We start from the raw sequence: 65,236 nt of genomic DNA on the forward strand, positions 1-65,236 counted from the left end.
GCAGCAATCTTGTGTGTTGGAGTGATGGTCAATCTGCATATTACTATTTTATTAGATAGGATAGAGGCCTGGTGCATGGGTGGGGGCCAGCTGGTTTGCCCTGAAGGATGTCCAGGATCAGGGTGGGGGTTCCCTTGGGGCGTGAAGTGGCCTGGGTAAGGGGCCTGTGGTGGTTTGTAGGCCGGCCACGCCCCCTAGTGACCCAAGCGGAGGCCCTGGTATCTGGGGGTTATTTATCTTCTACAATTGAAACTTTGTAGCCTGGAGTGGAGCCAAGCCTCCTGCTTGCTCCATGGCAGCAGTCATTTCAGTTGGAGGTTCTGTATCTTCTATAATTGAAACTTTGCAGCCTTTAGTGGAGGCCTGGGCAGGCCAGAGTGTGTGGAAAGCTTGACTTCCGCCATTGCCTTGGGCAACCCTAGCCTTCCACTCTTTCCAGCTCCATGGCTGCCGCCATTTCTGTTTGGATTTGTTTACCTTCTATAATTGTAACTTTGTAGCATTGAATGGAGGCCTAGGCCTACAAGGGGAGGTAGAAAGCTTGGCTTCCTTCATTGCCTGGGAAATCCAAGCCTCCCTCCTGCTCCCTGTGGCTGTGGCCATTTTAGTTGGGTTTATTTGCATATTCACTCTGATTGGCTGGTGGGCGTGGCTTGAGGGTATAATGGAGTGATGGTTAATTTGCATATTACTCTTTTATTAGGTAAGATATATATATATGTATGTACATAAATATATATATACACATATACACACACACATACACGCACACTCATACTGAGTTCAGAGATCATAATAATCTGGCCACTCAATGTATTTTGGATATTGATGCTACCTGAGTCTTTAATACTTACATAAAATTTTCATTCTAAATAAGCTGTTGATACTTATAACAATATACTGAAGGACTTTAGTAAAGGAAAGGGGGAATATACTAATCAATCCTGGAATCAGCTAGGTAAAAACCCAATTGTATGCAAGATCTTTCAGATAAATGGCTCCAACTATTTAAGTAGAAATAACTTAAAAGTGATGATCACGCCGGCACCGGTTTGGCTCAGTGGATAGAGCGTCGGCCTGCGGACTGAAGGGTCCGGTTCGATTCCGGTCAAGGGCATGTACCTTGGTTGCGGGCACATCCCCACTGGGGGGTGTGCAGGAGGCAGCTGGTCGATGATTCTCTTTCATCGACGTTTCTGACTCTCTATCCCTCTCTCTTCGTCTCTGTGAAAAATCAATAAAATATATTAAAAAAAAAAAAAAGTGATGATCACGTACACAAATCTTTCTCTTAGAACTGGACAGAGAACAATTCTTTAAAATGCTTCTCAGGGGAAAAATAAGTTTTGAGAAGTAGTTTCAGATCAGAAGCCTTTCATCTTATGAGTCAGGTCTATAAGAATTTTCACAGGTATCTAAAATTCTACCTTCTCCAAGCCAGGCAGTAGCTTTGTAGTAAACTCATAATTAGGCTTGCTCAAGTACAAGTAAGTTTTACAAAGCTAGATGATCTAATAAAATTCCATTTTCCCAAAGCCAAACAGATATTTTTGGTGCCTATTTAGAAAATAGGGGATAAATTTAGTAGGTGCATACCACCTACTGGGCTCTATCACCCATTCCATCATTCTATTGCAATAAAGGACTATCACTAAGAACCTCCTCTTAATTATTTGCATTGTCAGCACCAAGACAAAAAACGTGAGCAAAAAGCTTTTTTTTTTTTTTTAATGCTTTTATATCTCTATATAAGTAGCTAGATACTTCTAACAGTAGCTATGTGTGTCCCTCCCATATATCTCTGCCAAGAAAAAGTATAAGGCTAATCCTGGTATGTGTGGCTCACTGGTTGAGTGTCAACCTATGAACCAGGAAGTCACGGTTTGATTCCTGCTCAGGGCATATGCTTGGGATGCGGGCTCATCCTCAGTGTGGGGCATGCAGGAGGCAAGCAATCAATGATTCTCTCTCATTGATATTTTTAACTCTCTCTCCCTCTCCTGCCCTCTCTGAAATCAATGCAAATATTTTTTTTAAAAAAGTTTGGGGCTAGTGAAACTCCCAGTATGAAGTAAAAGTAAGATGTTATTTCATTGGCTATTCACTGCAAATTAAACTATGGTAAAAACAAAATTGTCCTCTGGCCCTAGACAGTTTGGCTCAGTGGACAGAGCATTGGCCTGTGGACCAAAGGGTCCTGTGGTTTGATTCTGGTCAAGGGCACCTACCTTGGTTGCAAGCTCCTTCCTGGCCTAGGCCCCAGTCAGGGCTCATGCAGAGACAACTAATCAATATCTCTCACATTGATATTTCTCTCCATCTTTCCCTCTCTGATCCTAAAAATTAATGAAAAAATATCCGCAGACGAGGATTTAAAAAAAAGAAAAAAGAAAAATTGTGCTCTGGATTACATTATGAATTTTTGACACTTTGAAACTGTTCCACTGATACTCTTTTTTTAAAAAATATACCTTTATTGATTTCAGAGAGGAAGGGAGAGTAAGAGAGAAATAGAAACATCAATGATGAGAGAGAATCACTGATTGGCTGCCTCCTGCATGCCCCCCACTGGGGATCAAGCTTGCAACCCTGGCATGTGCCCCCAGACCAGAACCGATCCTGGACCCTTCAGTCCGCAGGCTGATGCTCTATCCACTGAGCCAAACCAGTGAGAGCTTCACTGATACTCTTATATTACTCAGGGTCATATTACAGCTTGAATTACACTGGAGAAGCTGCTAAAGGGGCTATTTGCCAAGAAGTTTCTAGTAAATAATTTTTATAAATAGGACTCTTAACAGAACAATTCTTGACCATAAATAGCATTTCTATAAGTAAGCGTGGCAAATTTTTGTGAGCTCTTTATTAATTTAGGACATATTCCATACCCTTTTCACTCAAATTCTTAGAAAAATAATTTTTAGTTATTTATCTATCAAATACATGGAAAATTTAACAGAATCAAAGGGTCCTATGACCAACTACATGGGTGATTTGCAAAAAGTCAGAACCTATATTTTAAAAATGTTTCTTGTGCTCTCTGACAGTTTATAGTTCATAGCACAGCAACACCTCCTTCACAACGACTGGTGATCATATTACCGATTTCAGTCCATGTATCTGAATGAGGGTTATAAACTTCAACTGAGTCCAAGGTACCTGGTGCCAAGAAATCATGGCTGGAAGATCGACCTCCAGAAACATACAGAAGCCCATTGACTGCCACAACACACATGCCTGCTCTAGGCACTTTCATTGAGGCAACTTCAACCCACTTTTCCTGGTTAAGAGAAAAAAATAAGTTAGCAGTGTCATAAAATAATAATAGAAAAAACTGCAAAGAAATCAGATACTATGATTCTTTTTATGTTTAAGTTTCAAACTTACAATCCAGTCACATCAGTATATAGAACATTTTAAAATAAACTTTCAAGTAGATGTAGACAAAGTAGTAAATTTAGATGAAAATAATTGAAAAGTCTGTGATTAATTATAAATTATTATCACAAAGTAAATCTAGAGATTCTATATAGGCAGGCATTTTTAAAAACTAGTTCTATGGAATACAAGTAGGTAATGTGTGCACGTGCGTGATAAATCTCCATGAAAGTGACATAGCAAAAAACACTTGCCAAATTATTTGACCATGTAATCCTTTTTGCAAGGACCATCTAGTGGAGTTAGTACTGCAGAACATACTTCAGAAAAGTAGTCGCCAAAACCAGTTTGGCTCAGTGGATAGAGCGTTGACCTGTGGACTGAAAGGTCCCAGGTTCAATTTCAGTCTAGGGCATGTACCTTGGTTGCGGGCACATCCCTGGTGGGAGATTTGCAGGAGGCAGCTGATTGATGTCTCTCTCTCATCGATGTTTTTAACTCTCTATCCCTCTACCTTTCTCTCTGCAAAAAATCAATAAAAATATATATTTTTTTAAAAAAAAAGGTAGTATAGATTGGGGGTTGGAAAACTATTTGTGTAAGACTACAAACTAAAAATTTTTTCCACATTAAAAAGTTATTAAAAAACAAACAAAAATAAGCCAGGCTGGTATGGTTCAGTGGATTGAGCATCATCCCATGGACCAAGAGGTCCCAGGTTTAATTTCAGGTTGTGGGCTCAATTTCCAACCAGAGGCATGCAGGAGATAGCTAATCGATGTGTCTCTCTCATCAATGTTTCTATCTCTTTCTCCTTCTTCTTTCTTCTCTATCTAAAAACCAATACAAACATATAAAAAACAAACAAAAATACCCCTAGCCAGTTTGGCTCAGTGGATAGTGTCAGTCTGCGGACCAAAGGGTCCCAGGTTTGATTCTGGTCAAGGGCATATACCTCAGTTACAGATTCCTTTCTGGCCCGGTCCCTGGTCAGGGCTTGTGACCAAATACATGTGTGATTTGACATGTGTTGCTGTGCTATGAACTATAAACTGTCAGAGAGCACAAGAAACATTTTTAAAATATAGATTCTGACTTTTTGCAAATCACACATGTATTTGGTCATAAGACCCCAGGACACAACCAATTGTGTTTCTCTGACATCGATATTTCTGTCTTTCCCTCTCTTCCACTCTTCTCTAAAAATCAATGGAAAAATATCCTCAGGTGAGGATTAAAAAAATAATAATAAAATAAGTTAAGTAAATAAATAAATATAAAATTGCCAAAAGAAGATTGTGGCCCTTGAACAAAAAGTTTGCTAAAGCCTGGTATATGTTATTCCCTGAAGAAATTTCAGTAATCTGCTATAGGCAAAATGAGTTATAAATCCCTACTTCAGAGAAAATTCTATACCCAGAAAATAGAAAAGTTAATAAAGGTCCTGGGAAATAATCAAAAAAGAAATGAGCAAGTAGCCAGGTAAAAAAGGATCCTGGAAATAAAGTAAATGATGAACAAAGTTTATAAAATCATGAAAAGTGAATAATGATTATTCCTCAATGCTAGAAAGTGAAATTAAAAAAAAAAAGTATTGATTGATTTGAGAGAGAAAGAGAGGAAGGGAGGCATAGAGCGGGTGGGGGATATCAATTTGTTATTCCACTTATTTATGCACTCATTGGTTGATTCTTGTATGTGCCCTGATAGGAGATTGATTCCTCAACCTTGGTTTATCAGGACTACATTCTTTTTTTTTCTTTTTAATATATTTTATTGATTTTTTACAGAGAGGAAGGGAGAGGGATAGAGAGCTAGAAACATCGAGAGAGAAATGTCGACCAGCTGCCTCCTGCACAGCCCCCACCGGGGATGTGCCTGCAACCAATGTACATGCCCTTATCCGGAATCGAACCTGGGACCTTCCAGTCCGCAGGCCGATGCTCTATCCACTGAGCCAAACCGGTTCCGGCATCAGGACTACATTCTAACCAACTGAGCTACCAGGCCAGGTTTAGTCCCTGAGGACAGGGACTTAATGAGCCTCATATCCCAGTATCCAGTATAGCTGTACCACATTATAGCAAGTCAATGTGTTTGCTGATTTGAACGTAAATGTATGTATGGTATCAAATGGGTACTAGACTTACTGTGGTAATCACTTCGTAAGGTATATAAATGACTAATCACTATGTTGTACCTACCAGAAAGTAATATAATATTGTGCCAACTATAATTGAAAAATAAAATTGAAAAGCCCAGATATAAATATTTCCAAGGTTCTAAAGGAAAGCATAAAATAGTGATGAGAGAAGTAGAAAACAAAACAAACAAACAAACAAAAGACCTTTTAGAGTTAAAAAATACAGTATCTGAAATGAAAAATTCCCTATAGTGGTTTAGGCAGTACAAATTAGAAGCTTAGATATGCAGAAGTTTAATGAACTTAAAGACACAGCAATAGAAACTATCCGAACTGATAGTTTCAATTATGCAGGGTGAATAAGTTCTAGAGATATAATGTTCAGCATGGTGGCTACAGTTAATAATACTATATTCTATACTTGAAATTTGCTAAGAAAGCAAATCTTATGTGCTCTCATCACACTCAAAAAAAGGAACAGGGAAACTATGTGAGGTGGTGGATATATTAATTAGCCTGATTGTGATAATCATTTTATAATGTAAACTAGAGGCCCAGTGCATGAATTCGTGCATGGGTGGGTTCCCTCGGCCTGGCCTGCAATCAGGACTGTTTCACCCAGTCCCAATCGGCAGGACCCCAGCAGCAAGATAACCTACAGGTCAGAGCATCTGCCCTCTGTGGTCAGTGCATATCATAGGACTGGTCAAGCGGTTGATAGATTGGTCAGATACTTAGGATATTAGGCTTTTATTATGTAGGATGTATATCAAAATGTCACACTGTACACCTTAAATATATGCAACTTTTATATGTCAGTTATATCTCAATAAAGCTGGAAAATAAAAAACAAATTGAGAACAAAGAGAAAAAAAGATGGGGAAAAATTTAAGATCCTCAGTGATCTATGGGACAATATCAAGTGATCTTACATGTCTATTATTGAAGTCCCAGTAAAAGAGCAAGAAAATATTTGAAGAAATATGGCTGACAACATTGATGGAAGCTATATTCCCAAAGATTCAAGAATTTCAATGAATTCCAAGCAGGTTAAACACAAAACTCCAATGAGAAACACATAATCAAGTTACTGGAATCCTATGATAAAGAGAAAACCTTAAAAGCTGCCAAAGAAAAAGAGACACATTACATATAGGGAAAACTACTGACTTCCCATCAGAAACAAAGCAAGAAGATAAATACCTTTAAGGTAATAGGAAAAAATACTCAACAACCTATAATTCTATACTCAGCAAAATATCTTTAGAAGTGAAGGTGGAAAAAAAGAACTTCAGAAAATGGAAGTTAAGCTAAGCTAATAGAATCATTGCTAGCAGAGCAACACTGAAATACTTTTAAAAGTTCTTTAGGCTAAGAGAAAATGATATGAGATACAAAATTAGCTCTGAACAAAAGAATAAATAAAACTAGAAATGGTAAACATATGCATAATTATCAAAGACTTTCTCATTAAAATGTATTTCAAATATAATTTATTAAATAACTATAACAATAAATACAGAAATAAAATAGCACAAACTATTAGAGTTGGGAATGAAAATATGTTTTTGTAAGTTTCTTACATTGAAAATAAAGTAGTATAATATTTTTTGAAGTTAAATTTGATACATTAAAATATACATGTTTATAATGTAAATTTATATAATATATAATGTAAGCCCTAAAGCTCCTAGAAAAAAAGGTGAAGAGATATGGTTAATTGCAAAATAAATAAAACAATCAACATAAAGATAGAAAAAGGGAGGAAATGAAAAAGAAAGATTATACAAATAAAAAACAACAAAATAAAAAGTCTAAAAACCACCCATATCTGTAATAACGTTACATATAAATAGTAAAAATTATAAATATTCCATTTGAAAGTCAGATATTGCCAAGTTGTATAAAAAACAGAGACCACAAATATATGTTATCCTACAAGAGATGCAGTTTGTGAAGACAGATTTAAAGTAGAAGGGAAGCTAAAACCGGTTTAGCTCAGTGGATAGAGCATTGGCCTGCAGACTGAAAGGTCCCAGGTTCCATTCTAATCAAGGGCATGTACCTTGGTTACGGGCACATCCCCAGTAGGGGGTGTGCAAGAGGCAGCTGATCGATGATTCTCTCATCAATGTTTCTAACTCTCTATCACTCTCTTTTCCTCTCTGTAAAAAATCAATAAAATATATTAAAAAAAAAAAAAGACAGGACATGCATGTTACTTATATATGAAAACAGGGAAATAACCAAAATTCTGATGTGATACCATAATCAATATAAATAAATAAGTAAATAAATAAAGTAGAAGGGAAAAAAGATACCATGCAAATACTAATCAAAACACAACTTGGTTACATTAATGGTTGCATTAATGGTTACATTAATATCAGGCAGAGTAGACTTCAGAACAAAGGTTATTACAGAGGTAAAGAAAAATCTTTCATACTATAAAAGGATGAATTAATCAAGCAGACATAATAATCTCAATGTGTATAGACTTAATAACAGAGGTTCAGAAATGTAAAGCAAAAATAGACAAATCCATGATAGGTGGAGATTTCAACACTTCTTTCTTAGTAATTTGCAAAAAAAATGACACAAGTTGGACATACTTAAACAACACTAAATAAGTTGATTTAACTGACATTTATAGAACTCTACACTCAACAACAGCAGAAAACAAATTCTTTTCAGGTGCATATGAAATATTTATCACCACAAAAAAAAAAGAAAAGAAATATTTATCACCACAAGTATGATCTTTGATCACAATGAAATTAAATTAGAAATTACTAACACAAAGATATCTGGAAAATCCCCAAGTATTTGGAAATTAAATAACACCTCTCTAATAACTCAATGGTCAAAGAAGGAATTACCAGGAAAATTAGAAGATATTTTGAGATAAATGCCAATTAAAACAAAACATCAAAATGTGTGGGGTGTAGTTAAAGAAGCACTTGAAAACAATTTATAGCTTTAAAGGTTTATTACATTATAGGAAAAGAAAGGTCTGAAAGTCAATCAGATAAGCCTCCACTTTAAGATTCTAGAAAAAGAAGAGCAAATTAAACCCAAAAATAAATATTGGGGTAAAAAAACAGGAACAGAAATAAATGAAATAGGAAGTGGACAATAAAAAAAAAAAAAAAAAAAAAAAAAGTGGACATAAGTAGAAAAAAAAATCAATGACACCAAAAGTTACTTCTTTTGAAAAGAGAACTCCATGATCAACATCATAAATGAAAGAACGTACATAACTACAGATCTTTTTTGTTGTTAATCCACACCCAAGGATATTTTCCCACTGATTCTGAGAGAGGGTGAAGAGGGGTGGGAGGGAGAAGACAGAGAGAGAGAGAGAGAGAGAAACATTGATGTGAGAGAGACACATCGATTGGTTGCCTCCCACACTGGCCCCAACCAGGGCCAGGGATTAAGCCTGCAACTGAGGTACGTGCCCTTGATCATAATTGAACCTGGGGCCCTGCAGTGCAGGCTGACGCTCTATCCATTGAGCCAAACTCGCTAGAGTACTACAGATCTTAAAGACATTTAAAAAAATAACAGGATACTAAATATTTAAAATCATCCAACCTACCTCTTCAAAGGAATATTTTTCTACAGTATGAAGAGCATCCTGAGTCTCATTCCACCCTCCAATGGAATATATGCAGTCATTGAGTGCAGCCACCCCAAGATATGCTCTCCTGGTTGCCATTGGAGGAAGTGGAGACCAACGCTTGGAAAGTGGATCATAAACTTCAAAAGAACGAAGTTCTATTCCTTCAGTGCTGATGCCCCCAATTACATAAATTAAACCTGGAAATGGAATATTTTTGCTCAGATGCTATAGAAAATAGGACACAATAATTAGCAAAAGTTATGATTTCAGTTTGTTATATTTAATATAGGGCTATAACAATTTTTTTTAAACAGAGAATTGACATCTGTCTAATTTATTACAGCTCACATTTAAGCATGTTAGAGTTAGGGGTATGAATTTACAGTGTAATTAAATTTTCAATGAACCTAATGATGCTATAAGAAAAGAAATGTCAGACAAGAATTTCCCATCGTATTGTTTGCTTGATGATCTCAAGTTCCTTATGCTACCATATATAGGTAACAAAAGAAAGGGAAAGGGACTCCCCTGCCCCCCCCTAAAACATATTATACATTTAAACCTTGCAGGCGTGGCTCAGTGGTTGAACACTGACTTCAAGAACCAGGAGGTCATGATTTGATTCCCAGTCAGGGCACATGCATGGGTTGCTAGCTGGATCCCCAAGTAGGGGGTGTGCAGGAGGCTGATCAATGATTCTCTCTCATCATTGATGTTTCTCTCACTCTCTTCATCTCTGAAATCAATAAAAATATATTAAAAAATATATTATGCACTTAAACTGTGAAAGCCTAACTGTTGTTCATATGGACATAAAATAGATAATTGAATTTAAATTATAATATTTATATGGCTAGATTAAAATATCAGATCAAACACTAGAGTATAATATAATTCATAGAGAGTTCCTTTTTAAATTTAAATTTGATTGAAACTAATGGTTCTGTCAATTTACAATCATTTCTGAGTACCCAGTGTGTTTCCCACATTCTAAAGTGAGGAGCTATAGGTTATAACTCCTCACTTTAATGGCATTTTAAGAAATGTGAACTAAATGTTAATAAACTAGCTCCAGGTATCTAGTAACCAGCTATGAAAAAAGAGAACTCACAACCTTCCTAATCTTCAGCTTCCTCATTTATAAATAAAGGGGTGGAAATATATAATCTCCAAGTTGCCTTGCCGGCTCTATGATTTTTAGTTGGGAAGATAAAAATAATAAGTACAAAACAACTAGATAACATTATAATATAGTTTGTACCGTGTAATTTGTACATTTAAATGCTAGTGGAAATCTGAGAAAGTGCTCACAAAGCAGGAAGAACTTGAGCTGGGAACAAAGTAGGCTGAGTTGTCATGTGACAATGGGCAGACTACTTCCTACTCTGCAGGTACATACAAATTTGCTCTCTAACTCTGGACAGATAATCAGGTTTTATTTGACAGAACTAACTATCTCTCAGGGTATAATAGACAATTAAAATAATGTCTATATACAATTATAATATTCAGTGCAACATTTTTCAAATCTATTGTAGCATTATATTCTACGTGAACTGAATCACAATGTACCCTATAAAAAAACACACTGTAGAAGCCTATAAGAGAATGTGGCCAAAACCGGTTTGACTCAGTGGATAGAGTGTCAGCCTGCAGACTGAAAGGTCCCGGGTTCGATTCCGGTCAAGGGCATGTACCTTGGTTGCGGGCACATCCCCGGTGGGAGATGTGCAAGAGGCAGCTGATCGATGATTCTCTCTCATCGATGTTTCTAACTCTCTGTCCCTCTCTCTTTCTCTCTGTAAAAAATTAATAAAATATATTTTAAAAAAAGAAAAAAAGAAGAGAATGTGAAGATTGGTTTTTTTATATTCTTTCCTTAGAAATACTTGCTAAGGCCTAAATGGGAGACAAAATTACAATAAAACATGACATTTAATTTAGCTCATTTATTTTTTAATCCTCACCCAAAGATATATTTTCCATTGTCTTCTAGAGAGTGGAAGGGACGAGAGAGAGAAACTGATGTGAGAGACATGCATTATTGGTTACCTCCCATAAGCACCCCTATCGGGGCTGGGGAATCTGCAACCAAAGTACGTGCCCTTGAGATTTAGTAATGCTAATGGTCTAGAACCATAACACAAACAGGAATTGAACCTGAGATCCTTCAGTCCATAGGCCAACACTCTAATTACTGAGCCAAACCAGCCAGGACAACAATGACATTTTATTTTTATTTATTCTTAAAAAATATTTTTATTGATTTGAGAGAGAAAGGGAGAGGGAGAGGGAGAGAGAAACATCAATGATGAGAGAGAATCATTGATCAGCTGTCTCCTGCACGCCCTATATCCGGGGACTGAGCCCACAACCTAGGCATGTGCCCTCGACTGGAATTGAACCCAGGACCCTTCAGTCCACAGGCCAATGGTCTATCTACTGAACAAACTGGCTAGGGCAAGAATGATATTTTAAATGCTTATTTTACTAGTCAGGTGTTTTTGCCTATCTGTAATTTTAAATTCTAACTTTGTTTATTTTGGACAAAAATATATTATTTGATAATACAGAAATAAAGAAAAAAGTTAAAAAGATATGAGATTAAAAGCAGAACTTCCATATTGTTAGTGTTAAACATTTAATACTAATAGACATAAATATATTTTTCTGTAAATAAATGCCTGTCTGTTTTTATAAATATACTGGAGGCCCAGTGCACAAAATTTGTGCACTTGGGGGAGGATTCCCTCAGCCCAGCCTGTGCCCTCTCACAATCTGGGAGCCCCATGATCCATCACCACCCCAAAGAAGTAGGCCCCGCCCACTCACTGCAGCCTGCCAGTTGTTGACCTGGGCCTCCCTCTTTGGGGTGATCAGGGAGCCCCCGATTGACTGATCGCCCTGCTGGCCGGTGGCCTGGATCTCTCTCTGCAGGGTGATCATGGGGCCATGGCCAGGCCCCTGACCAATCATACTGCACCCTCCTCCGCTGGCCTGGCACCAATGGATGTCATACCGTGGTCATCCAGATGGTTGTCCTGCTGTTCAGTTGTTCAGCCAATTTGCATATTACACTTTTATTATTATAGACGTTTTTAGGAAAAACATTTTACAAAGCAATCAATCACCTTGCATTTCACAACAGCCAAAGTAGTAGCGTGACATAGCCATGTTGCCAACTACTTCCCATTTATTTTCATCAGGATCAAATCGTTCAATGGTGTTTCCTATCTCAGATCCAACCCATCCACCTACAACCAAACAGAAAAATGTTATGTCTTATTTATCAAAAACACCTTAAAAAACATCTAACCTGACAACTTCATATTATGGATGATTATCACATGGAATAGAGGGGATATTTGTCCTAGATCACAAGAGAAGTTTGAATTTGAGTAGAACTCAGATCTTTTAACTCTCTACCTATTTTCAACTAGGAATTTAAAATAAAACAAAACAGCTGAAACTGGTTTGGCTCAGTGAATAGTGTCGGTCTGTGGACTGAAGGGTCCCAGGTTCGATTCCAGTCAAGGGCATGTACACTGGTTTCGGGCACATCTCCAGTAGGGGGTGTGCAGGGGGCAGCTGATCGATGTTTCTCTCATTGATGTTTCTAGCTCTCTATCCTTCTCCCTTCCTCTCTGTAAAAAATCAATAAAATATATCTTAAAAATAAAAATAAATAAATAAAATAAAACAAAAGTCTGCCCAATGTGGTTCAGTGGTTGAGCATAGGCCTTCTGGTTCACGGTTCAATTCCAGGTTGTGGGCTCAATTCCCAGTAGGAGGTGTGCAGGAGGCAGCAGATTGATGATGCTTCTCTCATTGATGTTTCTATCTCTCTATCCCACTCTCTTCCTCTCTCTAAAATAAAAAATATAGCTTAGCTGGCATGGCTCAGTGGTTGAGCACCGACTCATGAACCAGGTCACGGTTCAATTCTAGCCAGGGTGTATGCCTGGATTGCGAGCTTGTTCCCATGTGGGGCATGCAGGAAGCAGCCAATCAATGATTCTATCATTGCTGTTTCTATCTCCCTCTTCCTTCCTCTCAGAAATCAATAAAACATATTTTTAAAAAATAAATAAATAAAAATTTACTTTAAAAACAACAACACACAAACGTCAACATATTGCATAGGAAATTCGGTATTTTGCAAAACTGTCTTTTGAAACAACTTCTGCATATTTAGACTGCTTATACTAATCATGCAGTTTAACTTTCAGCTAAAGAGCTTCATTGGATATCTCATTCATATTTTATCTCCATCTCTTTCTAAGAACTCCACATTTGACAATATCCCCCAACTAATAGTATTTTGAGAAGAATAATTTATAAAGCTGAAAGGAAAATGTTTCTTATGGGAGGGAAGGAAAATTTCTAAGTAATCAGAATCTAAGAATTTAAATAACATTAGGTATCCTTAAATTGAACAGCATAATTACCCAAAGCATAGATAGCCCCATAACACACACATACTCCCAAGCCACAGCGGGGATGATTCATTGAAGCTACAGTTGTCCACTGTTTAGTAACTGGATCATAGCATTCAGTACAATCAAAAATCATTGAATCTTTTTCACCTAAGTTAAATAAAAGAGACACAGATGAGGAGATTTAGTAATGCTCATAGTCTAAAATACAATATTCAGTAGCATTCATGTTGTCAGAAATTCAACTATTATGTCTGATTTTATACTATTTCTTAAAATTCACTTGCCCTGCAAGTGTTAGTTTGAAATCATAGCACTATCATTTAGTAAAGTCCATTTAATGCAGTAATGGCACAATTTTCCTATTATCTATTTCTAATTCTAGCACCCAAACAATCCACACAACTTGCATTTTGACAATTGTAAAATTTTAGTTCTACCAGTAATGTAATTCTTATCTAGCAACAAACAGAAAATAGTGTGGTGAAGGCCTGGGGGGAAGTGGGGACAGGTCAATGGGGAATAAAGGGGGACATCTATAATACTTTCAATAATAAAGATAAACTTAAAAAAAAACACCTCAAAACACTGAGTTGTATACATGGATTTGATACCTGTAGTCACTTTGTCTAAAAATATGAAAAAAATTAAGTGGAAATTAATGGAATTTATTGGAAAATGGGCAAAACTACAGTTTAACTATGATTTAAGCTGTGGCAAGAAGTACTACATCACACATATAAGTAAATAACAATATAAAAGAAGATACCAATTATATATATATATATATATATATATATATATATATACACACACACACACACACACACACACATAAGTATAATACATATGTAATCTAAATATATAATTTATCTATAGGTCCATATATTTATCTTTGTGTGTGTGTGTATATACATATATATATATATATATATATATATATATATATATATATTTATGTAAAATACATCTTTGAGCATAAGAAAAAGATATTACTTAAAATAGAATTTAAAAAATACTATACCTAGGAGTAAATCTAATAAAAGTTTGCATAAGACCTCATAAAATTTTTAATTAAGGGATATCTAAATAAATGAAGAGATGTATCATCTTCATGAATTGGAAGCGTCAGTGTAAAGATGATACCCTCCTACAAAGGTGTGTCTGTGGTTTCCTGTCTTTGGACACATAAGAATTGGAGGCAAAGAAGTAGAATTGGAGAAGTCTGGAGCCAGCTTGCTCCCTGCAGGCTCAAGATCAACCATCCCACATAGGAAGAAAAGAAGAAAAAAAACAACAAACACACGAGATGATTATTGCCCTAGCCAGTTTGGCTTAGTGGATAGAGTGTCGGGCCCATGGACTGAAGGGTCCTGGGTTTGAATCTGGTCAAGGGCATCTATCTAGGTTGCAGGCTTGATCCCCGACCCTAGACAGGACTTATGTGCGTGGGAAACCAGTGATGTGTCTCTTTCACATTGATGTTTCTCTCTCTCTCTGCCTCTCCCTCTTTTCCAATGGAAAAATATCCCAAGTTGAGGATTAACAACAACAAAATTACACACACACACACACACACACACACACACACACACATTTCCCAAACTGGTTTATAGATATAATATAATCCCAATTTTTGAAAAAATATTTTTTTTGGTTACATTTAACACAACATAAAATTACTATCTTTTTTTTTTTTTTAATATATTTTATTGATTTTTCACAGAGAGGAAGAGAGAGGGATAGAGTTAGAAACATCGATGAGAGAGAATCATCGATCAGCTGCCTCTTGCACACCTACTACTGGGGATGCGCCCGCAACCAAGGATGCGCCCTTGACTGGAATCGAACCCGGGACCTTTCAGTCTGCAGGCCAACGCTCTATCTACTGAGCCAAACCAGTCCCATCAAAATTACTATCTTTTAAAAAATATATATTTTATTGATTTTTTACAGAAAGGAAGGGAGAAGGACAGAGAGCTAGAAACATCGATGAGAGAGACATCGAACAGCTGTCTTCTGGCATCGATCAGCTGCCTTCTGCACACCCCCCACTGGGGATGTGCCCGTAACCAAGGTACATGCCCTTGACCAGAATAGAACCTGGGACCCTTCAGTCTGCAGACTGACGATGTATCCACTGAGCCAAACCAGTTTCGGCTAAAATTACTATTTTAACCATTTAAAAAAAAATTACTTATTTATTTATTCTTTTATTTTAACCATTTTTAAGTTTACAGTTCAGTGATGTTAAACAATTCACATGTTGTGTAGTCATCACAACCATCCATCCCTTAACCCTTTTCATCTTATCAAACTGAAACTCTATACATATTAAACAAAAACACCCCATTTTTACCTCTCCTGGCCTCTAGCAATTACCATTATACTTTGTCTTTATGATTTTGACTATTCTAAGTACCTCACATAAGTGGAATTATACAGTATTATTTTTAAAAACAAACTGATTCTGAAATTTATATGGGAAGTACAAAGGATCTAGAATAGGCAAGCACTCCCAGAAATTAAGGAGAAACTATCCTATTAGGTAAGTTTATTAGACTTAAATAGAGCTATAATAATTAATATAGAGAGAGATAAATAAACCAATGGAACAGAAAAGAAATCTAGAAACAGATCCATGGATATATGATTACTAGGCAAATGACAGCAGAGCAGTGAAGAATGAAAAGTTTTTGTATGCTAGGATAATTGGTTATATCTATATAGGAGGATAAAGGAAACTGGTTCCATACTCACACTATCCATAAAAATTCAATTCCAGGTAGATTACAGACAAAAATGTAAATACAATAGAAAACTATAAAATTTTAGAAAGCAGTAAGCATATGTATCCTCATGACTCTGGAGTAGGGAAGGATTTCTTTAAAAAGGTAAAAGAAACACCATAAAGGAGAAAAATAATAGAGTTGGCTACATTAAAATTAAAAACATTTGTTTATCAAAAGATACTATAAAAAGTTCTGGCTGGTGTGGCTCAGGTTGGTTGGAGCCTCAATCCAGGTCCTGAAAGGTTGCTGGTTCGATTTCTGGTCAGAGCACATACCTGGGTTGTGGGTTGCGGGGGCAAGAAAGGGAGGCAGTCAATTGATGTTTCTCTCATACATAGATGTTTCTCTCTCTCTCTCTCTCTCTCTCTCCCCCCCCACCCTTCCCCTCTAAAGTCTGTAAAAACATACCTTCAGTAGAAGATTAAAAAATAAAAATAGATACCATAAAAGTGAAAGGTGAAGCAGCAGAGTAGGAAAGATTTGCAGCACATTTAACTATCAATATATATATAAAAATTTATAATTTTATTTTTTTTATTGATTTTCCACAGAGAGGAAGGGAGAGGGACAGAGAGCTAGAAATGTCGATGAGAGAGAAACATTGACCAGCTGCCTTCTGCACCCCCCCCCACCGGAGATGTGCCCGCAACCAACGTACATGCCCTTGACCAGAATCGAACCTGGGACCTTTCAGTCCACAGACCGACACACTATCCACGCTATTCAATAAATATTTATTAAGCACAATGTAGCTATGTATATCCCATAGCCTCACAATATATGTAAAGCATATAAGCCAATTTATAGCTAGAGATTAATAAGGGAAATAAGACATTCTCATCATTACCTCCAATAGCATAGACCATCCCTCCCAGAACGGCTACTCCCAGCCCACATCGAGCTTGATGAAGTGAAGATACAGTAGTCCAGTACTGGCTAAAGGTGTCAAAACGTTCTACGCAGCTGAGGGCTCTGCTATCACTCCAACGACCACCCTGCAACCGAGTATATCCACCTGAACAAAGGAAGGAAAGGAGGAACACAGCAAATCCCATACTGCTAAATATGGAAATGGTAATAAGAAGAAAAATCTAGCCCTCTACATCTAGACATTCTATATAATAAAAGGCTAATATGCAAATTGTCCCCTTGACCGGGAGTTCGACCAGTGTGGCTGCCTGTGGCCCCTCCCACTGGCTAACTCCACTCCCTATTAGCTCCCTCTCCATCGGGGTTGGAGCGACCAGCCAACCTCCCATGGCCCCTCCCTCCAGCTAGCCCAGCCCCAATCGGCCCCAATCTGGCCGGCCAGCCAGACTCCACCCATGTACGAATTCATGCACCGGGTCTCTAGTTTATATTATAACTATTTATAACAAGGAATAAATGCTTTAGAGCTTGCCATATATATATTATTCTTAAATGTGTCAAATCCTGAAAGATTGTGGCTTAAATAAAGTGAATTAACCACAATGTTGTACTATGTGGTCTTAGTTATATAGAATATTAGATAAAACATAAATCTAGCCCTTGCTGGTATGCTCAGTGGTTAGAGTGTTGGCATGCAGACCAAAGGGTCTCAGGTTCCATTCCTGGTCAAGGGCATACTCCCAGGTTGCAGGTTTGATCTCCAGCCTTGGTTGGAGGGTGAGGATGTGGAAGGCAATAAATCCATTCGTCTCCCTCACATTGATGCTCTCTCTTTTCCCCTCCCTTCCACTGTCTCTAAAAAAATTAATGGGGGGAAAATATCCCCATTGGGTGAGGATTAACAACAACAAAAAACAAAACCCCAAAAAACAAAAAAAACCCACCATAATCTAGGAGCTGGTTTTCTGTCTAGTTAAAAAGTTTCTGCCCTTGGCAGTGTGGCTCAGTTGGTTGAACTTCATTCTGTGCACCAAAAGGTCATAGTCTGATTCTGTCAAGGCACATGCTCACCTTTTGCTCCATCCCCGGTCAGGGTGCATGCAGGAGGCAGGGGATCGATGTTTTTTTTTCTCTCTCTCTCTTTCTCTCTCTCTCTCTTTGGGAAAAAAGAAGAAAAAAAGGGAAAAGAAATAAATAAAAACATATTTTTTAAAAAGTCTCATTATGACCTCTATTAGGGTCTCAATTAAAAATTCTGAATTGAGTCCTGCTAGCGTAGCTCAGTTGAGTGTCATCCCATGCAGCAAGACGTTGCTGATTTGATTCCTGATCAAGGCACACACTGTACTTGTGGGCTCAAACCCCATTAGGGGGTGTACAGGTGTCAGCAGATTGTTTTCTCTCTCTCTCTCTCTCTCTCTCTCTCTCTCTCTCTCTCTCTCTCTCTCTCTCCTTTCCACTCTATCTAAAAAAATTAATAAAAACACATATTTTTAAAAAATGGGTAGTTGAAATTCACATTTGACTGCACATCTCATTAAAAAAGTTTAGTATGCACTAAAATTATACATTTATACATTATTGCATATATAAAATTATAATATAATTACATACATATATTTATATATAAATTATATTATCCATATAAATCTAGGCGATCTGTCAATACTAATATATATGTATATATATGTGCGTGTGTGTGTGTATATATAAATATATATATATATAAAATACTGATATGGTTTAATGCTTTTAAAATAAAAATAAAGAGAGGTTTTAATATGTTCATCTGATATGCCTATGGATTATCCTGCACACCCACACTTTGGAGACGGCTAGTTCTTATCATCCCTAATGATCATCTATGACACTGTGAATAGTTAATATTTTTGAGGTTCATTTTCCTTCCTGCATTGCAACATGAAGATTAAAATCAGATACTCCTGAAGCAAATTTTCAACTTTTAAAGAATATTTCTGTAGTCAGTTATTGACAATAATTGAGTAATCTAAGAACCAAAAATTCAGATCACAGAGTGATGTCAAATGAGAAGCTATTTAATTTTTAGATGCGTTCACTGTAATATATAACGACAATTTATAAATCTGTAGTCTGCATGTAAAATTAAATATTAAATACATGAATATTCTGACATTTATAATAACAATAAAATATTAAAAGATTTTGATCCTGAAAATAAAGATAACCTCTATCACCATTATAAAATTGTACATCTAAAACCTATATAATTTTATTAACCAATGTCACTCCAATAAATACAATGTAAAAAGAGAAAGAAAAAAAAAAAGAATAAATAAATAAAGATTCTCACCTACTGCATACAGATATTTCCTTGCTTTCTTCCGAGGTCGAACCTTAGATGTCTGCAGAAAACTACAAAACTTGTTCTCTTTGGGAGACTTGCACACTTCACAGTACTCTTTCAAAAGTGTTTGCAACGCAACACGAAGATTAAAATCAGACACTCCTAAAGCAATGTTTAAAAAGATAATGTTTAATCAACTTTTAAATAATATTGAAATGATATGCTTACATAAAAATATTTGACAACTAAAAATAAAAACTTATCATCAAACAATGGTGTGATTTAACCACACCATTTCCTATAATACCAAATATTATTTTTCTCATTGTTACTAAAAAATATACTTTCCTTAAATATATTTTTTTAAATATATTTTTATTGATTTTAAAGAGGAAGTTTAAGGGAGAAAGAGAAACATCAATGATGAGAGAGAAACATTGATCGGCTGCCTCCTGCATGCCCCACACTGGGGATCAAGCCTGTAATAGGGAATCAAACTGTGATCTCATAGGTTGACACTCAACTAGAGCAGCGTTTTTCAACCACTGTTCCGCGGCACACTAGTGTGCCGCGAGATGTTGCCTGGTGTGCCGTAGGTGCAGACAAGACAAGAATTTTATAATTTTTCACTATTTTGTTTACTTAATATTTCATAATAAAGTAATTATAAAATACTTTCTTTGTGTTTATTTGATTCCTATTCAAGAGAATTACTTTATATATAGTCAATATAGGCACAGAGTTAAATTTTTTAACATTTCCTAATGGTGGTGTGCCTCGTGATTTTTTTCATGAAACAAGTGTGCCTTTGCCCAAAAAAGGTTGAAAAACACTGAACTAGAGTCATGCTGGCTGGGCCAAAGATTTAAAAAAAAAAAAAATACTTCATGGCCCTGATCGGGTAGCTCAGTTGGTTAGAGTGTTGCCTGATATGCTAAGGTTACGGGTTCTATCCCAGGTCAGGGCACATATAAAAACCAACCAATGATTGCATAAATAAGTAAAACAAACCCTGACTGGTTTGGCTCAGTGGATAGAGCGTAGGGCTGCGGACTGAAGGGTCTCAGGCTCGATTCCAGTCAAGGGCATGTACCTTGGTTACGGGCACATCCCCAGTAGGGGGTGTGCAAGAGGCAGCTGATTGATGTTTTTAATTCTCTATCCCTCTCCCTTCCTCTCTGTAAAAAGTCAATAAAATATATTTTAAAAAATAAGTAGAACAACAAATCAATGTTTCCTTTTCTTAAGTTTTTGTTGATTGTTTTAGAGAGAAAGGGAGAGGGAGAGAAACATCAATGTGAGAGCGATACTTTCATTGGTTGCCTTCCAAAAACATCCTTAAAGGGTATCAAACCTGTAACCTGGACATGTGCCCTGAACAGAAATTGAACTGGCAACCTTTTAGTGCACAGGATGATGCTCAACAAACTGAGTCACAATGACCAGCACACAAATTGATGTTTCTCTCTCATTCTCTTTCTAAAACCAATAAAAACACTTTTATTTAAAAAATGCTTCAGCCCAACTGGTGTTGCTCAATGGTTATGCATCGACTTACGAACCAGGAGGTCACAGTTGGATTCCTGGTCAGGGCACATGTTGTTGTTGTGCGTGTGCAGGAGGCAGCCGATCACTGATTCTCTCTCATCTCTATCCCTCTCCTTTACTCTATGAAATCAATAAAAAATATTTTTAATAATGCTTCATACTAGACAATTATAAAAATATATATTTTATTGATTTTTTACAGAGAGGAAGAGAGAAGAGAGATAGTTAGAAACATCGATAAGAGAGAATCATCGATCAGCTGCCTCTTGCATACCCCTACTGGGGATGTGCTTGCAACCAAGGTACATTCCCTTGACTGGAATCGAACCAGGGACCTTTCAGTCCGCAGGCCAACGCTCTATCCGCCGAGCCAAACTGGTTTCGGCCATACAAGACAATTTTAAAATACATGTATGAGGATTTCTAAATAAAGATGGCAAGGTGAAATTAAATCACAATTATGTAACAAAATGGAAAAAAAAAAGTAGCTCAAAATTCAATACATACAACTTAATAACAAAAGGTACAAAATTATGTCATAAACTTTATAAAATGATAGTCAAAGCAAGAAACAAAAGAGCTGCTGGGATGAGATCCATTTACTAGAGACTTTGAGCATGATTGGGTAGGTTTTTCCTGCTCAAGGGTACTTAGCTGAGGTGAATTGGGGATGAAAGTCAACCTGTATCCCACCTGGCAAGCTCTAACATCCCCCCTTAAAGGGCACTATTTTCAAATTTGCACAAAGGCCCATTTATGCTAGCAAGGGACTGTCTCCTAGCCTTGTCCCTACATCTCAGATGCAATATTGAGGAAAGAAGGTCAATTTAAAAAATCTTGAGAATTCTTACTAATAACTAATAATTTGGAGAGAGGAAGCCAAGTGAGAAATCAAAGAACAAAATCACTAAAAGAAAAATCCCTTATAGGACCAGCAGTAAAGGTAGAGAGGATCGCCAGGGTTTGCCATGTAAGAGAGCACCTTGCTGGCCAAAGTCTATATGAGATACATCCTTGGCTGGGTTAAGTAGGATCTCATAAGAGAGCTCAGAACCAGGTCCCTAAGGAAGGACCAGAGCCTTAGCAAATCTCTATTCTTCCACTTCTTTCATGTTTCAAGCTAGAAAGAAGTGGTGAGAACATAACAGCTAGCTCTCAAATTTTTAGATGGGAGAAACAAAGTAGTTAAACTAAAATAGAAAAGATGTCCAGAGAATTAGCTCTTACATTATTTATAATTCAGTCACATCCTAAAGTTTCATTCAGTGTAGGACAAGAGTAAAAACTTCAAATCTTGCCAGTTTGGCTCAGTGGATAGAGTGTCAGTCTGTGGACCAAAGGGTCCTGGGTTCGATTCTGGCTAAGAGCACGTAGCTTGGTTGCAGGTAGTCCTCTCTGTCCCTGTTCTGGGTGCATGCAGGAGGAGGCAACCTATCGATGCGTTTCTCGCACATTGATATTTCTCTCTGTCTTTCCCTCTCTCCTCCATTCTCCTTAAAAATCAATGGAAAAATATCTTTGAGTAAGGATTAACAAAAAAACAAACATACAAAAAAAAAAAAAAAAACCCACCCAAAACAACCTTCAAACCTTGAAATCGTCTAAAGTAGTTAAAAAAAATAAATTTAAATATTATCATTGTTCTAATATAAAGATAAAAACTATTTTATATGGTGAAAAGTATTTTCAAAGTTTAAAGCCTAAAGATGATTCAAAGGCACTTAGGAGCTATGATATATGAATATAAAATGTATTTTATGAGGACTTACAGGATTTATTGTTTTAGTTTTGTTTTTAGCATATGCATTTTCCTCAAATGTTAGGTGTTGCTGACTTTTTAAAAGCAAAAAGAGGAAATCTTATACTGAAATAATTAGTACTGCCAAAAACAGCAATATTTTAGCTCAGTCAGTAATTTTATCTATAGCTCTAATCTCCATTAGTATTTAATTTCAAGAAAGGTAAATAGGATTTTATTAAAGTAAAAGTAGAAATATGGAAATACAACTGTCTACCCATAAAAACACAAATCTATATCTTGCATACAGTAATCATTCAATAAATGCCTACTGTACTGAGAAATGAAAACATTATCACATTTCAGAAAGCAAAATAGCCATTGGATAAGTAATTGACTGATATACAACAAAAAATTACCTTCTAGCCGAAACCGGTTTGGCTCAATGGATAGAGCGTCGGCTTGGGGACTGAAGGGACCTGGGTTCGATTCCGATCAAGGGCATATACCTTGGTTGTGGGCATATCCCCAGTAGGGGGTGTGTTAGAGGCAGCTGATCGATGACTCTCATCGATGTTTCTAGCTCTCTATCTCTCTCCCTTCCTCTCTGTACAAAATCAATAAAATATATTTTTAAAAAATTACCTTCTATATACTTTAAAAGCCTCTGAGGAGGTAATAAAGGAAATCGAATTGGGTCTAGCACTTCCACCACGTATTTTTTTCTTTTTCCCAGATCTTTGAGAATCCACTGCATTGCAGCTAAGAAGACCTGGTATTCATCCTCAATGCTAAGCTCTTCACTTCGCAAAATTTTGATCAATTGATCTTTTGTAAGTGCCAGGAACTCTTCCCCACTCTGAACCTCCAAGAAATGGACATGAATATAGTTTTCTGTGAATTCCAAAAGATCATGGCAGGCAATTTGCTCAGAGAACTGAAAGATCCCAATGCAGTTCAGTGGATCAATTTGTCCTTTCAGAAACGCACAGCAAAGATTAACAACTTCAGTCAATTGTAGCATGTCTGCTGCAACAAGCAACTCCTGGACATTATTCACACCTATGTCCACTATGCCTAGGGAAAAAGGAGACAAGTAACCAGTACAGTAAAATAAAAACAAACATTTGACTTATATTAAACAGGCATTATATTTGATTCCACCAATAGCTAAGTAAAAAGGCAACAAAGGATTTATAGAAAGAGCACAAAACTTAAATGATAAAGATACATAACATTTATGGAACACTTACAATGAGCAGACATAGCATTAATTGCTTTATACATACATTCATTTAACCCTGACTGCAACCCCATACAGTAGGGTTTTTGTTCTGTTTTTGTGAAAGTTTAAGTAATTTCTCAAATCACACTGTTAAGTGAGTTAAGGGTAGGGATTGACACCAAATCCCATGCTTTTAACGTAAAGCTATATGCATCTAATAAATATGTAAGTTAGGCACTTGGGAAGGCAAGACAGGTTCTCTATCTTCAATTATGATAAAATGATGTACAAATGTTAATTTAATATTAGGTATAAGTAAGAGTCTATAACATATGATGTTACTAATAGTTAACATTTAAGTAAATATATATATGTTTATATACATATATATATCACTTTTATCAGAGGGCTTCACTTTCATATATTCATAATATTCACTTCACTTTCATATATCACTCTTTTCAGAGAGCTTCACTTTTATATATTTACATCGTGACTTTGGGAGGACATCAAATAGTCAATCATATTTAGAAAGAAAATAAGCCACTGTAATTCTCCTTCTTAATAAGGATAAACTCTCTATCCAATTTTATACTTTCCCTTTACTTCTTTTCTCCCCATTTGATCCTCTAAATTATTTGTTTAAAGTTGGTTTTCCCAATTAGATTTATAGTCTGTTGTGTCAAGACTTGCCCCTTCTGTATTTCTAATGCCTAGTCCACTCTAAGTGCTCAAAAATTTTGTTATGAATGAATGAATGAATGCATGACCAAAGATATTATGGTGAGAGGCAGAATATGATTTGTTGAATACAAACAGAGTTTTTTCCAAGTATAAGAAATGGAATCCATGATGGGAGTAAATGGTAGTGGCTTCAAAGAAAATTGATATAAAAGTTACTTGAATAAAATGAGAACTCACCACAAACTTAGTTGGAGAAGACAAGATGATGAGTTGTGATATAAGGGGGCTGAATGACTGCTACTGGATTATGCCAAGAGTTACTTAAGAGTAATAAAAAAAAAATGCCCACCAAGTGAATAAGGTTTATAGATTTCAAAAAGTACTTTTTTATTTATTACATTTTATCTTATTTAATCTTCACAAGAATTATAAAGTGCTACTATCCCCATTTTACCTTAAGAAAAATGAGACTCTCACAAGCTCCTTTCTATTTTGTAAATACTTAATCTGCATTACATAGAAAACTTTGTGAAGGTAGAGGCCATCCATTCCTGTCTTCTCTACTCCCTATACATAACTCAAAAAGTATTCATAAATATAAAAAAGAATGAATATTTGACTATAAAGTTAAATGAAATGCCTTATATCACATAGCTTTTTAGAGACAGAGCTAGATAACAAACCCAGATCATTTGATTCTAAGTGAAGTGCATAAAAAAATCTAAGGTGAGAAATCTGTTACGACTTAGCAGAATTGTCAATAGTTAATAAAGAATCCTATATAATAAAAGGTTAATATGCAAATTGATGGAACTGCAGAATGACTGGTTGCTATGACACGCACTGACCACCAGGGGGAAGAAACTCAATGCAGGAGCTGCCTCCTGGTGGTCAGTGCGCTCCCACAGAGAGAGGGCTGCTCAGCCAGAAGCCAGGCTCCCGGGGTGAGCGGGCCTAAGCCATCAGTCAGACATCCCCCAAGGGCTCCCAGACTGCAAGAGGGCACAGGCCAGGCTGAGGGACCCCCCCACGCAAGAGCACGAATTTTGGGCACTGGGCCACTAGTGCATAGATAAGTCCAAAGGAGAGATGAACAGAATAACGGGCTTTGCTGCCCCCACACTCCCCCAAAAGGAAATGCCATTACAATGAAAATCAAAGAACATTTTTAAAAACTAATTGTATCAGATTACAAAGTTCCCTAATATATATATACCCAAAATTTATTTTCATCTTTACTAGTAGAACCTTGATTTTGCTATGGGTAGCAATTGTGCCCAGCTGAAAATTATATTTCTTAGCTTCCTTTGGCAGATAGAAATAAATTTTTGACTGAGGTTAGCTAAAAGGATATAAGTAGCAGTTATTGGTTAGGTTACTAGAAAAGCTTAGAAAGAGGATAGACTCAGGGGGCAGGCTCTTTTGCCTTTCCCTCTTCCTCCTTCCACTGGCTGGATTCAGTGACAACATTAGAGGTTACAAACTACAGATGGTGGAGCAAATGATAGATGAATAATGAGGCACTAATGACATCATGAAGCCACCATACCAGCCTTTGAATTATTATGGATTCATTTTTGTGGAAAAATAAACAAACTCCTGTCTGGTTAAGCCACTTTATATATTTTACTAGCAGATAAACATTATTCTTAACTGTTACACCAGTTTTTTAGCCTTAAATGTTAACATTGTACAATGGTATTTTTCCCTAGATCCATGGTCGGCAAACTGTGGCTCGAGAGGAATATGCAGCTCTTTGGCCCCTTGAGTGTGGCTCTTCCACAAAATACCGTGGCCTGGGCCAGTCTATTTTGAAGAAGTGGCGTTAGAAGAAGTTTAAGTTTAAAAAATTTCTCTCTCAAAAGAAATTTCAATCATTGTACTATTGATATTTGGCTCTGTTGACTAATGAGTTTGCCAACCACTGCCTTAGATATGCTCAGTAGCTTTTATTTCTCTGGGTTTTACCACTTCTTATTTCTTTCTTTTAAAAAAAATATATATTTTATTGATTTTTCACAGAGAGGAAGAGAGAGGGATAGAGAGCTAGAAACATCGACGAGAGAGAATCATCCATCAGCTGCCTCCTGCACACCCCCCACCGGGGATGTGCCCACAACCAATGTACATGCCCTTGACCGGAATCGAACCCGGGACCTTTCAGTCCGCAAGCCGACGCTCTATCCACTGAGCCAAACCAGTTTTGGCCACTTCTTATTTCTTTGATGGAAGTGCTAATCACTAGCAATATGGTAATGATGCCATGAACATTCTCTTTCACTAAATATCTCTTCTTGCTACTATCAGACAACAAAGTGGAGTAGACAGTTTGTGGCATTTCTTGTTTTTATGTAGTTCAATTAATTCCATTGGATTAATCTGTTCATTTCTATTTTGCAAGTATGAGAAGCAGGGGTATTAATGAAGCAGTTTTCAACTCACACAAGTCATTTACAAAAGAGAAATCAGAACCTCTCAATGTTAATTTGTACATTAGCCAATAGGCAGAGCTGCATTATTTTCAGTAGATAAAAAAGTCATTTTTACAATCCTCCAATTAAGTTATTTTCTGAAATTTTCCAAAAAAGAATATAAAACTACACAAAGAAAAATTACTTTTTGTTATTTTCCAGTTGTAAATATTATGGACTAAATAAGCAACACTTTATCAGGCCACATAATGATCTCCTTTACGGAGAGTATGGTGTAGTCTCAAAACTAGACCAAACAACAGTCATTGTTTTAAACTTTTTCTCCTGATTATAAGAGTAATATGTATTCACTCCAGAAAAAATGTTAGGTAGAAAAGTATAAAAATGAATATGAAAATCACACATTTTCCATATACATACACTATTAACATTTTATTTTATATTTCTTTCAAAATTTTCCCACGTATATTTGTTACGTAAGATTAAAACTTTATATATAGTTTTTATGTGGATTTTCTAATATCACTAAAACTCTTCAAAAATTTTTAGAAGTAAAAGTTTTGATTAAAATAATTGGTTATGACATTTTGAAGGAAAAAAACAGAAAAAAAGGAAAAATAAGAATCTTCCATATTCCATCATCTAGAGGTAAACACCAACATTGTGGTCTCTTTCCTGTGCACAAATACAAACAAATGATTTTTAAAAACAAAATTGAAGTGGTATTTACATACAGTGGTATTTACATACAGATATTTGCAATATATTAAATGAAGATATTTGCAATATATTAAATGAAGATATATTATCTTCATTTAATATATTGCAAATATCTTTCCATGATAGTATATATTTAAATCATTTGCAAGGTCTTAAAAATATTTTATTACCGCCAAAACCAGTTTGGCTCAGTGGATTAGAGAGTCAGCCTGTGGACTCAAGGGTCCCGAGTTTGATTTCGGTCAAGGGCATGTACCTTGGTTGTGGGCACATCCCCAGTGGGGGTTGTGCAGGAGGCAGCTGATCAATGTTTCTCTCTCATCGATGTTTCTTTTCTTTTTTTTTTTTAAAATATATTTTATTGATTTTGTACAGAGAGGAAGGGAGAGAGATAGAGAGCTAGAAACATCGATGAGAGAGAGTCATTGACCAGCTGCCTCTTGCACACCCCCTACTGGGGATATGCCCGCAGCCAAGGTACATGCCCTTGACCGGAATCGAACCCGGGTCCCCTAAGTCCCCAAGCCGACGCTCTATCCATTGAGCCAAACCGGTCTTGGCTCTCATCGATGTTTCTAACTCTCTATCCCTCTCCATTTCTCTGTAAAAAATCAATAAAATATATTAAAAAAAATATTCTATTACCTATGTGTACCATAATTTATTTAACCATATTACCTACTGAGGGAAGAATTAGATTGCAATTAAACTTTTATAAATAGTAGCCCTGCACATGAATCTGTGGGCGAGTTGCCATGTGCCTCAGCTGGCCACCCCACCCACCTCTGCTTGTAGCTCCTCGCTGATCATAGCTCGCTGGCCTGCCCTCCTGTAGCTCTCCGCCACTAGTAGCTCACTACCCCAGACTCCTGTAGCTCTCTGCTGGTCGTGACGTGTAACGACCATTTCCACATTATCTCTTTATTATATAGGATGTTATAAATATCCTGGATGTTATAAATATCCTGGTACATTTAGCCTGAATCCCTAATTAGTTCCTTAGTATTCCTAGAAAGAGAACACAAGGTCAAAAGATAGGAATCTTTCAAAGACTCATAATAATAAATTGCGAAATTACTTTCCATATAAGTAATATCAATTTATATTTCCATAGCAGTACATGAGTGACTGCATCATTCTTTACTGAAAACTACAGCTCACTTACCATACCTGTATAAATGAAATCTAGAAGTATTCGAAATATTGCAGCTTCAATTCCTAGAATCTGTACAACATCTTTAGAGGACTCTTTCATTCCTCCAGTGAACAAAGCTGCAAAGTAAGGACTACTGGCAGCCAGAACCAGCCGATGAACTTTAAAAGTTTCCTTCCCAACTTGTAGCTGCACATCACAGAAATGCTGTCCATTCCTCATTTTATTCATCTGGGCCAAGATGAGTTGGGCATGTTTTTCTGATGAAAAAAGACTATCACCAGCCTTGGGACAGCCCTCATTAGCCATGATGATGATAAATTAATTTAAAGGACTTCTGCCCATAATCTGGTCCTACCCTGAAAAACAAAAAAGAAAGAGACCAAACATCATATTTTTGTGTTTAACGTGTATTTTATTCATATGCATATGGAACACTCCCTATCCTCAAGGAACTTACAATCTACTTAAGTAATGAAACACACATGAAACAAATAAGGATTAAACTGTGTGGTACCATTCTTAGGGTTTCAGAGAAAGGAATAAGTAATAGGATCTAAAATAATTGAAGGACATTGGAACCTGAACTGGATATTGAAAATGGAACCTGAACTGGGTATGAGGAGAGGGCATTAGCCTTTCTGAGTGGAATAAAGAAAATAAGGAAAAGCACAAAGGTAGAAAGCTTTTGTACACTGCAGTAAGGAAGCACACATTGTAGCCAGAATGAACTATCAAAAAACAATTGTGACCAGGCTAACTGTTTGCTTAGAATTCTTCAATTTGTACACTTCCCTTAGTTCTTCAAATCTCACCTCTGTCTCCTGTACTCCTCTTTGAACTTAATACTCCAACAAAAGCTAACTATTTGCAGTTCTTTAAAAGTGACTCTCGTCGAAACCGGTTTGGCTCAGTGGATAGAGTGTCAGCTTACGGACTGAAATGTCCCGGGTTCGATTCCGGTCAAGGGCATGTACCTTGGTTGCGAGTACATCCCCAGGAGGGGGTGTGCAAGGGGCAGCTGATCGATGACTCTCTCATTGATGTTTCTAACTCTCTATCCCTCTCTCTTCCTCTCTGTAAAAAATCAATAAATATATTTTTTTAAAATAAAAAAAGTAAAAGTGACTCTCATGGTACCCTTCCACACCTCTTCCTTCTGAATCTTTGTTATAATTCAAGACTGTTCAAATATAATTTCCTTTAGGAACTCTTCTCTGTTCCTCTCTCCTCTGAGTTTGGTGCTCGCCCTAAGCTTACCTACTTTACAATCTATATCACACTCTTATCTTGTCAGACATTCTATCACCCTACTCCCTACTCTCTCTCTGAAAGTTCCTTGAAAGGAAGCCCCTCATAGGGACTATCTTTCAAAGCAATAGCACAAGAATCTAACATATATTAGGTTTTCAAATGTTGGTAAAATAAGTCAGTACAATGAGAAATAACAATGGCTTAGGTTGTTTTTGTACAACTCTGATAGCTTTTCAACACATTATGTCAACTATATTTCTCACAACAATTAAGAAGCTGGGAGGAAAAGATACTGTTATTCAAAATGACACTAAAGGAAACAAGCTTAAAGTTTCCTAAGAACACTGTTAATGTAATGCCTGTTTCAGTATTTGAATACAGGTCTTACTCTAAATCCTGGGCTCTTCCCACATGCCAGGTTATAGAGAAATCCAAGCACAGAAATTAGGACCTGAGCTTTTTGTAGGTTCATCGAGAGTAAACATAATGTTTCAGAACTGTTATCCTTCAAGGGGAAAAGCTAAGAGGTAGCAAAGTCCTAAAACATAGCCGGTTCAGCTTCAACAATGAGAATCAGAGCTATAAATCCAATTTATTTTTTAACGAAGAAACCATTCTATCTATAAAAGGGTAATATGCAAATTGACCATAACACCAATACACAAGATGGCTGCCCCATGTGGTCAAAGATGGCTGCCCCCATGTGAACACAAGATGGACGCCACAAGATGGCCAGCAGGGGAGGACAGTTGGGAGGAACCAGGCCTGCAAGGGAGGGCAGTTGGGGGCAATCAAGACTGAAGGGAAGGGCAGTTAGGGGTGACCAGACCAGCAGAGGAGGAAAGTTGGGGGCAACAGGGCCTGCAGGGAAGGGCAGTTGGGGGGACCCAGGCCTGTAGGGGAGAACAGTTGGGAGGGGGACCAAGTCTGCAGGAGAGGGCAGTTAGGGGCAATCAGGCTGGCAGGGGAGCAGTTAGGCATCAATCAGGCTGGCAGGGGAGTGGTTAGGGGGTGATCAGGCTGGCAGGCACAAGCAGTTAGAGGCAATCAGGAAGACAGGCAAGTGAGCAGTTGGGAGCCAGCAGTCTTGGATTGTGAGAGGGATGTCCGATTGTGAGAGGGCAGTCAAACATCCCTTAAGGGGTCCCAGATTGGAGAGGGTGCTGGCTGGGCTGAGGGACACCTCCCCTTCTGCACGAATTTTATGCACTGGGCCTCTAGTGTAATATAAGATGAAACACAGGGGAAATCTAAGATGGTTAGGGTTTTGTAATTTAGGCTGACAGGAATGGTGTGGGCTGATGTTAGAAAAAAGGTGGTTAAGTTCATTGCATTAAAACTCATCAAAGTAAAAATAACGAAGCTGATTACCATAATTATCTAGAAATTAACTTGACAAATTTGAGAAGTTGCTAGATGGCTGCAACACTATCTACAGAATGCCAACATTTAACTGGCATATACAAGTAAACAGTGCATTTGTCTCTACATAGAAATTTGACCTGCAGATATTATTAAACATGACCTGGCTATCAAGCTTTATTCTGTTTTATATTTCTTCCTGTCAGCAGCTTTTCCCCCTGGTGGTTTAAATACAAGGTACCTTCAAGGCATCAAGCACAGCCACTGGGCTAAAGGGTTGCCTCCTGCTACTAACAGTTCACTGAACATCCGTCCACTCTGGTAGCTGACGGAAGATATTCTCATCAATTAACCACGCTTTTAGAAACTGCTGATACTATTCCACTACCACTAGTGTATTTCATTCCAAAAGGAACACGGGGTGTGTGACTGTATTTCCGCAGGGAAAGATCATAATTCTGGGACATTGCACAGGGATGTAAGAGACGAGCATCCAGAGCCTCAAACTTGAAATGGGGGAGCAGCCCAGAGGGAGTAAAGCACGAAGGCTGCTTCCGTAAAAGGTGTCAGAAAGAAACCCAGGGCAAGGGAGTGTCAAAACAAACAAAACCACGAGGCCCTCTGTGTTAGATGTGCAGCGGGCTGCCTGGGGAGTCACCCAGCAGCTGCTGCGCCACTGCAGGCGGATAAACACTCCGGCGCTACTTAAAGGGCGGGGAAGGCATCCTAGACCCGTCCGGGGTGGCAGCCTGGCCGGAGGCTGGGCCTTCGGGCTCCCCCGTGGAGGCGAGGAGCGGGCCGGACCAGAGAAGCTCCGGTGAGGGCGAAAACACTTCGACTAGCAAAGGCACGCCCCTAAGAGGCAGGAGAAAGCCGATTTCAGGGGCTCCTCTTTCTGTCCTCCTCCTCCGGGGTCCCGAGAGCCCGAGAGAGCCCCAGAGGAAAGTCCCAACCCCGTCATAGAAGCAACCGGGGACGCTAAGCCTTTCTTACCCGCCGCTTCCCCTTCCCGCCGGAGCCGGCTCCAGCGCTGCGCGCGCAGCCCGGGCAGGGGGCGGGGAAATGGGCGCGGGTGACGAGGCGGGCGGGGCTGGTGACGAGGCGTCACCGGATCTGCGCCTGCGCAGTGCTCCGACGCTCGCGGGCGCCTCCCGGGGTCCCGCTGCCCGCGGCTCAGAGCCGGTGCCCGATTCCTCGCGTGAGCGCGCCTTCCCGCTCCGCGCGGGAATTCCTGCCTGAGGGGCTGGCCGGCCTCTCCCTTTTGCGCTCCACGGACGCTCTCTCCATTCTTGTGGCATCCGAGGCAGCCAGCGAACCTCAGTGCCAAGGAAAACCAGACAGGAACATACGGCAAGTCGCTTCTAATAGTTTTTAACTTTATTTTTTATTGACGTATAATGGACATATAACACTCTTCTCAGGTGCACAACAAATGATGTGCTATTGGTGGCTTCTCTCTAGTATTTACCGTTCCCTCAGACCATTTTCTGAATTAGCCGGACTGATCCCGGCAATGGGAATGGATGTCAACTATGAGGGAAGGTAGAACTCAAAACGTCCAGTTATTTTCCCTGTTGAACCTCATATGACCCTTGAGTGGCTTTCAGACTTTTTGACCCTAGCCCACAGTGAACAAAAGCACTACATCAAACCAAATAATACCTCGTGTGTGTATATAAGTGAATGTACCTGAAACAAAATCCACAAAACGTGTGTTTTTTTTTAAATTTTATTTTTCAATTACATTGTACATTCACTATTATTTTGTACTAGGATAAGGTGACCAGATTTTAACATTGGTAAAACGGGACACCATTGACGGGGGTTGGGGGGAGGTGTTCTTGATTAAAAATTTGGTCTATATGGAGCAACAAAAATTTTCATAGAACGCAAAAATAGTATTGTAATATATATTTTAAAATTTCAACATAAGTACAATTTACAAATATAATAAATAAAAAATTATGTATAGTATTATTTTATTCTTTGACATATTTCTTATTTGAGTGAATTTTTTTTAGTAGATTGCTATCGTTGTTTAAAAGGTCATGAAATTTTTCACAAGAGTTTGTTAAATTATATTTCACATAAAATGGCTTTCAAAGCCTCAATACTTAATTGTAACGTAAGTAGTAAGTGTCACTTTCAAGGCCGGTGCTAGACTTTTTGCCGCCACTATAAAATATAAATAATACGAGTACTGTCTGCTAAATTGAAGAAAATTTATGTATTTATGAAATAAATAAATAATTACTTACCAAACTCATCTGAATAGCTGATTTGTAATGACATCACTTGTTTAACTAGCTTGCTAGCACGCAGTATGATGTGTATCGTCTGAGAGACAGTTACAAAATGTTTTTGTCGTTGCGAACTTTGATAAGCAGTTCTTGATAATCAGTTCTCAACAATTATTTGTTATTATTAAAGTTTAACATAAAATTAACAAAAATAATGTAAAATTCATATCCTGGCTAAATAGCCACATGGCCGCCGAAAACCGTATATTCCCTTCCCGTTCTCCCGCCATTCCTTAACTTGTCTTGCATTCTCTCCAAAAATCAGGACTTTTTTTATTTTTATTTTTTTTATTTTTAAATATTTTATTGATTTTTTTTTTACAGAGAGGAAGAGAGAGGGATAGAGAGCTAGAAACATCGATGAGAGAGAATCATCGACCAGCTGCCTCCTGTACAACCCCCACTGGGGATGTGCCCGCAACCAATGTACATGCCCCTGACCAGAATCGAACCCCGAACCCTTTAGTCCGCAGGCTGACGCTCTGTCCACTGAGCCAAACCGGTTTCGACAATCAGGACTTTTTTAAAACTCCCGGGGAAGCGGGACAAATTGTTAAAAATCGGGACTGTCCCGCCAAAACCGGGACGCCTGGTCACCTTATAGGAGCCCCGCACTTGATTCAAAACCACAAAGTGCCCGTCAGGCCCTGCCTCCCTCTTGGGCCCTTGAAGCAGCCTGGGCGCTGCTGATCAAATCCTCCCCTAGCGCAGGCGCTCAGAGGTGGCCGCTGCTACCCGCCTGCAATTCTGCATCCTCCTCTTGTACCATATTACGGAGTCCTGGTTAATTAGCATCTGTCTCTCTGTCTTCTGTCTCTGTCTCTGTCTGTCTCTCTGTCTCTCTGTCTCTCTCTCATATAGATAGATAGATAGATAGATAGATAGATAGATAGATATAGATATAGATTAGTTTCAGGTGTACAGCATAGTAGACAATCATGTACTTTAAAACACAGTGGTCCTTGGGTGGTATTTCAAGTACCCACCTGGCATCATACATAGTAATTAATTATATTGTTGACTGTATTCATAAGATTTTATACAGTGTTGCGGGCACATCCTCAGTAGGGGATATGCAGGAGGCAGCTGATCGATGTTTCTCTTCTCTCTCATCGATGTTTCTAACTCTCTCCCTTCCTCTCTGTATGTGCTGCAATAACACTAAATTTTTATTTCTTCTTTTCGGTTGCATTATGAAAAATGCTAAAGGGGGACCCAGTGTCAGGAAAAATTGTTAAAGACTTGGAAATGAATTAGATTGCTGGGTAAGGGTTAGGGTTGGTGTTAGGGTTAGCCCTTTCATTGTAAGGCCAAGCAATGTCCAGCAGAAAAGCTGGAAGGATTTGAATCCATTAGGACAGTGGTCGGCAAACTCATTAGTCAACAGAGCCAAATACCAACAATACAATGATTAAAATTTCTTTTTAAAAAAATATATTTTATTGATTTTTTATTTGTTTATTTGTTTATTTTCCAGAGAGGAAGGGAGAGGGATAGAGAGTTAAAACATCCATTAGCTGCCTCTTGCACACCCCCTACTGGGGATGTGCCTGCAACCAAGGTACATGCCCTTGACCAGAATGGAACCTGAGACCCTTTAGTCTGCAGGCCGACACTCTATCCACTGATCCAAACTGGTTTCGGTTAAAAATATTTTTTAGGGCAACACTTGTAATAGAAATGAGGATCTAAACAAAAAAGGCTGTGATCACAGTGCAGGCCTGATCCAAATGAAAAAGAGAATGAAAAGAAGTTGAGTGTGTCCTTGAATGCTAGGAATGTCTAAGGAAAGAACAGCAGTAAGGTCTTTGGGAATTGGAGCTAACATTGATCTTCTTAGGAACTTTCACAATGCACCTGCCTTAGTATCCTTCTGCTCATTCATTGTCTGGGAATAGTCCATTGAAACATATAATTGGTTCAAATGTGGTGATAGATTTCTATCACCAGCAGGTAGGGCCTTTGTTCATTATGTTCCCTGTAATTAAAAGTCTTTTTAAAAAATATATATATTTTATTGATTTTTTACAGAGAGGAGGAGAGAGGGATAGAGAGCTAGAAACATCAATGAGAGAGAAACATCGACCAGCTGCCTCTTGCACACCCCCTAGGATGTGCCCGCAACCAATGTACATGCCCTTGACCGGAATCGAACCTGGGACCTTTCAGTCCGCAGACCAACGCTCTACCACTGAGCCAAACCGGTTTTGGCTGTAGTTAAAAGTCTTGACAAGACACATTCATGTGGCCATCACAAGTATAAAGTCACATAGCCTACCTCAGTCAAGAAATAAATTATTTCCATCACTCCATAAACTAACAGAACTTTAAAAAATATATGTAAATACATTTATTGATTTCAGAGAGTAGGGGAAAGGGAGAGAGAGATTGAAACATCAATCATGAGAAAGAATCATCGATCGGCTGCCCCCTGCAAGACCTACATTGGGGATCAAGCTCACAACCCAGACACGTGCCTTCACCTGGAATTGAACCGTGATCTCCTGGTTCATAGGTTGTTGCTCAACCACTGAGCCACGCCAGCTGAGCTGAACTAACATAACTTTTGAGAACTTGTTTTCCTTTATTTTCTAACCACAAGTATTTTAATTATCTCCAGAGTTCTGCAAATTGCTTAGTAAACTTCTGGGACCAATTACCATAGATAATCTCAACAGCTTAATATATTGCTTTCATTAATAGCTGAATTCATCATGCCAAAGAGATGGCTTTCATTCCCAGTGGACAGTTCAAGGATCATAATCTGTTAGATATGATGGATAGCCTTTTAGTTATTATCTTCTAAGCTTAGAGCACTCGTTAAGTATACAATTTTACCTATATGTTCCCAAAAATTCTAGTTTAGCACTTCTTAGTTGGGATTCAGGAATCTGTATTTTAACAACTCCACCAGGTGCTTCTCATCACGAGAGAGAAATTTGGGAAAGGGGATGGAAACCTTCCAGATTTCTCTGGATGAGGTACCGGTAGCTAATGCCAATTGTTAAGGGAAGTGCAGGTGTGACCCATTATCAGCCAACACCCACAGTAGCTGGGGGCAAGTTTGTACCAGCCTAATGAAGTAGAGCTGGGCGGGACATCAACATTATCTGCTGTGCTCAATTGTCTCAAAGCCCTATCAGTTCTATTCTCTTCATAGCCCTGATTATCCTGATGATCTCCGAGATAGTTCCCACTCTCTTTCATCATTTCTTGCTTATAAAACTGCAAGTCATTATCCTCTCTCACCTAGATTAACACAATAGCATCCTAACCAGTCTCCTTGTTTTAGACTTTGTCCACTCCAATCCATTCTCTAGAGAGCAAATAAAATGATCTATTTAAGACATAAGGTGCCCTTTGATGATAAAAACACACAACAAACTAGAAATAGAAGGTATGCCCACCTATAGTTTTCATTCTGATAAAGGGAATCTACAAAAAGAAAAGAAAAAGCTCACAAACAAACAAAAAACAATAACTCTCAGCTAACATCATACTTGATTGTGAAAGGCTGAATCCTTTCCCCCCTAAGGTAAGGAACAAGATGAAAATGTCTGTTCTCACTACTTCTATTCAACATTGCACTGGAGGTTTAGCCAGAGAAGTTAAGAAAGAAAAAGAAATAAAAGGCATCCAGATTGAAAATAAGCAAATAAAAATTTCTATTTGCAGATGACATGATCTTGTATAAAAAATTCTACAGAATCCATGTACACACAAAAAACTCTTAGAACTAATAATTGAATTCAGCAAGGTTGCAAATACAAAATAGTATACAAAAATCAATTGTATTTCTATAGTCTAGAAATAAACAATCTGAAAATAAAATTAAGAAAATAATTACAGCCCTGACTGGTGTTGCTCAGTGGGTTAGAGCATTGGAGGGTTCGATTCCTGGCCAAGAATACATACTTGGGTTGCATGTTTAATCCCTTTGCCCCTGTTAGGGTGCATGCAGTAGGCAACCAATGTATGTATCTCTCTAACATTGGTGTTTTTCTCTCTCCTATCTCTCCCTTTCCCTCCCTTCTACTCTTCTAGAAATTAATGGAAAAAATATCCTCTGGTGAGGATTAACAGAAAAGAAAAAAAGAAAGAAAGAACACAATTCCATTTATGATAGCATGAAAAAAATAAAATACTTAGGAATAAATTTAATAAAAGAAGTATAAAAGTTGTAACTGAAGACTACAAAATGTCAATGTAAGAATGTCCAAACCTGCCGAAACCGGTTTGGCTCAGTGGATAGAGCGTTGGCCTTTGGACTGAGAGGTCCCAGGTTCGATTCCGGTCAAGGGCATGTACCGTGGTTGCGGGCACATCCCCTGGGGGGGGGGGGGGGGGGTTGCAGGAGGCAGCTGATCAATGTCTCTCTCTCATTGATGTTTCTAACTCTCTATTTCTCTCTCTTCCTCTCTGTAAAAAATCAATAAAATATATTAAAAAAAGAAAAAGAATGTCCAAACCTATAGATAATTTTAAAAAATATATATTTTATTGATTTTTTTACAGAGAGAAAGGGAGAGGGAGAGTCAGAAGCATCAATGAGAAACACCAATCAGCTGCCTCCCACATACCCCCCACTGGGGTTGTGCCCGCAACCAAGGCACATGTCCCAGACCAGAATCGAACCCGGGACCCTTCAGTCCGCAGGCCAAGGCTCTATCCACTGAGCTAAACTGGTCAGGGCTGTAGATAATTTTTATAAGAATTTATTTGAGCCAAACTGACAGCAATGTCAGGAAGCAAGATCTTAAATGTTCCAGATAATGATAGTTTTGACATTTATTTTATACATTTGTAATTAGGAGGGAATGTAAGGAAGACTGCATGTTTTACATAAGGAATATTGTCATCTGAACAATATTTTAAGTTTTACGATCTATGAATACAGGATGCCTTTCCATTTATTTAGCTCTCCTCCAGTTTCTATCAACCATGATTTTGTGGATGGAAAAAGGTTGGTGTAATAAATCTAACTAAAAGTAACCTCACAGGGTGATCTGATCACAATTTATAACTGGGGAGGTAGTTGTGGATAGTCATGTCTCAGCCTACAACTTCCCTACAAAGGTTATTTTTGGCTTAAGCAAGCCCTATCCATTGTTCTTGTGCATCTAGGGTAAAACATTACTTTGAAATGCCAAAGTAATTCTCTTTTTTAGGCCCCTCAGAGGCATAACCACCCTCAAGGGAGTATTTAAGATCTTGTTTCCTGGCATTGTTGTCAGTTTGGCTCAAATGAACTCATAAAAATTCTCTACAAGTTTGGATATTTCTTATGTAGGCAGATCAAAAGACTAAATATAAATGCACCCAACTATAACTTGTTAAAAGAAAACATAGGCATAAATTTTCATGACTTTGGGTTAAGTAATGGCTTCTTCAACACCAAAAATGCAAGTGACAAAATAAATAAATAAATTGAACTTCAACAAAATTAAAAACTTTTGTGTTTCAAAGGACACTATTAAGAAAGTTAAAAGACAACTAAAGGACCTACCTAGCCAGTTTGGCTTAGTGGATAAAGTGTCATCCTACAGACTGAAGGGTCTCAGGTACAATTCTGATCCAGGGCACAGGCTTGGGTAGAGGGCTCGATCCCCAGTAGGGAGCATGCAGGAGGCAACTGATCAATGATCTCTCTCACTGATGTTTCTATCTCTCCCTCTCCCTTCCTTTCTGAAATTAATAAAAAATATTACACATACACACAAAAAAAGACAATCAAAGAATGAGATAAAATTTGTGCAAATCATACATCTGGTAAGGGACTTATATCTAAAACTAGAGGCCCAGTGATGAAATTCATGCACAGGGGGTAGGGAAAGGGTCCCGCAGCCCAGCCCGTGCCCTCTCACAGTCTGGGACCCCTTGCTTCTTATCACCCACCTGCAGCGGAGGTGGGAGAGGCTCCCACCACGGTCAGTGTGCTTCTGTGAGCCTGTCTTCTGGCTGAGCACTCCCTGTGGGAGTGCACTGACCACCAAGGGTTAGCTCCTGTGTTGAGCGTCTGTCCCCTGGTGGTCAGTGCGTGTCATAGTGACCGGTGGTTCTGCTGTTCAGTCTATTTGCATATTAGGGCTTTATTATACAGGATATGTAAAGAATGCTTACAACTGAAAAACAAAAAACAACCCAATTTAAAAATGGGCAAAGGGCAACAATCACAAGTCATGTTGATAATATGTACTCTTGATATAAGGTGATGAAAATGGCACTGTAATCTTCCTCTCCAAAACCCACAACCTCAGTCTATGTAAAACACATCAGACAAATTCCAAAGGGGCATCCTACAAAATACCTAACCAGCATTCCTCAAAAGTCTTTAAAAGAAATTTTTTTTTAATTAAAAAAAAAGTATTTTATTGATTTTTTACAGAGAAGGAAGGGAGAGAGTCAGAAACATCAATGAAAGAGAAACATTGATCAGCTGCCTCCTGCTGATTGATTTTTTACAGAGAAGAAGGCAGAGAGATAGTGAGAAACATTGATGAGAGAGAAACATTGATCAGCTGCCTCCCGCACGCCCCCTACTGGGGTTGTGCCAGCAACCAAGGTACATGTCTTTGAAGGGAATAGAACCTGGGACCCTTCAGTCCCCAGGTTGACGCTCTATCCACTGAGCCAAACTGGTTTCAGCTCAAAAGTCTTATGATCATCAAAAACAAGAAAAGTCTAAGCAACTATCACAGCCTAAGAAAACATGACCATTAAATGTAATATTGAATTCTGAATGCTATTCTGGAACAGAAAAAACATTAGGTAAAAATTAAGATACTGAAAAACTATGGAATTTATTATAGTTAATAATATATAAGTATTAATTCATTAATTATAAAAAAAAGTATCATACTTTTTTATTGATGTTTCTCTACCTCCCTTCCTCTTTCTCTAAAGTCAATAAAAAGATATTGGGAAAAAAAAGTTCCATACTAATGCAAAATGTTAATAATAGAGGAAATTGAGTACCGGTTATATGGAACTCTGTTTCGTCTTCTCATTTTTTTGTGTGTCATTCTAAATCTGTTCTAAATATAGTCTTTTTTTTTTTTATGAGCAAAGGATTTGATTTTACATTCCTCAAGGAAGATCTACAAATGACAAATAAGGACATAAAAATATGCTCAACATCATTAGTCATTGGGGAAATAGAAATCAAAACTATAAGAAGAGCCCAACTGGTGGGGCTCAGTGGTTGAGTATCAATCTATGAACCAGAATGTCACAGTCTGATTCCCTCAGGGTGCATGTCTAGGTTGCAGGCTCCATCCCTATTAGGGGGTGTGCAGGAGGTAGCCAATGAATTCTCTCTCATTGATTTTTCTCTCTCTTCTGGGGAAGGCAAAGACCAACGGTAGGCTGATGGATTTTGATATTCAGCAGGGCTGAAAATCTGCATATTATTACCTGCTCCTGGCTGAACAGCTGAAGGCAATTCCCCTTACCAGATAATCCTTTCATTATTTAAAAAATATATATTTTATTGATTTTTTACAGAGAGGAAGGGAGAAGAATAGAGAGTCAGAAACATCGATGAGAGAGAAACATCGACCAGCTCCCTCCTGCACACCCCCTACCGGGGATGTGCCCGCAACCAATGTACATGCCCTTGACCGGAATGGAACCTGGGATCATTCAGTCCGCAGGCTGATGCTCTATCCACTGAGCCAAACCAGTTTTGGTAATCCTTTTATTGTTTACCAAACCTTGTGTGTTTGCTTTGCTTAAGAGCAAATGTATGTTCTAGTAAATAAAAGCAAAGGGGATGGAAAAAAAGTCAGAGAGCTTCTCCACTGGAGGGAAGTGATCTGCCTGGTTCCCCATGCCTTCCAAATTTATATTTCTTGTCTAGTGTATCTATTTATGTCCAACCCCTTCTCCAGGTTTCTGAACCCTCGCTGCAGAAGACTGCGGCACTCTCCCTCTCCCTCCCTCTTTGAAATAAATAAAAATACTAAAAAAAAACACCACACCAAAAAACACCACAAAACAACCAAACAAAAAATAAAAACATGCCGAAACCGGTTTGGCTCAGTGGAGAGAGCATTGGCCTATGGACTGAAAGGTCCCAGGTTTGATTCTGGCCAAGGGCATGTTCCTTGGTTGCAGGCACATCTCCAGTGTGCAGGAGGCAGCTGATCGATGTTTCTTTTATTTTTTTATTTTTTTAAAATATATTTTATTGATTTTTTTACAGAGAGAAAGGGAGAGAGAGAGAGAGAGTTGGAAACATTGATCAGCTGCCTCCTGCATGCCTCCCACTGGTGATGTGCCCACAACCAAGGTACATGTCCTTGACCGGAATTGAACCCAGGACCCTTTAGTCCGCAGGCCGATGCTCTATCCACTGAACCAAACCAGTTTTGGCATCTCCTTGATGTTTCTAACTCTCTTTCCCTCTCCCTTCTTCTCTGTAAAAAATCAATAAAATATATTACAAAAAACAAAACAAAACAACTACAAGAAGGTACTATTAATATTTCATACCCACTAAGCTGGTTGGAAAAAAAAATAAAAAAGACAATAGCAAGTGTTGGAATCAGCTATTTCTTCACAGATCTCTAGATGTTATAGGTGGAAATGAGTTCTTGGGGTGCCCCTGGGGAAAGAATTTCCTGAGGCCCCTTGGGAGAATGGGGTTTTATGGGAAGCTTTATTGATGATGCAAAATTAAGGGAGTTCCCATCTCTGTCCATTTTGCCATGGAAGAAGTCCAATCTTGTCTTCAGCAGGGTAGGAATTAAGGCCTCTGCCCAGAATTTTTGCACTATGTCAAAGTCCAGTCCAGTCCAGTCCAGCATCTGGCTAGCTTGGCTTGTGTTCCCATTTGCAATCCATTGTGTGTGGGCCATGCAGTGGCTTAAGAGAGAACACGAAGAGAGAACAGGGAGAGTGCATGGGCACAAGAGCAGGAGCAAAAAAGAGCATATGAGAGAGGGAACTCTTTGGGGATTTTACCCTTCCAAAGTTTCCTAGTCTTGCAGTGGCTCCACCTTCCTAGCCAATGATCCTTTTCCCAGGCTACACTGACAGGCAGGCACCTTCCCTATGTCACCCTGACTTCACTATGCATGCATCCATCTTATCCTTTGATATCTCCCCTCAGTGATCCACATGGAATGGACTGGTTGTTTTCAGGGGAGTGTAAAACTGTAGCTTCCGCCGAAACCGGTTTGACTCAATGGATAGAGCCTAGGTCTGAGGACTGAAAGGTCCCAGTTCAATTCCAGTCAAGGGCATGTACATTGGTTGTGGGCACATCCCCGGTGGGGGGTGTGCAAGAGGCAGCTGGTCAATGTATCTTTCTCATCGATGTTTCTAGCTCTCTATCCCTCTCCCTTCCTCTCTGTGAAAAATCAATAAAACACACACACACACACACACACAAAACCTGTAGCTTCCTGGTGAAGCTGCCCAGATAACAATGCTTATAATATCTGACTCTCCTTTTGCTCTCTTCCTTTATGAATATTAATAAAGTAGCTAATTATAACTATAGCATAGGTACTTTTTTTTTTTAAAGATCTAATTGACTTTATTCAATAATTCATGAATCAGGTAGCATCCCATCTAGTAAATAGAAAGATGCTCTCTAATGAGCAATGGTATTTAGAGATCACAATCTGGACACCAGAGGGCGCTCATTGTGACTGAGTTAGACCATACTTCATTTTAAAAAGATTCTGAGTTGTTAGTATACAGTTTGGATAATAATTACTGTTTTCCTTGGGAAATTATGTTAAAGATTAGAGAATGGAGACTTGCTAATTAAGCAGTCTGTTTTGCGATAAAATAGACTAAATTTATTCATCAGAAGATCACTATTTGTGTTTTTCTTTCTTTCTGTTCATTTCCCCTGAGAAATAATAGTTTGAGTTGGAAATGATGAGTAGGAAAGAAAGATATTTTGATAAAAGAGCCAACTTTTAGATTTGAACAGAAAACTTTCTGTAGAATTATCATAGGCAGAGACAAAACAGATTTCTCATATTATCCAAGGAAATATGTAACTTTGAAATGCAGAGGAGATAGAAAACAATGCCGTGGTTATGGAAGAAAAGGAGTGTTTGCAAATTATGTGAAGTACCTACTGCTTCTTTTTTGGTGCCCAGCCCAGAAGTGCTCGATTGTTCTGCAGTCACTGTATTTACTAATTTGGCAAGCAAGTCAACAGAGAATCAAAGGATAAATAAAGTAGCTTATTTACACAGCAGAAGAGAACTGACCTTCAAAGTTCGTTGTTCACCATTGTCCTTACTTCCCTCAAAACTTGAAACTTCTTGAATCTTGGTTGAGGACCACTTTGCATCTAAAACATGTGTTGGTTTTGACCTTTATATAATACTCATGACTTTATTTTGGTTAAGAGAACTGAGGTGAATGCTGGCTGGACATCTTGTGATCTGGATTAAATTTCCTCTAGGGGTCAGTTTCCGGGCTTCCAGGAGTTGGGTTTAGTCAGAGAATCACACCTCAAACAGGATGTTTTTCCAACTGAGTCTTTTTTCACAAAGTACTTTTCAAAGACAATTGCTTATTTCAAAGGCAATAATTCTCAACCCTGGCTGCTCCTTAGAACCACCTGAAGAGTTTTTAAAACAATACCATACCATGCATAACTCCCAAAGATGCTGGTTAAATTGGCTTGCGGTGGGGCACAGTCTTCTAATGTCCTGACCATTCCCTAGGTGAATCTAATATGCAACTAAGGATGTAAGGACCACTGTTTCTAAATAGAGTGAAAAACCTGAAGGCTTTTGAGTTTTTTAAATACAAAGGTGGCTTTTGGTAATAAGACAGAAAGGTATACATAGAGGATAGTAAATTCCAAACTGTTTCATTATATACCCCACCAGTAAAATATTTTAAATGCCTTACATATAGATGTATATTTTTGTGTAAATTATATGTAACACAAACTATAAAATCAAAATATGATATAGCCCTAGCAGGTTTGGCTCAGTGGATAGAGCCTCCTCGACCTGTGGACCAAAGGGTCCCAGGTTTGGTTCCAGTCAAGGGCATGTACCTTGGTTGCCTGCTCCTCCCCGGCTTGGGCCCTGGTTGGGGCACGTGCAGGAGGCAACCAATCAATGTGTTTATCTTACATCGAGATTTCTCTCTGCTTTCCCTCTATTTTCCACTCTCTAAAAATTATTAATTAAAAATATAATAATAAATGATTATATAGATATGACATACTCAGTACTTCTAAATTAGTTATTATTTTCATTGGCTGATGTGGCTCAGTTGGTTGAGTATCGTTGCCAGTTCCATTCCTGGTCAGGGCACAGGCCTGGTTTGTGGGCTTGATCTTCAGCGAGGAGCGTGCTAGAGACAGCCGATTGAAGTTCCTCTCTCATTGACATTTCTATCTCTCTCTGAAACCACTATAAACATATTTAAAATTTAAAAAATAGCTTTTATTTTACTTTTAATAGTATAAAGAACTCTTTTCTTTCTATTGAGAGCAATGAGACAGAATAGGCTTTATTCTTCTTAAATATATTGTAAAACAGTAATTTGAAAATCTATTTGTAGGTTTAATTCATTTTCATGCTTGATTTAATGTATATTATAGTTTAAAAATATAATTCAGAAAAAGTTCCACAAGTCCTTTTAGTCCTGATATTAAAAGATATGAATTTCTAACTGTATTGGCAATCTATTACTATGTAGCAATAATATCATGAATTCATTGCCTTAAAATAACACACATTTATTATCTTGGAGTCTCAGAAAATTTTGAATCTGGCCATGGCTTAGTTTATTATCTCACAGCCTCAGAGAATCAGAAATCTGGCCATGGCTTAGTTAGATCCTCTCTTCAGGGTTCTATCTCCAAAGTTTTAATCAGCTAGTTTACCAAAGCTGCCATCTCACTTGAGGCTGGACCAGGTAAGAATTTGCTCCCAAGATCACCTGGTTGTTGGCAGTACTCAGTTTCTTATGGGCCAGCTACTAGATTGAGGGCTGTCTTTCTTCCTGGCTGTCAATAGGAGGCCAACCTTAGCTCTGCAAAGTGTTCTTCATATGGTAGCTCACAACATGGCTAGAAAGATAGATAAATCTTATGTAATATGAGCACATACAGATAACCATATACATATAGTCACCTTTGTTGCATGTTGTTGTTTAGAACCAAGTCACAAGTCTCACACATTTAAAGGGAAGGGGCCACATAAGGTTGTGAACACCAGGAGGCAGGGATCAAGGAGACCATCTTAGAGTCTATTCATCACACTAATTAAATACCTAAATACATATAAGCTATTTTTCATGGTAATAGGCCAACTTAAAAATGTAGAAGGAATGATAGTCAGGAAATCACTATTTTCAACCATCATGGCAATGGATGATATAAATAAGAATAATTAGTGGATGCTAAAACCATTGAATAAAAATATGTTGGAGAACAGAATGTTTACATAATGTCAAAGTACCTCCTCATAGACTTTCACTTTCCTTCAGCATAAAATATCTAAAAGTTTGGACAAAATATTTGAAACATTACTTGTCAGATGTTGGAAGACAGGCAGAACAAGAGAGTGGTCCTTGGGAGAAACAAATGAGGTGAGCCCTGTAATTGCCTCAGCTTCATGAAAAGAATTTCCCGCCACAGTTCAGGGAGGAAGAATTCAGAGTCCAGCATTCTCTGAGTTGAGACAGAGTTGAGAGCTTGAGGAGGCCAAGGTGGATAGAATTTGCAAGATAAAGTATCAGAGAGGAGAGAGTAGCATAGAAAAAAGAGAGCATGTTGGAGATTTTTAGAGGATTCCCCTCACATCTTCATCTGGGTACTGATCAGAACATGTGTGTAAGAGAACTATCCAAGTCTTGGGAAGGTAGGTGGGAAAATCCTGGTCTCACATAGGCTGGAAACATTTCTTGTTCCCAAGAGCCAGAGTAGGTCATCAGGTAGAGTAACGATTCAGTTGCATAGCAAAATTATTGCTAGATTAAAAGCTGTTTTTGTCCCACCTAACAAAGCTTAAAAATAATCCTTGAGCCTGCCAGTGTGGTTTAGTGGTTGAGCATTTACCTATGAACCAGGAGGTCACGGTTCAGTTCCTGGTCAGGGCACATGACCAGGTTGCAGGCTCGATCCCCAGTAAGGAGAGTGTAGGAGGCAGCCTATCAATGATTCTCTCTCATCATTGATGTTTCTATCTTTCTTTCCCTCTTCTTTTCTCTGGAATAAATAAAAACATATTAAAAATATTTTTAAAATAAGCCTTGAAATAATCAAACTGTTGTGTTTTTTTTGGAACAAAGCTCAAGAATATTTATAGAAATTAAAAAATATCCAGCATCCAACAACTGACAAAGTAAGGCATCCAATAAAAAATTATCAGTCATGCAAAGAAGCAAAGAATATAAACTATGATGAGGAGAAAAATCAATCAGTAGAAAACAGATCCAGAAGTGACACAGATGATATAATTAATAGACAAAGACATTAAAATTATTTTAACTACATTTCATATGTTCAAAAAGGTAAAAGGAAGCATGTATGAGCATGCTTAAACAGAAACATGGAAGATATAAGAAAAAGTCCCAAATAAAGCTTCTAGAGGAACAACAACAACAAAAAGAATAAAATGAAAAACACATTGGATGGGAATAGCAGCAGATTAGATACTGCAGATCAGTTAACCTGAAGACATAACCAAAATGAAATAGAGAAAAAAGACTGGAAAAATAATGGCCAGAGCACAAGTTGTAGATCACAAGGATGGAGAAGGATGGAGTGAAAACAGTTCTCATTGTCTCTGACCTCGATGGCATGTGTATCATGCAGAAGCTTTGAACAATACTATTAACAAACTTGACCTAATAGACATTTATAGAACTCTATACTCAGAATAGATATTGTTTTCAAATGCACATAGAACATTTACCAAGATAGACTATGAGACATTCTGCTCCCAAGTTTGCTTTAATCCAGTTCATACAGGGTTCCTTGACTGAATTGGCAGGAAAAGCATCAGGTGGCTGAGCAGACGAATTATCTGCTTGAAGACAAACAGGTTCTTGGGTTTTATAGGGCCTAATGAAGTGGACTCTTTTTTTCCAGGGGCTTCTACAGTATATATCTCCAGAAGAGAGCACTGAGGAGACAAAGTTGGGAAAGCAAAAAGAAGAGAGATAATGTTCGGGCTTTGGAGTCAGACAAACCTGAATTGCTAGATGTGCTCATTAACCAGCTATATGATCACAGGAAAATTACTTAACCTCTAAACTTATATCACTTCATCTATAAAATGCATATGACAATGTCCCCAAAGGGCCCATATGAGGCAAAAATGGATAATACAGTTAAAGGGCCTCATAAACTGTCTTTCTCTGTGCAAACACATGCCATTGTTGTTGTGAGGATGATTGCTTCCTGTATGGCCAAAGTGGCTAGTGGACTTCCTGCACATGGAGCGTGTATCTGCTCTGACTCTGGCTGCTGTGTTAGGTCCCAGGGAAGCCAAGCTGAATTTCCACCTTCATCCAGTTTATTTAGTAACTTGGCCCTGCTTCAGCTTGGGCTGGCATTGAACAGAGGCTGTTCAGGAAGTTCTGCCTGGCCAATCTGGGCCTCCTGAGATAAGGGGTTGGAAAATCATTATCTGGATCCAGTATATCATAGAAAAGGGCTTCTCAGTTCTTGTCTCTTAACTCCACTTTTTGAGCTGCCCTATTTCACTCCTGTCCCTACCTTGCTCTGCTTTCTGTTTCCTGCTATATCCCCACACCCCACTCATGCTCATAGATGTGCTCTTTAGGTTCTGGTCCAGGTTGTGCCTGGTTCGACTATCAATCATCTGTTTAGCCCACCATCCAGTCTCTTTGCAGCTGGCCCCAAGAGTAAGCGCTGCCTGAATACTTTGCCTCTTTATTTCCCCCCAGATTCAGGATCACAAAGCAGCTTTGGAGGAGAGACCACTGGGCTTGATGCCAAGTTGCAGAGGAAAAGAAGGCAATATTGTTACCTCCCTGCAACCCCCCACAGACTGACACACATGCCCACAAACATGCACACACACTAACATGCAAATTCTACGTACACATCATGGACATACACAGAGATATGCATACTAATGTGATTACACACACACATGCACAAATACACACTGACACAAATACCTTAGGTCAGAAGGGCTAGATGGGGTAGGGAAAGTGATTGTCTCTGATTCTCTTTTACTTCCCAAAGTCCAGACAGACATGTAAAAATTTTATGTTAAAAAGGACTTGAAATTTTTAGAGATGTGCCCTTTCTGTCTTTGACTACTCTTTTCTTTTTTTAAAATATATTTTTATTGATTTTTTACCGAGAGGAAGAGAGAGGGATAGAGAGTTAGAAACATCGATGAGAGAGAATCATTGATTAGCTGCCTCTTGCACGCCCCCTACTGGGGACGTGCCCGCAACCAAGGTACATGCCCTTGCCTGGAATCGAACCTGGGACCTTTCAATCCACAGACCGAAGCTCTACCACTGAGCTTAAACCGGTTTTGGCTTTGACTACTCTTTTCTATGACTGAGTTCACAAAAGTAATAAAAGTTGCCTTGTATTGAATTTGCCTCTGTATTCAGTTTTACATTAGCCCCTTTGTATGTGCCATCTCATAGAGTATTACCACAGCTGTGTGCAATCAGAATATTCTAGGCCTCACCAAATATGGGTTCAAAAGAAGGTATCTTATTGTTAATGTCCAATCACAGTGGTGCTTAGCTTCCATTTGCCATGCAGGACCTCAGTACCCCTCAAAAATCTCCCCAGACATTCCAAAGAATATTCAGAGATATATCACAGGAATTGAGAGAAAATTGCTTATATTCTTACACTCCAGCCATCTCTTCAAGGAACCTTCCAATTGCTTGGAACCCTCCACCAGAATTCTCCAGCAGGCTTTGGCACTGTAATTTACTGTATAGTAGAGAAGGGGAAAGAAGGGAATTTCAGATCGCTAACTTTGTCACTTAACTTTGTCAGAAAGCTTCTCCAAGTTTGCCCAAAGTCTCACAAAAATTTGATGCACACCATGTTCTAGCCCTTTTGTAGCAGATGCTGCTGGTCCCTGCCTTTACCCTTTGGGCCTTATCACTTAAGTACTGGGAAACAAACTTCCATCTGCTTGCATCTGTATCTCTTTGCCTGAAGGCCACTCAGTCCAGGTATGTGGCAGGCTGGATGTGCAGTGGCAGAGATGGTGATGGAGGAAATTAATATCAATTAATTAATTAATTAATGAGTAGTTCTCAGCCAACGATTGATGGGATCTATTCCTCACCCTTGACACGGAATAACTCTGAGACCTGTATTCTACATAATTTCCCACAGTTTCTCTATTGGATTAAGTTCTAATCACCTATAGCAGTGGTAGGCAAACTGCGGCTCACGAGTCACATGTGGCTCTTTGGCCCCTTGACTGTGGCTCTTCCACAAAATACCACGTGCGGGCATGCATGTACAATGTGATTGAAACTTTGTGGCCCATGTGCAGAAGTCGGTTTTCCGCTCTCAAAAGAAATTTCAATCGTTGTACTGTTGGTATTTGGATCTGTTGACTAATGAGTTTGCCGACCACTGACCTATAGTGATAGCTAGTTTGATAACTTGTTCTTTATTGACTTCTTTCCCTTTCTTTCTCACTCCTCACTTCCCTGCTGGTGTTTCCTATATTTCTTAATAAACTACTTGCTCTTGAATCCTTGTTCCAGGGTCTGTTTTCAGACAAATTCAAATTAAGGCACCCACTCTCCAAGGATACACCCGTCCCTCTGGTGTAATCTGTCTCCTCCCAGCCTGCCCGAGGCTGGCTGGTCTGCAGAGTTTGCATCTTCCAGAGAGATTGATTATGATTTTCCAAACTTGCTGCCTCTTATTTTGATATTTTGATATTTTCCAAACTTGCTGCCAAATATTTTGATTTTTGATAAATATTTTGTATTTAATTAATACAGCATATCATTCCAGTTTATCTATAAATAATAGAAATTAACACAAGATGAGATCTTAATCAGATGCCTGTGTTTTTTCTTTAAATATATTTTTATTTATTTCAGAGAGGAAGGGAGAGAGAGATAGAAACATCAATGATGAGAGAGCTGCCTTTTGCATGCCCCACATGTGCCTTGACCAGGACTTGAACTGTGGCCTCCTAGGTTAGTGGTTGTCAAATTGATTAGTCACCAGAACAGCAGACTGCCCTTTGCAGACCACTGAACTAGGTCAACACTCAACCAACTGACACACCAGGGGAGAGATGTCTGCTTTTTCTTTCTTGGTCTAGCCTCTTTGCCAGCTCTGCATACAATGGACACTGAGTATGCAAGAGACTCCTTTGCCTTGCCTGCAGGTTTATATCAGTTTCCTCTCACCATCACTAATCAAATGCCTGGATTTTCTAAGCAAATTGCATTTCTGCCTATTCTTGCCTCTCTTTCATCCCAAGGCTTTTGGGAAGATTTCTGTCTCGTAGCACATGACAAAACAAGGTTTTGACAGTTTGAAGGTTTCACCCTAGAAGACATGGCTGGTCAACTAGTGCTATTTCTACTCCTGTCACACACATAGCAAGGGCAGTCTTAAGAGTTCACTCTGAGTTCTGGGAAGATACTAGAGAGTACTATATGCCTCATTTAAAAGCACCTGAGATCTCTTAACTCATATCAGCTGTTATTACTTAGAATGTATGGTGGCTGAAATGTGGTTTACTCTGGCCTGGGGAAATTGAGTTTATCACTTTCCCTGACAACAGAACAGAGTAGACATGAGGAAGACCAGGGGGACTATTTTTTGGTTTTACTAAGAATCCATAGTTCCCAGAAATACCCTTGAGCAGTTGACCTTGCTATTAGAACTACCCAACTATTGCTGCTGTTGCTGAATTTTAAAGAAAATCACCAACTGTGTGGATAGCTGGTGAGGTGAGACCATCAGCTTTGGGCCAAGGTACAAGTTGAGCACATATGTGTAAAGTCAGTTATACTTCATTTCCAGAAAAAAACATAGCCTTATCTTTTTCAAGTCCCCAATTGTTTAGATAGATCTATTTATTTATTTGATTGAAAAAAGTGTCCAGTGTTTTTTGATAACCTAATCATAAAGGGGACGCTTGGAAACCACATCTGGTAGTCACACCTGTTCACATAAAAACACTCAAACTGTAAAGAATTTTTGTGAGCTTATTTGAACCGAACTGTTGACCTATGCTGGGAAGCAGAACCTCAACAAATTGAGATAATGCTCTGGAGAATGGCAGGTTACATCTATATTTATACATTGCAATTAAAGGAAGGGACTAGGTGGGTTACGGTACATGAAATCCATTGGTGATAGACTAGAGAGATGGGAGAAAGCAAAGTAGTGTGTGTGTGGGAACCCCTGGGATTGTATATAAAGTAAAATGATAGACACATAGTTAGGTGGGTACAGGAACAATAATCATGATGATAATGAAGGAATTGTGGTATCTGTCCTCATGCCTGGCACATTAGGTTGTGCCACAAGGGGTCCAGAAAAAGGGAAGTTGCAAGTTACCCAGACATTTCAAGGGTATGTTATCATAGATGCACAAAGACAGGCTCAGTTAAGGTAAAGGTTGAACTTGTCAGTGAAGATACCGGCCTAGGTTGTAACTACCCACCATAAACTTTTAGTTAAAGTTTTAATTTCAGACCATCCTTTGTGGTTATTTTAGATCTCTGAATTTGCAAGACTGCCATGCAGGCCTTCCCTGAGCTTGTCAGGTTAGCATGTGGCCCCTTTCGTCCACACACGTGTTTTGTTTAGTGCTCTGCAGACCTGGTTTTCAGGAAGAGTCTCAAAGGACTCAGTAGAAAGCTTCATCTGGTCAGGCTGACATCTGTTAATTTAACCCCCTGTAGGTCTTCTCTTTTTTTTAAAGTATATATTTTCATTAATTTCAGAGAGGAAGGGAGAGGGAGAGAGAGACAGAAACATCAATGACAAGAAAGAATCATGGATTGACTGCCTCCTGTATGCTCCACACTGGGGATTGAGCCTGCAACCTGGGCATGTGCCCTGACTGGGAATCGAACCATGACTTCCTGGTTCACAGGTCAACGCTGAACCACTAAGCCATGCCAGCTGGTCAGGTCTTTTATTTTTAAGTTGTTGTTGTTTTAATCCTCATCTGAGGATATTTTTCCATTGATTTTTAGAGAGGGAAAGACAGAGAGACATCAGTTGGTTGCCTCTTGCACACGTCCCACCAGAGCTCGGGCCAGGGAGGGGCCTGCAACCAAGGTAGGTCCCCTTGACTGGAATTGAACTTGGGACTCTTCAGTCCACAGACTGATGCTCTATCCACTGAGCAAAACTGGCTAGGGCTATTTTTAAGTTTTTTAAGGTGCCCAACATAGTCCTGGTACATAGTAGATGTTTAATTATTTTTGAAGGGATGGATGAATAAATGTCCATAGCAAGTCTCTTAAAAAGTGAGTGAAGAATGCCGAGACCGGTTTGACTCAATGGATAGAGTGTCGGCTTGGGGACTGAAAGGTCCCAGGTTTGATTCCAGTCAAGGGCATGTACCTTGGTTGCGGGCATATCCCCAGTAGGGGGTGTGCAGGAGGCAGCTGATCGATGACTCTCTCTCATCGATGTTTCTAGCTCTCTATCTCTCTCCCTTCCTCTCTGTACAAAATCAATAAAATATATTTTAAAAAAAAAAGTGAGTGAAGAAAATGGCTAGAGGAAGAGTGAGTTTGAGAGTCAGTCATCATTTAGTGAAGGAGGACTGGAGATTAAGTAGGATTAAAAAAATGGGGCATGACTGTGTTTGGTCTCAAAACAACTCCAGTTGCTTGGGGACTGATAATGGATTCTGCCTGGACCTGAAATTTCTTATCTGAAGACCTAGTAGTGGGAGAAGTTTCACCCGGATGTGCTGACTATTCAGTTCTCTGTATTATTTCAGACCAGGCCCAGTATTCAACATATGGCAAAAAGGCATGTTTCCTCAAGGCACAAGAAGACAGTCCTTATAGTGTTAGAGGAAAGGATCCCAAGGCAGGCAGTTGCTCCAATACTTTTTAGCCCTGGTAACTAAGGCTCTTGGCTGTCCAGCAAGCTTTTCCATTTCCATTGTTTGGGTTAACAAAACTTGTTCCTCTTGTCATGTGACATATAACTTATCTAAGGCCTGTCATAGTAGTCCATCTCCCTGGCTCAGTGATTGACCCACAGGGGATATATGACCAAAGTAGACCTAATCAGAATAATTTTTTTGGCTTAATCTATAGACTGTGGGAGAGAATCTCTCTCCTTTTTGGCTGCAGATTCTTATCTAAGATAATGTAAGCCTGGAGATGCTGCTACTGTCTTTCTTTCTTCTTTCTTTCTTTCTTTCTTTCTTTCTTTCTTTCTTTCTTTTTAAATATTTTATTTATTTTCTACAGAGATGAGGGAGATGGATAGAGAGTTAGAAACATCAATGAGAGAGAAACATCAATCAGCTGTCTCCTGCACATCTCCTACTGGGGATGTGTCCGCAACCAAGATACATGCCTTTGACAGGAATTGAACCTGGGACCCTTGAGTCCGCAGGTCAATGCTCTATCCACTGAGCCAAATCAGTTAGGTCTGACTATCGTTTTTCTTATAGTACTGGGAGCCTGACAACTATAAATAAGAAACCAAGTGAATGAGAGGACTGAATAGTACAAATGCCTGGCACTTAGTAGGTACTTAGAAAATGCTAGTTTCCCTTTACCATAAGTCTTGTAAATTCAGTCCTCAGAAAAAAATATTTTTTTTCTTTAGCTTTTCGGATAACAAATGGTCCTTCTTGGGCCTCTACTGTGCTTACAGTCTCTAGTTTTTATCTTTCCCAACCAGGCATCTCTGATGAAATATTGGCAGAGCAAATCTAGTAGAGGAATTTCATAGATCTGAGGACACAGAGATGAACAAGACAGACCTCATCACAGTATGCCAAATGCAATGACAGAAATGTGCACTGGAGGGTGGGAGGGGTGAAACATCGCAGAGAGATGAAGTTCAGGGGAATAAAACTTCAGTCTTCATAGTTGCATGCTCCACAAGATAATACAGCTAAATTCTCCAGATAGCTGGATCTGGTACCACACATACCTAGCTTCTGTGCTGTAGTACAGATTGCTCCAGTGTTGACTCTGCCAATAGGGGCTTCTGAGCTTGCTCTACAAATACTTACTTTCCAACAGAGCTGGGCAACCTGGACAGCCAGAGTTCCTGCTGGCGGGAGGGAGGGGATCCAGGCAGGGGATGGTAGTGGCTGGCCAGCAGGTATGGGCAGCCTGGAAGAAATGACATTTGTAAAACAGTTTCAGAGGTCCTATCCATTCATCTGTCCCATCGGAAAGCCTCGCTCCTCAGTCCTGTAGGGGAGAATCTTCACCATCTTACCAAGGAGAGGCTCACAAAGCAGCTCTGCTGTGTCCATCAATACCTAAGAAAATGCTCAGCCCACTAGTGATAAAAAATTTAAAACAACATTGGGATACCACTTTTCCCTTTCAAAATAAGAAAATATCAGAGCCTCCATTTTTTATTTATTTATTTATTTTTTTAGAGTTAGCAGGGTGTAGGCAAACGGGAACTCCCAGTCACTTCAGGTGGAAGTGTAGGCTGATGCTTTCTTTGGAAAGCAGATTGGCCTTACAATGCCCATATCATTTGAATTGATGATTTCACTTATCTGTCCATTCTAAGAAGGTAAATTGGCACATGAAGGCATTAGTAGACATCTTTGGGGGTACCTCCTTAGCTTACAGTGATTCACCCTTCTCTGAGAACAGAAGGACCTATTCAGATCACCTTCCTTACTCTAGCCTCAAGTGGGACTATCATCCATTGGCCATTGTTGATTGGACCAGGGCAGACCTAACCTGTCCTAACTAGGTCAATTATATTGTCTTTCTTACTTAGGAACTCCGGTTTAATTCAAGCTATCTTGAATGGAAGGAGTAAAAAATTCAGGAACTGTGCCAGACTGTTATCCTCCAGATGGACTGAAGGGCCAAGAATTCCAGTTGGCAGAGAGAGGAGAATGAGGTAGAGATGTGGGGAGAAGCAGAGAGAAAAGAGAGAAAAGTATTAGCAGGACCATTCAAGTGAACATTCTATTCACTTTTGGCATTCCTTTATCTTCATTTTGTGGAACAGTGCAGTATCCTTATAACAGCTCATCTTTTCCCCTTTAGCTTATTGAGTGCATTTCAATTACTTGCATCCAAAAGCTTACTATAGTTTTAGAAATAAGGAGATGGTTGAGTAAATAATTATATATTATTTGAACAGTTGATTATCAAACTGCCATTAAATATGTCTTAGAGGACTATTTAATGATATGTAAAATGCTCAACATACACTGTAAGTAAAATTATGATATACAATTTTCTATGCATAGAAAAACGTTGGTAAACATACAAAACTTTTTACAGTTACCCTGGGTAAACTTTAATTGTCTACTTCATACACTTTTGTTGATTTGAATTTACACATGGAGCATTGCTAATATAACTAAGGTTATGTTAGAAACATTTTTCATGCTGCTATATACTTTAGAGAGGAAGGGAGAGGGGGAGAGAGATAGAAACATCAATGATGAGAGAGAATCATTGATCGGCTGCCTTCTACACGTCCCCTACTGGGGATTGAGCCTGCAACCCAGGCATGTAGCCTGACTGAAATCAAATCCAGGACTCTTTAGTCCACAGGCCAATGCTCTATCCACTGAGCCAAACCAGCTAGAATATACTTTTTAATTGCTATCATTATAGTGGTTATATAATACTGCATTGTAAGAGGATATCATGATATAGTAAGTCAGTCCTTACTATTTATTAAGCAATGAAATAAAGAGGTAAGAGCTACAGTACTCAGCATCTTTCAAGAACAGTTTGTTGCCATAACCGGTTTGGCTCAGTGGATGGAGCCTTGGCCTGCGGACTGAAGGGTCCCAGGTTCGATTCCGGTCAAGGGATGTGCCTTGGTTGTGGGCACATCCCAAAGGGGGTTGTGCAGGAGGCAGCTGGTCGAGGTTTCTTTCTCATCGATGTTTCTAACTCTCTATCCCTCTACCTTCCTCTCTGTAATAAAAAATAAAAATAAAAAAGAACAGTTTGTTGAACTCCAGTTAGTTTGTATGATCTGTGAGTTCTTAGGATCCTTCTAATACATTCTCTTTATTAGCTAGGATGTGTACAGTTGCAACTAATTAACATGGCTTCACCATATAGGAATTTATTTCCCTATCATAAAAAGATACTTGGAGATAGGCATTCCAGGGTAAGAGAAACTGTTTCAGGTTACAGAATGTCATAAAAGACCAGGCTCCTCTGTCTTCCTGTTCCACCATCCTTAATATGAGGCAGGATAGTGGCTGTACCTCCCAAGCAAAGTCTGCTTTCTTATCAAGAAGAGAAGGAAAGGACAAAGGACAAAGAAGGAAAGGACAAAGAACTGAAGGAGTAAGCACACCAACCACACACCTGTGGAAGCCTAACTCTGAAACTTCCTTTAATTTTCTCATTTGCCAGAACTGAACCATGTGACCAACCCTAAGTACAGATTACCCCCATTTGCACTCTAGATCTAAAGGTAAGAATTTTTAGCACTACATACATTGGTGCTCCATAGCAAATTAGAATTCTGTTAGTATAGAATAAGGCAGTGTTTTTCAACCGCTGTTCCGCGGCACACTGATGTTGCCTGGTGTGCCGTAGGTGCAGACAAGACAAGAATTTTATAATTTTTCACTATTTTGTTTACTTAATATTTCATAATAAAGTAATTATAAAATACTTTCTTTGTGTTTATTTGATTCCTATTCAAGAGAATTACTTTATATATAGTCAATATAGGCACAGAGTTAAATTTTTTAACATTTTCTAATGGTGGTGTGCCTCGTGATTTTTTTCATGAAACAAGTGTGCCTTTGCCCAAAAAAGGTTGAAAAACACTGGAATAAGGTGACCAGACGTCCCACTTTTGGTGGGACAGTCCCGATTTTTAACAATTTGTCCCACGTCCCGTGGCTTTTTAAAAAAGTCCCGATTTTTGGAAAGAATGCACAACAAGCTAGGGAACGGTGGGAGAAAGGGAAGGGAATATACGGTTTTCGGCGGCCATGTGGCTATTTAGCCAGGATATGAGTTTTATATTATTTTTGTTAATTTTATAATGTTAAACTTTAATAATAACAAATAATTGTTGAGATCTGATTATCCAGAACTGCTTATCAAAGTTCGCATTGTTGATCAGTTGTTAGAATTCGACCACCATTGTTTGAACTTAATGAACAATGGCATTTTTTGGGATTGGTAACGACAAAAACATTTTGTAACTGTCTCTCAGACGATACACATTGTACTGCATGCTAGTAAGCTAGTTAAACAAGTGATGTCATTACAAATCAGCTATTCAGATAATTTAGTTAAGTAATTTATTTATTTCATAAATACATAAATTTTCTTGAATTTAGCAGACAGTAATCGTATTATTTATATTTTATAGTGGCAGCAAAAAGTCTAGCACTGGTCTTGAAAGTGACACGACTATACATAATTTTTATTTATTTATTATATTTGTAAATTATACTTATGTTGAAATTTTAAAAAATATATTACAGTACTATTTTTGCATTCTATAAAAATTTTTGCAAAAAACTTCAGACCAAATTTTTAATCAAGAACCCTCTCCTTCCCCCTGTCAATGGTATCCTGCTTTACCAATGTTAAAATCTGGTCACCTTAGTATAGAAGATAGAGAAATGAATATTGGATAGGCAACTAACAGTGTGTTCCATGTTCACTTCTGCTTATATGGTTACATTAGATTTGGATCACTTGTAGCCAGATAAGTTTTGACTAATACAGTCCTCATTGTATCTCTTCTGGATTACTGTATTGGGATCCATTTTGCTTGGAATGATTATCCAAATGCAACCAGATGTCCCAAAGCACATCACGAGCCTGGCTACTTTACTGCCTAATGCAGACCAGAGGTCAGCGAACTTTTTCTTTAAAGTAGTGGTTCTCAACCTTTCTAATGCCGCGACCCTTTAAAATAGTTTCTTAGGCTCTACAGCAGCAGTTCTCAACCTGTAGGTCTCGACCCACAGCTTGAGAACCACTAGAAGGGTCGCCTAAGACCATCAGAAAACACAGATATTTACATTACGATTCATAACAGTAGCAAAATTACAGTTATGAAGTAGCAACGAAAATAATTTTATGGTTGGTGCCCTGACTGGTTTGGCTCAGTGGATAGAGTATCGGCCTGTGGACTAAAAAGTCCCAGGTACGATTCCAGTCAAGGTCATATACCTTGGTTGTGGGCACATCCCCAGTGGGAGATTGCAGGAGGCAGCTGTTCGCTGTTCCCCTCTCATCGATATTTCTAACTCTCTATTCCTCTCCCCTCCTCTCTGTAAAAAAATCAATAAAATATATTTTAAAAATAATTTTATGGTTGGGGTCACCACAACATGAGGAACTGTATTAAAGGCTTGTGGCATTAGAAAGGTTGAGAACTGCTTTAAAGGATCAGGTAGTAGATATTTTAGGCTTTGTGGTTCAAAGGGAAAACTAAGGATATTATGTAGGTGTTTTTATAAGAACAGAGAAAACAAATTTCTACAGATTTATTACTGATAAAATTCAAAATATAATAATAACTGAGTACTTAAAAAAAAAACAAACAAACTCATGAAGGGGACAATGATTCCATGATCTGGAAGACACGTTTGTTGCCGGGGCAGTGCATTAACCACAAGCAAGGAATTATTTTCCATAGAAAAGCTAAATTGGCATTCAAGAGCAAAACTTATGGCTTCATGTTCAAGGTGGCAGAATAGGAAGGTCCTGAGCTCACTTGCTCTCATTGACACCAAAACTACAATTACATGTAGAGCAGCTTTCTCTGAGAATGACCTGAAGACTAGCAGAACAAATTTTTTACAAGTACAGATATAAAAAAAAAAAGCTACATTATGGAGTTTCCTCAAAAAATTAAATATGGGCCGAAACCGGTTTGGCTCAATGGATAGAGCGTCGGCTTGGGGACTGAAAGGTCCCAGGTTCGATTCTGGTCAAGGGCATGTACCTTGGTTGCGGGCATATCCCCAGTAGGGGGCGTGCAAGAGGCAGCTGGTCAATGACTCTCTCTCATCGATGTTTCTAACTCTGTATCTCTCTCCCTTCCTCTCTGTACAAAATCAATAAAATATATTTTTTAAAAAAATTAAATATGGAAACTGCCATTTGACCCAGTGATCCCACTTCTAGGAATATATCCTAGGAAACCCAAAACACCAATCAAAAGAAAAAAAAATGTATGCATGCCTATGTTCATAGCAGCACAACTTACAATAACTAAGATCTGGAAACAGCCCAAGTGCCCATCAGGAGGTGAGTGGGTAAAAAAACTGTGTACATTTATACTGTGGGATACTATGTAGTAGTAAAGAAAGAGAAATCTCTTACCTTTAAGACAATATGGAGGGATCTGGAGAGTATCATGCTAAGTGAAATAAGTCAATTAGAAAAAGACAAGCATCACATGATCTCACTCATAGGTGGAATTTAAGTAACAAACTGAGTGGATCCAGAGAAATGGAAGAGTGTGGAATCTTGGAGGGAAGGTAGGAGAGGGTGGGTGGGAGGTAATCCACCAAAGACCTTGTATGCATATATGCATAACCCGTGGACACAGACAATAGGGTGGTAAAGGCCTGGGGTGGGGAACAGGGTAGACTGAAGGGGTCATTGGGGAAAAAAGTATGTGTAATACTTTCTTTTAAAATATTTTTAAAATATATTTCATTGATTTTTCACAGAGAGGAAGGGAGAGGGATGGAGAGCTAGAAACATCGATGAGAGAGAAACATTGACCAGCTGCCTCCTGCACCATCCCCCCTCCCCCAACACACACACACACTGGAGTTGTGACCACAACCAAGGTACATGCCCTTGACCGGAATCGAACCTGGGACCTTTCACTCCACAGACCAATGCTCTGCCCACTGAGCCAAACCAGTTTCAGTGTATGTGTAATACTTTCAACAAGAAAGATTTATAAAAAAAGAAAAGAAAAGAAAAAGCTACATTGAGAAAAGTAGGAGGGGCAAAGATAAGTCTAGCCAGGACCCACCATACCTGCCACTTCTCCTGTGGTGACCCACAGGTGGGAATGATATAAACTGAGGTCTCCCACTCCCAAAAGTGAGGGATTCTGAACCTTAGACTGGGGGACCTGTACCAGAAAAGGAGCCCCATAACATTTTCGCTTAAAAATCAGCAGGGTTTACAGCTGGGCGAGCCAAAGGGCTATAGAGAACCAAGTCTGAGCTCTTTGTGAGTCTGAGCACAGAGGCTACAGTTTGAAAAGCACGTGGATCATACAGCAAGGTGATACATTGACCAGTTTTAGGGTGTGTGCTGGAGGGACAGGGTTCTGTTAGAACTTTCTTCTGAGTCAGAAGTGTTGGTGGGTGTCATTCCTCTCTCACTTTTCTTCTCTCTTCCTTTCTCTTTGCCGGTCTAATGCTGGCAAGGGCCATTTCTGACACTCTCCATTAACCTTGCTAACACTGTTCACCCCGATCTAGCATTTCCCTGAGGACCCACCCAGCTGGCACCCCTCCAAAGTGGTTCCTGCCCTGTCACACCCAGTGGGAAGCCTTAGTCAGCACCAGCATGCAACAGCGTCTGCAACAGTCGCACGCAGCCAGGCCTCACAGCCAGCTCAGCCAGGGACTAGCCTCTTCTGCCAGTGTGTCAATAGCAGTCCTGGCCCAACCACAACAGGAGGCCACACTAGTCATTCTGAAAACACCTGTGGAGCACGTGGCTCTTCTGAGAAGAGGGGATTCTAACACTGAGCCGCACAGGATACCTTCTAAATAGACCATTTTTTAAAGACTAGGAGACATAGCTGACCTACCTAATATAGAGAAAGATACAGGCAAAAGGAGTAGATAAAAGAATATGTTCCAAACAAAAACACAAGACAAAACTCCAGAAAAAGAACTAAGTGAAACAAGGGTAAGCTGTCTATTAGATAAAGAGTAATAGTAATAATGATGCTCATTAAACTCTGTATAAAAAAATAAAAACTCATGGAAAGAATGGAATTATTTTTGGACGGGAGATAACATTTTACTTAATTTGGGTTTAAAAAAATGAGTGTTTTCCATCATCACAAATTGTACTTTAAAGGATCAAGTAGTAGATATTTTATTACAAACGTTGATGTGTGACATGGGCCTAACAAAAATAGACAGCAAGCCAGATTTGGCCTGTGGTCTGTAGTTTGCCAACTCATGGCCCAATGTCTGAAATCTATATTTTGAAGGGTTTCTAATATTGATTTACTGCCTTTTCCATCTATATTTTTCACTACTTCTATTCACATGCTGAACTTCTATATTTTCCACTAATTCTATTCACATACTTAACTTAAAATACTTAACGTTCACTATAAACCACTTGCATTTCCCAAGTCCCCTCTGTTCATGCTGTTCCATCTATGATCTCTCAATATCAAAATAGTTCAAGGTTCTGTGCAAATGGCATCTCCTTTCTGGACTTAGAGCTAGAATTGATCCTTTCTTCCTTTGAATCCTTATATTGTACATAAGTGTTGCCTATTTCTGACCACTTGTACATGTTTTATTTCTTATACTAGACTCTGAGATCCTTTATTCTAGGCAAGTATCATGTCTAGTTCATTTTTGTATCTCTCTCAGGATATAGCATGAATGGACATTCAACAGATGATTATAGAATTTAAGATGAACTACTAAGAATGATTCATATTAGGGGAGATAGCCCAGCCTCTGGGATTCCATAGAAGAACTATGTAGAAAAACTCCCATCTAATTCATTGCTCCAGGAATTCTTTAGTCTCCATGTTCTCCTTTCTTGTCCTTTGATGGATGATTGCATAGAATTAATGCTCTTGGTTTATACACACTATTTAGGTCAATCTGTAGGGTCTAGTCAGAGAAACAGAGCCTGTGCCAGTAATTAAGTAGAAGGAATTTAACACAAGGAACTAGTTACAAATAGGTTGGAAGTGAAACAGGGGATGGGGAAGCAACTCAGAAATTAGGAAACTTCTACCATCCCTAGGCTGGAGAATCAGAGGAGGAGGAGGTAGTTAACAGAGACCGTGAGCTGGTACCACTCTGTGGGAACTGAAACCACAGAAGGAAGGACTGTTTTGTGGAAGCTGAGCTAGGAGGAAGGGACTGGTGAGACCTGGAACCATAGAAAAGACACAGCCAATGTTGGAGATGCTACCTGAAGCAGAGATTCCCCAATATCCCACCCAGTAATCAAAAGTAACCAGATTAGGACACTGTATTTTTAAAAATTTTTATTAAAGCACATTTTCAGTGAGGACGGGGGAGAGAGAGAGAGAGAGAGAGAGAGAGAGAGAGAGAGAGAGAGAGAGAGAGAGAAAGAGAGAGAGAGAAATATCAGTAATGAAAGAGAATCATCGATGGGCTGCCTCCTACACACCCTATACTGGGGATTGAGCCCGCAACCCGGGCATCTGCCCTGACTAGGAATTGAACTGTGACCTCCTGGTTCATAGGTCTATGCTCAACCACTGAGCCACGTGGGCTGGGCCACATTAGGACACTTTAGAAATATAACTTGCATGAGTTAATTTCCTGCAAATTAGGGCAAAGTAGAGGAGGGATAAGACATGGATCTGAGACTAGCTCAATTAATAATGACTGAAGTTCACACAGATATCCCCAAGCCTATTATAATTTAAAAAAATATAAATTATAAAACTTTAACATAAAAAATATGTGATCAGGGTGAAATGGATTTTCTTATTTTATTTGCCATTGATTGCTATTATTTATTTTTACTTTTTGATCATTACCTGAGGATATGTTTTTATTGGTTTTAGAGAGAGAAAGGGAGAGAGAGACATTTTAAAAAAATCCTCATTGGACGACATGCTTAGAGAAAGAAAGGGAGATGGAGAGAGAGAGAAAGAGAGAAAGAGAGAGAGAGAGGGGGAGAGAGGAGAGGGAAACATGGATAGGTTGCCCCCTGTACATGCTCTGACTGGGAATTGAACCCCTAACCTTTTGGTGTATGGGATGATACTTCAATCAATCAACTGAACCACCTGACCAGGGCTCATCTTAGATTATTGATCTAAGTTCTACTTCTATCTTCATTTTATTGCACTTCACTTGATTGATTTTTGAAGATATTAGTTTTTTACAAATTGAAGGCTGTGACAAACCTATGTTGAACAAGTCTATTGGTAGTGTTTTCCAACAGCATTTGCTCACTTCATGTCTGTGTGCCACATTTCAGTAATTCTTGCAATATTTCAAACTTTTTAATATTTATTTGTTTTGGTGATCTGTGATCAGTGATCTTTGATGATACTATTATAATTGTTTTGCTGTGCCATGGACCATGCTCATATAAGATGGTGAATTTGATTAATTTTCTGTATATTCTGACTGCTCTACCGATTAACTTTTCTCTATCTCTTTCTCTCCTTGGGCCTCCCCATTCCCTGAGACACACCAGTGTTGAAATTAGGCCAATTAATAGTCCCATAATTACTTCTAAGTGTGTAAGTGAAAGGAAGAGTTGTCTCTCACTTTAAATCAAAAGCTAGAAACGATTATGTTTAGTGAGGAAGGCCTGTTGAAAGCTGAGCTAGGCCAAAAGGTAGGCCTCTTGCACCAAACAGTAAGCTAAGTTGTGAATGCAAAGGAAAAGTTCTTGAAGGAAATGAAAAGTGCTACTCCAGTGAACACACAAATGATAAGAAAGCAAAACAGCCTTATTGCTGATGTGGAGAAAGTTTTAGTGGTCTGGGTGGAAGATCAAAACAACCACAGCATTTTGAAAGTTCTACTGTGAGTAAAATGCTATCAAACAGCAATGTATATTACAGAGAAACAAGTGAAAAGAAAGGTCAATGCAGCAAACTTCTTGCTGTCTTGTTTTTAAAAATTGCCACAGCCACCACTACCCTGAAAAGTCAGCAACCATCAACATAGCGGCAAGACCCTTCACCAGCAAAAAGATTATGACTGGCAAAAGGTTCAAATGATGGTTAGCATATTTCAGCAATAAAGTATTTTAAAATTAAGGTATATACATTTTTTAAATTGTCACCCAAGGATATGTTTTTATTGATTTTAGAGAAAGAGGAAGGGAGATATAGAGAAAGAGAAACATCGATGTGAGAG

At 38.6% G+C, this 65,236-nt stretch overlaps 1 protein-coding gene across 4 annotated transcripts; it reads right to left on the minus strand.

The window, feature by feature from the left end:
* Positions 1 to 2,848: 2,848 nt before the first annotated feature.
* IPP (intracisternal A particle-promoted polypeptide) lies at positions 2,849 to 44,274 on the minus strand. 4 transcript variants are annotated; one of them, XM_084874575.1, is made up of 9 exons: positions 44,219 to 44,274; positions 29,088 to 29,429; positions 23,502 to 23,933; positions 19,577 to 19,732; positions 17,222 to 17,389; positions 13,595 to 13,732; positions 12,278 to 12,400; positions 9,123 to 9,343; positions 2,849 to 3,280 (listed from the first exon to the last, which is right to left on the minus strand). In XM_084874575.1, exons 2-9 carry the CDS (start codon positions 29,377 to 29,379, stop codon positions 3,056 to 3,058), a joined length of 1,755 nt encoding a protein of 584 aa, XP_084730701.1. In that variant the 5' UTR covers positions 29,380 to 29,429; positions 44,219 to 44,274; the 3' UTR covers positions 2,849 to 3,055. The 4 variants fall into 4 exon arrangements, with proteins under 4 accessions (XP_084730701.1, XP_084730700.1, XP_084730703.1 ...); XM_084874574.1 differs by lacking the exon at positions 44,219 to 44,274 and adding an exon at positions 32,680 to 32,758; XM_084874577.1 differs by lacking the exons at positions 23,502 to 23,933; positions 44,219 to 44,274 and adding an exon at positions 32,680 to 32,758.
* Positions 44,275 to 65,236: the final 20,962 nt, after the last annotated feature.

This window comes from Pipistrellus hanaki, assembly GCF_964339955.1.
Source record: "Pipistrellus hanaki genome assembly, chromosome: 2".
Lineage (NCBI taxonomy): Eukaryota > Metazoa > Chordata > Mammalia > Chiroptera > Vespertilionidae > Pipistrellus > Pipistrellus hanaki.

Excerpts from the sequence above, each read along its gene's own strand:
- IPP (XM_084874575.1), bottom strand. The coding sequence starts at position 29,379 with ATGGCTAATGAGGGCTGTCCCAAGGCTGGTGATAGTCTTTTTTCATCA. Across the intron at positions 13,733-17,221 it reads GATGGTCTATGCTATTGGAG|GTGAAAAAGATTCAATGATT; the intron begins GTAATGATGAGA and ends TATTTAACTTAG. Across the intron at positions 12,401-13,594 it reads TGGGGCTATCTATGCTTTGG|GTGGATGGGTTGGATCTGAG; the intron begins GTAATTATGCTG and ends GTTTGGTTGTAG.